Source organism: Theropithecus gelada, chromosome 14 (assembly GCF_003255815.1).
Source record: "Theropithecus gelada isolate Dixy chromosome 14, Tgel_1.0, whole genome shotgun sequence".
Lineage (NCBI taxonomy): Eukaryota > Metazoa > Chordata > Mammalia > Primates > Cercopithecidae > Theropithecus > Theropithecus gelada.
This window is the reverse complement of record NC_037682.1, coordinates 11,153,271-11,225,359: the sequence shown is the minus strand read 5'-3', so window position 1 is coordinate 11,225,359 and position 72,089 is coordinate 11,153,271. Positions and strand designations below refer to the sequence as shown.

At 40.2% G+C, this 72,089-nt stretch overlaps 1 protein-coding gene and 1 pseudogene across 3 annotated transcripts; one reads left to right on the top strand and one right to left on the bottom strand.

Moving 5' to 3' along the window:
• Positions 1 to 41,715: 41,715 nt before the first annotated feature.
• On the bottom strand, positions 41,716 to 71,705 carry HRASLS5 (HRAS like suppressor family member 5). 3 transcript variants are annotated; one of them, XM_025356896.1, is made up of 6 exons: positions 71,384 to 71,705; positions 70,746 to 70,866; positions 69,309 to 69,414; positions 48,990 to 49,098; positions 46,728 to 46,990; positions 41,716 to 43,908 (listed from the first exon to the last, which is right to left on the bottom strand). In XM_025356896.1, the coding sequence occupies exons 1-6, from the start codon at positions 71,529 to 71,531 to the stop codon at positions 43,816 to 43,818; spliced, it is 840 nt and encodes a 279-aa protein (XP_025212681.1). In that variant the 5' UTR covers positions 71,532 to 71,705; the 3' UTR covers positions 41,716 to 43,815. The 3 variants fall into 3 exon arrangements, with proteins under 3 accessions (XP_025212681.1, XP_025212683.1, XP_025212682.1); XM_025356898.1 differs by having other exon boundaries at positions 46,778 to 46,990; XM_025356897.1 differs by having other exon boundaries at positions 70,746 to 70,836.
• LOC112607460 lies at positions 68,256 to 68,304 on the top strand (annotated as a pseudogene).
• Positions 71,706 to 72,089: the final 384 nt, after the last annotated feature.

Below are 72,089 nucleotides of genomic sequence, written 5' to 3'. Positions count from 1 at the left end.
CTATCCATGTGTGCTCTAATCTTTATTATTTATTTTCTTCTACTGATTTGGGGTTTGGTTTGCTCTTGCTTTTCCAGTTCTTTAAGATGCATCATGAGGTTGTTTCTTTCAACTCATTCTACTTTTTTGATGTAGACACTTACAGCTATAAATATTACCTCTTAGTACTTCTTTTGCTGTATCCTGTAGGTTTTGATATGTTGTGTTTCCATTATCATTTGTTTCAAGAAACTTTTAAATTTCCTTCTTCATTTATTTATTTATTGACCCACTTGCACTCAGGAGCATATTGTTTAATTTCCACATGTTGATATGATTTTCAAAATTCCTCTTGTTATTGATTTCTAGTTGTATTCCATGTGGCCAGATAAGACCCTTGATATAATTTCAATTTTTATGACTTTTTTCAGGCTTGTTTTGTGGCTTAAGATATGGTCTATCCTTAACAAGTATCCATGTGCGTATTCTTCAGCCATTGGATGAAATGTTTCATAAGTATCCATTAGGTCCATTTGTTCTACAATGCAGATTAAGTCCAATGTCTCATTGTTTATATTCTGTCAGGATGATCTGTCCATTGCAGAAAGTGGGAAGTTGAAGTCTCCAGTTATTAATATAATTGTATTGGGATCTATCTCTGTCTTTATTAATATTTGCTTTATATACCTGGGTGTGTATATATTTACAATTGTTATGTTCTCTTGCTGAATGAGCCCTTAATCATTATATAATTACCTTCTTTGTCTCTTTTTAGACTTTTGCCTTAAAATCTGTTTTCTCTGATAAGTGTATCTACTCCTGCTCTTTCTTACTTTCCATTGGCATAGAATATTGTTTCCATCCCTTTGTTTTCAGTCTGTGTATCTTTATAAATACAGTGGATTTCTTGTAAGCAACAGATCATTGAGTCCTGTTTTTAATCCATTCAGGAACTCTCTGTCTTTTGATTGGGCAGTTTAGTTCATTTACCTTAAATGTTATTTTTTATTTTAAAAAAAGACTTGCAAAGAGAAAACTAATAAAATGTCTACACTGTAACTTTGTCCCCTGGTTTTTTTTTTTTTTTTTGAGACAGAGTCTCGCTCTGTCGCCCAGGCTGGAGTGCAGTGGCGCAATCTCGGCTCACTGCAAGCTCCGCCTCCCGGGTTCACGCCATTCTCCTGCCTCAGCCTCCTGAGTAGCTGGGACTACAGGTGCCCGCCACCGCGCCCGGCTAATTTTTTTTGTATTTTTAGTAGAAACGGGGTTTCACCGTGGTCTCGATCTCCTGACCTTGTGATCTGCCCGCCTCGGCCTCCCAAAGTGCTGGGATTACAGGCGTGAGCCACCGCGCCCGGCCGTCCCCTGGCTTTTTAACCTTTTCTTGTTTTTATTTATATCTTATTGTATTTTCCATGTCTGAAATTTATTCATTATTTTTTATTGTTTCATCTTGTAATCTTCCTACTCAAAATACAAGTAGTTTAGGCACCATAATTACAGTGCAATTACAGTGTTATACTATTCCGTGTTTTTCTGTGTACTTACTTTTGCCATTGAATTTTGTACATTCAGATGATGTATTCCTGCTCATCAATGTCATTTTCTTTCAGATTGAAGAAATCTCTTTGACATTTCTTGTAGGACAGGTCTGGTGGTGATGAAATCTCTCAGTATTTGTTTTTCTAGGAAAGTCTTTATTTCTCCATCATATTTGAGGCTATTTTTTCGCTGGAATACTACTCTAGGATAAAAGGGTTTTTCCCTCCTTCGGCTCTTAAAATATATCATGCTTGTTTCTCCTGGTCTTTACATTTTCCACTGCAATGTCTGTTACCAAATGTATAGGAGCTCCACTGCATGTTATTTGTTCCTTTTCTCTTGCTGCTTTTAGAAGTTTTTCTTTATCATTGGCTTTTGGGAGTCTATTAAAAATCCTTGAGGAAGTCTCTTTTTTTGCAACACTAATATATTGCAGTTTAATAAAAACATAGCTTATACAGTTCATTGAAAAAGTATTTTAATACAAACACCACTTTTACACAAAACCAAATGTTGATATTCTCATTTTTAAAAATTCTTGGTTTTTCTAAAATGATAAGATGATACCGCAATAAAGATTGCTTCACATTTTCCAGTTTCTTGATCTGTGCATGTCACAAATAAAGATCCAGATTTGTTCTTTTTGCATAGTCTTGCTTTGGCCATGCAGGCTCTCTTTTGGTTCCATGTGAATTATAGAATTGTTTTTTCTAATTCTGTGAAGAATGATGGTGTTATTTTCATAGGAATTGCGTTGGATTTGTAGATTGCTTTTGGCAGTATAGTCATTTTCACAATATTGATTCTACCCATCCATGAACATGGGATGTGTTTCTATTTGTTTGTGTCATCTGTGATTTCTTTCAGCAGTGTTTTGTAGCTTTCCTTATAGGGATCTTTTGCCACCTTGGTTAGTTTATTCCTAAGTATTTTAATATTTTTGCAGCTATTATAAAAGGGGTTGGGTTCTTGATTTGATTCTTCACTTGGTCTCTGTTGGTGTATAGAAGAGCAACTGATTAGTGTACATTAATTTTGTATCTGGAAACTTTGCTGCATTCTTTTATTAGTTCTAGGAACTTTCTGGAGAAGTCTCTAGTGTTTTCAAGGTAAACAATCATATCATCAGCAAACAGTGACAGTTTGACTTTCAGTAATATGCTGAAGAGGAGTGGTGAGAGTGGGAATCTTTGTCTTATTCCAGTTCTCAGAGGGAATGCTTTCAACTTTTCCCCATTCAGTATTATGTTGGCTGTGGGTTTGTCATAGATGGCTTTTTTTTTTTTTTTTTTTTTTTTTTTTGAGACAGAGTCTCGCTCTGTGGCCCAGGCTGGAGTGCAGTGGCCGGATCTCAGCTCACTGCAAGCGCCGCCTCCCGGGTTTATGCCATTCTCCTGCCTCAGCCTCCCGAGTAGCTGGGACTACAGGCGCCCGCCACCTCGCCCGGCTAGTTTTTTGTATTTTTTTAGTAGAGACGGGGTTTCACTGTGTTAGCCAGGATGGTCTCGATCTCCTGACCTCGTGATCCGCCCGTCTCGGCCTCCCAAAGTGCTGGGATTACAGGCTTGAGCCACCGCGCCCGGCCAGATGGCTTTTATTACACTGATGTATGTCCTTTGTATGCCAATTTTGCTGAGAGTTTCAATTATAAAAAGATGTTGAATTTTGTCAAATGCTTTTCCTGCTATTAGTCTAATGGGCTTCCCTTTTTGGGTAACCCGATCTTTCTCTCTGGTTGCCCTTAACATTTTTTCCTTGGTGAATATGAAGATTATGTGTCTTGGGGTTACTCTTCTTGAGGGGTATCTTTGTGGTGCTCTCTGTATTTCCTGAATTTGAATGTTGGCCTGTCTTTCTAGGTTGGGGAAGTTCTCGTGAATAATATTCTGAAGAGTGTTTTTCAACTTGGTTCCATTCTCCCCATCACTTTCAGATACCCCAAGCAAACGTGGGTTTGGTCTTTTCACATAGTCCCATATTTATTGGAGACTGTATTCATTCCTTTTCATTCTTTTTTCTCTAATCTTGTCTTCTCGCTTTATTTCATCAAGTTGATCTTCAATCTCTGATATCCTTTCTTCTGTTTGATCAATTTGGCTATTGATACTTGTGTATGCTTCACAAAGTTCTCGTGCTGTGTTTTTCAGTTCCATCGGGTCATTTATGTTCTTCTCTAAACTGGTTATTCTAGTTAGCAATTCCTCTAACGTTTTTTCAAGGTTCTTAGCTTGAGATGTGAGGTATCATTCCAGTCATCATGCTATTTGTCACATGTATGCCTTGGTTTTTTGTTTTTTGTTTTTTCTTTTTTTAATTCTATTTTTGTTTTATAGGTCCTGTGAGATTTAGGCTTTAAAGAGGTTCTATTTTGATGTGTTTCCAGGATTTGTTTCAATATTTAGAGATCTTTTTAGCAGTTCTTGTAGGGGTGGCTTGGTAATGGTGAATTCTCTCAGCATTTGTTTATCTGAAAAAGACTATCTTTCCTTCATATGAGATGCTTAGTTTCACTGGATACAAAATTCTTGGCTGATAATTGTCTTGTTTGAAGAGGCTGAAGATGGGACCCCAATCCCTTCTAGATTGTAGGGTTTCTTCTGAGAAATCTTCTGTTAATCTGATAGGTTTTCCCTTATAGGTTACCTGGTGCTTTTGTCTCACAGCTCTTAAGCTTCTTTCCTTCATCTTAACTTTAGATAACCTGATGACAATGTGCCTAGGCGATTATCTATTTGAGATGAATTTCCCATTAGTTCTTTGTGCTTCTTATATTTGCATGTCTGATTCTCTCTAGCAAGGCTGGAGAAGTTTTCCTCAATTATTCCCCCAAATATGTTTTCCAAACTTTTAGATTTCTCTTCTTACTCAGGAACACCAAATATTCTTAGGTTTGGTCATTTCGCATAATCCCAGACTTTTTGGAGGCTTTGTTCATATTTTCTTGTTCTTTCTTTCTTTATTTATTTGTGTTTGTTAGATTGGGTTAATTTGAAGATCTTGTCTTTGAGCTCTGAATTTTTTTCTTCTACTTGTTCAATTCTATTGCTGAGGCTTTCCAGAGCATTTTGCATTTCTATAAGTATGTCCAACATTTTCTGAAGTTTCTATTGCTTTTTCTTTAGGCTATCTATTTCCTTGAATATTTCTCCCTTCACTTCTTGTATCAATTTTTATTTTTTATTTCCCTGCCTTGGGCTTTGCCTTTCTCTGGTGCCTCCCTGATTAGCTTAATAACTAACCTCTTGAATTCTTTTTCAGGTAAATCAAGAATTTGTTCTTGGTTTGGATCCATTGCTGGTGAGCTAGTGTAATGTTGGGGGGTTGTTTAAGAGCCTTGTTTTGTCATTTTACCAGAGTTGGTTTTCTGATTCCTTCTCATTTGGGTAGGTCTAGGGCTAAAGGCTGTTGTTCAGGTTATTTTGTCCCATGGTGTTCCCTTGATGGAGTGCTCTCTCCCTTTTTCTAGGGATGTGGCTTCCTGAGAGCTGAGCTGCAGTGATTGTTATCTCACTTCTGGGTCTAGCCATCTAACAAGTCTACCAGGCTCCGGGCTGGTACTGGTGATTGTCTGCACAGAGTCCTGTGATTTGAACTGTCTATTGGTCTCTTAGCCATGGATACCAGCACCTGTTCCAGTGGTGTTGGCAGGGGGTTGAAATTGACTCTATGCGGGTTCTTAGATTTGGTGGTTTAATGTGCTATTTTTGTGCTGGTTGGCCTCCTGGATGGCGGTGGAACTTTCCAGAGAGCATCAGCTGTGGAGAGAAACCAGCAGTGAGTGGAACCCTAGAACTCCCAAGAGTATATATGCCTTTTGTCTTCGGAAGTTGGGTAGGGAAAGGCTATGAGGTGGGGGCAGGACTAGGCATGTCTGAGCTCAGACTCTCCTTGGGTGGGTCTTGCTGCAGCTGCTGTTGGGGATAGGGGTAAGGTTCCCAGGTCAAAGGAGTTGTATATTTAGGAGTATTGTGGCTGCCTCTGCTGAGTAATGCAGGTTGTCAGGGAAGTGGGGGAAAGCCGACAGTCACAGGCCTCGCCAAGCTCCCACACAATCCAAAGAGCCAGTCTCACTCCCATTGTGCCCCACTAACAGCACCGAGTCTGTTTTCCAGGCAGTGAGAGAGCAGGGCTTTAGAACTTTCCCCAGGCTGCCCACCTCCCAGCTGCAAAAGAAAAGGGCTTTAGTTCTTCCCCTGCCTGTGGAGTCTGCAGGCCAAATTCGCACTCTCTCCCAAGTTCTGACCAGGAGGCTTCCCATCCAGTTCAAATTATCACAAAGTTCACCTGGAGATATCCTTCTTCCTGTGACATTTCTCTGCCTCTGTCCACAGCCCCCCACAAAGGATCCCTGTAGTGCCAGGCAGGAATGGCCGGCTTGGGGGCCCAGCAAGCTCCCAGGGCCTTTCCTGCTGCTTCCTCTACCCCTGTGTTTCTCTCGGCTCTCAATTAACTCAGCTCCAGGTAAGGTCAGAAACCTGTGAACTAGACCTTCAGTTTCCCCAGTGGGGGTGTGTGTTTGGGGGTGAAGGATCTCCCTTTTCTACTTCTGCAGTTTGGGCACTCATAGTACTTGGGGTATCCCCTGGTTCCCGCAGGAGCAGTCTGCTTCCTTCAAAGGGTCTGTGGGTCTTCTCAGGATTCCCGTTTTGTACCTGCAGCTGTTCTGGAGCTAAAATTCATGATACAAGCCTCCAAACACTGATCTCCAATTGCATTTTCAACTCCAAAATTTCTGCTTCATTATTTTTTTATTTATTTATTTTTTTTTTTGAGGCGGAGTCTTCACTCTGTCCCCCAGGCTGGAGTGCAGTGGCACCATCTCGGCTCACTGCAAGCTCCGCCTCCCGGGTTCGCGCCATTCTCCTGCCTCAGCCTCCCGAGTAGCTGGGACTACAGGCGCCCGCCACCGCGCCCGGCTAATTTTTTTTGTATTTTAGTAGAGACGGGGTTTCACCTTGTTAGCCAGGATGGTCTCGATCTCCTGACCTCGTGATCCGCCCGCCTCGGCCTCCCAAAGTGCAGGGATTACAGGCGTGAGCCACCGCGCCCGGCCTGCTTCATTATTTTTAATTATTTCAATTTCTTTGTTAAATTTATCTGATAAAATTCTGATTGTTTTCTCTGTGTTATCTTTAATTTCATAGATTTTCCTCAAAAGAGCTATTTTGAATTCTCTGTGTGAAAGGTCACATATCTCTGTCTCTGCAGGATTGGTCCCTAGTGCCTTATTTAGTTTACTTGGTGAGATAATGTTTTCTGGATGGTGTTGATGCTTGTGGATGTTCATCAATGTCTGTGCACTGAAAACTTAGGTATTTATTGTAGTCTTCACAGTCTGAGTTTGTTTGTACACATATTTCTTGGGAAAGTTTTCCATGTATGCAAAGGGACTGTGGTGATTTGATCTGTTTCTCATCACTGCAGACATATATTCATTAGGAGAGACCCCAAGGCCAGTAATGCTGCGGTTCTTGCAGACTCACAGATATACCGACATCATGGTCATGGATAACATCCAGAAGAATTATCTGGATTACCAGGCAGATACTTTTGTTCTCTTCCCTTACTTTCTCTGAAAGAAATGGGAGTTTTGTCTCTACTGAGCTGCCTGGAGCTGGGGGAGGGGTGACACAAGCACCCCTGTGGCCACCACCACTGGAACTGCACGGCATCAGACCTGAAGCCAGTATAGCACTGGGTATCCCCCAAGGCCCATAGTAATCAGTGCCTGGCTACTGCCTAGGTTTGCCCAAGGCCCTAGGGCCCTACAGCCAGCAGGTGTCAAAGCTGGCTAGGTTCATGTTATTCCCTTCATGGTCGCAAGTTCCCCACAACCACAGGTGGGTCTATAGATGCCATGGAGCAACCAGGGTCTAGAGTCAGAAACCTTTGAAATCTATCTGGTGTTTTATTTTACTGTGGCTGACCTGGCAACCCAAGGCACAAAAGAAAGTCTTTTCCACTCTTCCCACCCTTTTCGGTAAGCAGAGGAGTCATCTCATGGCCACCACCACCCCAGGTTTATGGTAAGTACTATGTCGTTATTGCCGATGTGCACTCAAGGTCTAAGTGTTCTTCAGTTAGCTTGTGGTAAATGCTGCTTCCAGGACTGAGAATTACCTTTCAGGGAAATGGGCTCCCCTCTGGCCCAGAGCAGGTCCAAAACTGCCATCCAAGAGCCCAGGCTTGGATTTATGGACCCCAAGACCCCACTTGGTGTTCTATCCTACTGTGACTGAGTTGGTACCTAAGCTGCAAGGCAAAGCCCCCTTTAATCTTGCCTCTTTTTCTCAAGTAGAAGGAGTGTCTCCCCTTAATTATCACAGCTGGAAATGTGCCAGGTCACACTTGAAGCCAGCACAATGCAGAGTCTCTCACCCAAGGCCAATCGAGTGAACTACCTGACCACCACTGATGATTATTGAGGACCCTAGGGTTTTTAGTCAGCAGGTGATGAATCCTGTCAGGCCTGGGTCCTTCCCTTCAAGGCAGTAGGTTCCCTTCTGCCCCTGGAGATGTCTGGAGATGTCATCTGGGAGCTATGTCCTGGAATGCAGGTGCCAGGACCCTATTCTACTGTGGCTGAAATAGTATCCATGTTGCAAGACAAAGTCCTCTTTATTCTTCCCTCTCCTCTCCTCAAGTCAAAGGGAGAATTCTCTCCTAGAGCTGCAAGCTGCTGGACTCTCACTAGATCACAGGTCCCCCGAGTTCACTGACCCGAGGCCCAGCACAGCACCAGGGTTTGCCTAGGAATAGCAGTCCTTGTAGCCAAGACTGTCTTTTAAGTTTATTTAAGACCCCATAGCCCTTTAGTCCATGACGGTGAGGCTTGCCAGAACCCAGATTCTGACCACTGGGATGGGCAATTCTCCTCTGGCTAGAGCTGGTCTAAATTATCCCTCCATGGTTGCTGGCTGAGTTCTGTCTGGTGCTGCTTTCCTCTGTGACAGGGCAGCACTGAGTTCCAATGCAAAGTCCCACAATGCTCTCTATCCCCTAAACACACAGATTCTCTGCACCAGGCAGCCACTGCTGGGAGATGGGCAGGGTTGGCATGGGCAATTCAAGACAGTCTTTCCTACCCTCTTCAGTGCCTCTTTCAGTGATATGAAATTAAAACCAAGTACTGTGATCTCCCACCTTATTTTTGGCTCTTATGAAGCTGCTTTTTGTGTGTAAATAATTGTAAAATTTTCTGTTCCTATGGGAAAGATGACCTTAGAGGCTTCTACTCAGCCATCTTGCTCCTCCTCCTCATTCTGTGTTATTATTTCTTCAAATAAACTTTCTACTTCAGCGTATGCATCCGTATTAAGGCAAATAATTTAGACTTTAAAATACTTTATCATAAGGTATTTTTGCAGGCCTCATATTAACCACAAAGCAAAAAATCTCTAATAGACACATAAAAATGAAACGCAAGAAATTAAAACATACTACCACACCAAGTCACTTACACACAAAAAAGAAAGGAAGAAGGTATAGAGAGGACTTACAAAGTAACCACAAAACAAATGACAAAATGGCAGTTATAAATTCTTACTTATTAATTGCATTGAATGTACATGGACTAAATTCTCCAATTAAAAGACATGGAACAGCTAAATGGGTTAAAAAACAAGGCCCAACTCTAAGTTCCTACAAGTAATGTACTTTACCTGTAAAATCACACCTGCACTAGAAATCAATGGCTGGAAAAAGATAGTCCATGCAAACAGAGGTCAAAAAAGAGCAGGAGCTGCTATGGTGATATCAGATAAAATAGATTTCACATCAATACTGTAAAAACAGACAAAGGAGATCATTATATAGTGATAAAGGGGTCAATTCAGTAAGAATATATAAAAATTGTAAATGTATGTGTTATCAACATGGGAACACCTAGATATATAAAGTAAATATTACTAGAACTAAAGAAAGAGATAGACCCCAGTACAAAAATGGTTGGGAATTTCAACAACCAACATTCTGCATTGATAAGTTCCTCTAGATGGAAAATCAAAAAAGAAGCATTGGACTTTATTTTCATGATAGATGAAATGGACTTAATAAACACTTACAGAACATTTTACTAAACAAATACAGGATGTACATTCTTCTCATCAGCACATGCAACATTCTTTAGATAAACCATGTTAGAACAGAAAACTTCTCAGGAAATTTTAAAATTTCAGTGATATCAAGTTACCTTTTCTGATCACATTGGAACAATAACAAAAGGAACTTTGAAAAATATACAAATACCTGAAAATTAAACAATATGCTCCTAAATGACAAATGGGTCAATCAAGAAATTAAGAAGAAAATTAAAAATTTCTTGAACCAAATGCAAATGGAAACACAATATACCAAACTTTTGAGATATGACAAAAGAAGCAGTAACAGGTATGTTTATAGAAATAAACACCTACCTCAAAACAGTAGAAAGACTTCAAATAGCCTAGGATGCACCTTAAAAAAGCAGAACTACAACAACAAATGAAACCCAAAATTAGTAGCAGGAAAGAAATAATAAAGATCAGTGCAAGAAATAAATGAAATTGACACAAAAAATACAAAAGTCAAAAGTTGTTTTGTGAAAAATAAACAACATCAACATACCTTTATGCAAACTAAGAAAAAAATAGAGAAAACAAAAATAAATCAAATTGATGATAAAAAAGAGACATTACAACTGACATAACAGAAATTCAATGGATCATTAGAGACTATTATGAGCAATTTTATGCCAATAAATGGAAAACCCTAGAAGAGGTAGATAAATTTTTTTTGACACATAGAACATTGATTGAACCAAGTTGACACATTAAGAAATACAAACCATGAAGAGAGCAATAACCAGCAGCAAGATACCAGCAGTAATAAAAAGTCCCCCATCAAAGAACAATCGAGAACCTGATAGCTTCAGAACAACTGAATTCCACCAAACATTTAAAGAACTCATACCTATTGTACTCAAACTATTTGAGAAAATAAAGGAGGGGGGAATACTTCCAAACTCATTTCACAAGGCCAGCATTACCCTGATGCCAAAACCAGAAACAAACACACACAAAAAAGAAAACATCACTGATGAACATAGGTGTAAAAATCCTCCACAAAATAGTAGCAAACAAAATTTTAAAACACATTAAAGAGATCATTCATCATGATCAAGTGTGATTCATCCCAGGGATGCAGGAATGGTTCTGCAGAGGCAAGTCCATAAACATAAAACATAACATTAGTAGAATCAATGTTATATAATCATTTCAACAGATGCCAAAAGCAACTGATAAAATTCAAATTCTCTTTATGATAAAAGTTCTCAACAAACTGAGCATAAAAGGAAAATACCTCAAAACAATAGGATAATATGTAATGAACCCACAGCTAGCATCATAGAGAATGGGGAAAAAAATGAAAGCTCTACTTCTAAGATCATGTAAAAGACAAGTATGCCCACTTTCACCACTTTTACTCAATATAGTAGTGGAAGTCCTACCCAGAGCAACTAGGCAAGAGAAAAAAATAAAGGGAATCCATATTGGTAAGGAAGAAATCAAAATGTCCTCATTTGCATATGATATGATTTTATATTTACAAAAACCTAAAGACTCTCTCAAAAATCCATCTGAATAAACAAAAAATTCAGTAAAGTTGCAGGATATAAAATCAACATAAAACATAATTAACATAACTATATTTCAATAAAGAGCAATCTGAAAAACAAATTAAGAAAGCAATCTCATTTGCAATTCGTTACAAAAAGTAAAATACCCAGTAATAAACTACACCAAAGAAATGAAAGATTTCTACAATGAAAACAATAAAACATTGATGAAACAAATTGAAGCTGATACAAAAAATAGAGAGACATCCCGTGTGCATGGATTAGAAGAATCAATATTGTTAAAATGTCCCTATTACCCAAAGCAATCTACAGATTCAATGCAATCTCTATCAAAATACCAACGACATTCTTCACAGAATTTTTTTTAGTCCTAAAATTTACACAAAATCAAAAAAGACCCATAAAGCCAAAGAAATCCTGAGCAAAAAGAACAAAGCTGGGGTGGCTGAGCTAATTTGCATTCCCACCAGCAGTTTATTAGTGTTTCCTTTTCTCCACAACCTCAACAGCATGTTAATTTTTGACTTTTTAATAACAGCCATTCTGACTGGTGTGAGACGCTATGTCATTATTGTTTTGATTTGTATTTCTCAAATGATTAATGCTATTATAAGTTTTTCTATATGCTTGTTGGCCATGTGTATGTCTTCTCTGGAGAACTGTCAGTTCATGTCCTTTGCCCATTTTTAATGGGTTTGTTTGTTCATTTGTTTGTTTGTTTTTTGATTGTTGCTTTATTTGAGTCCCTTATAGATTCCAAACATTAGACCTTTGTCAAATGCATAACCTACAAATATTTCTTCCCATTCTGTAGGTTGTCTGTTTACTCTGGTGTTAGCTTCCTTTGCTGTTCAGACGCTCCTTGGTTTAATTAGTTCCCACTTTTCAATTTTTGGTTTTGTTGCAATTGCTTTTGGAGTCTTTATCAAAAAATCTTTGCCAGGACTGATGTCCAGCGTGGTATTTCCTCTTTTCATCTGTGTTTTTAACACTTTTACATCTTACATTTAAGTCTTTAATCCATCTTGAGTTGAATTTTGTATATGGTCAAAGGAAGGGGTCTAGTTTCAAAATTTTGCCTATGACTAGCCAGTTATCCAAGCACCGTTTATTGAATAGGGAGTCTTTCCCCATTGCTTACTTTTTTCAGCTTTGTTGAAGATCAGGCAGTTGTAGGTATGTGGCTTTATTTCTGGGTTATCTAATTAATGTGTTGCATTGGTCTATGTATCTGCTCTTGTGCCAGTATCATGCTGTTTTCAATACTGTAGCTTTGTTGTGTAGTTTGAAATCAGGTAGTGTGATGCCTCTCACTCTGTTCCTTTTGCTTAGGATTGATTTGGCTATTTGGGCTCCACTGCAACATTTACCCATGTTAACAAACCTACATGTGTACCCCAAACCTAAAATGAAAGTTGAAAAAAATACTAATAAAGTTTTTAAACTAAATGTAAAATTATGTTTTAAAAGATCACATAATTAGTAAATAGTACATACAGAACTTGAACACTAATCTGACATTAAATGTTGCACTTATAGCCATTATACCATATTACTTTCCTTTTAAACTATACTGTCTTCACTCAATATGTAATTATTTTGGAAGTTAAGTACACTAAAATTCCCATAAACACTAACATTTTTAGACTATTTGTATGTTTGCTCACATTTCACCATTTTTTGAAGTTCACACATGTACATGCTCATCAACTTATGTTTCAGCTTCCCTGAAGGAAGATTTAAGGAGAAGAAAAACACTTTCCAAAATATATCAATACAAAAGATTGTTATAAAAAGTCAATGACTTATAATTGACAATTGGATAAACGGACAGATTCTAAGAATTTCAGACTATTAAGTGAAATTAATATAGTCAGAAGACTATAAACCAAATAAATATATAAAAGTAAAAAAGAATTCCATATTAATACATTTTCTAATTACATTATCAAAGAAAATAGAGAATTTTGAAAGCAGCAAGATAAAGTAACTTGTTGCATACTAAGAGAACGTCCTCCATAAGACAATTGGGGGATGGCAGGTTTCTGCAGAAACCTTGTAGGCCAACAGAGAGTGGGATGATATGTCCAGAGAGATGAAAAAATAAAATGCTAACAAAAATTAATGTATCTTGCACACCATCCCTCAATAACGAAAAGAAATACTTTCCCACACAAACAAAAGTTGAGTGAGTCTGTCAGCACCCTACCTCCATTATTATTTCCAAAGGGAAATCTTGAACTTTAAAAAATGGGACTAAAGAGCAGCATGAGAACATAGGAACGTATAAAGCTCACTGATAAATGACTAATATGAAAAGTCTAGTACTAATATTATACTCAACAATAAAAAACTGAAAACTCTTCCTTTAAGATCAAGAACAAGATAAGGATTCTACTCTCACCACTTCTATTCAGTATAGTACTTGAAATCCTAACAAGAGCAATTAGGGAAGAAAAAGAGATAAAAAGATAAGAAAAGGATATAAAATATGAAGTGTTTTATGGAGAATTAAACACATAAAAAATGAAATAGTATCTTATACCTATTAGGATTATCATTATCAAAAATAAATAAATAAACAAGAAATAAGAAGTGTTCAAAGGATGTGGGGAAATTGGAACCCTTGTATACTGTTCGTGGCCATATAAAATGCTACGCCCACCATGAAGATACTATGGAGGTTAGAACTACCATATGATTCGGTATTCTCACTTATGGGATCTCAATTCTTCAAAAAAAGAATTGAAATCAGTATTTGGAAGAGATATTTGCACTCCCATATGTTCATTGCAGCATTATTCACAATTGCCAAAATATGGAACAACTATTATTTACATATGAATGAATAAGCAAACTACGTTATATACATATAATGGAATATTAGCCTCAAAAAAGAAAGAAAAAGGTCATACCCAACGGCTATGAACCTTGGGCTAGCACAGAAGAACACACACTGTCTGATTTCACTTATATGAGATATCTAAAAAAGTCAACGCATAGAAGCAGAAAGTAGAATGGTGGTTTTCTGGGACGGGGGCAGAGGGGAATAGGGAGTTGTCATTTAAAGGCATAAAGTATCAGTTATGCAAGATGCAAATGTCTCGGAAATCTGCTGTTCAACATTATGCTTACAGTTAATACTGGACTATACCTAAATATGTGTTAAGTAGGTAAATCTCATGTTACGTATTTTTATCACAATATTTTAAAAATAAATAAGTGTTTTGAGAGCCCCCAGCTAAATTCAGATTTCAGTACCAGAGTGGTTAAAAACCCTGCCCTAAAAAGGAAAGGAATGGGAGCTGGATGTAGGGGTTTACAGTGTTCACACTACACTTTTCCTTCAGTGGATGGCCTGATGCCTAGTTGTTAGACCCGTGACCAGGGGAACCTTCACACAGGAAACTTGTTTATACTGGCAGATGCCCTTGGGGCTCTTATCTGACCCATGTCCAGTTTATGTCTGCCTGACCACTGCTCTGGCTCTGGTTGCCTGACACTGTGTTCTCACTGCAGTCCTAGGGAAAACCCAGCCTGAAACAGCCCCTAATTTTTCAGACAGAAAGCGTAAATTCAGTACACCACCGCAAGAGGAAACAAATTCAAAGCCGTCTACTTGCAGATCCTGGGAAAGGAGAGAATAATGAATTGGGAGGGCAGTGTTCTGTCCCCGGGTCAGATGAGGTGGAAATGAAGAAACTGGCAGAGAGACCAAAATCTCGGAAATCACCACTAAAGAACTTATCCGTGTAACCAAACACCACCTGTTCCCCAAAAGCTATTGAAATAATAACAACAATAATAATAATAATAAAAGGAATACATGGCAACTAGCAGTTTATGTAAGGAAATCAGGTGTGGGTTACTTAAAGTTTGCAGGCAAATGCCTGAATAGTTCATTCAAAGGAAGCAACAGGAAAGCAGGGAACCCAGTCAGCTAGCCAGGAGAGATGCCTCTAAGTTATCTCTGGCGTCTGGCTTGAGCCATTTGGAAGTGGTGTAAGAACTAGAAACTGTGTCAAGGGTGACTAAGCCCTGCTGTGGTGTGAGAAAGTTAAACTTGTAATCAAAATGAATGATGAGACAACATAAAATCGTAAGAATTCCCTCCAATAAGATACATGTGTATACTGAATACATAATAAAAATTATTGACTCCTTTCTATGCTAATAAAACCATCACGAGGTTATATGCCATTAAACATAAGTAATATAAAAATAGGTTTCCTTGTTCCATTCTGGATTTACTACACAGGACCACCTACACAGTGAATGCTGTGGATATACAATCTGTCACTCAATAAGTTGTACATTTTAGTGACATTTCTGATTGTAATGGAGGTAAATGGACATTTCAGCTCCCGAGGTACTCACTGGGAGTTTGACTAATATCTGTAAATTTTTACTTTTAATTTTATGGCCCTCAGGATAGTGAATTGTCTTGCAGTGGTTTTTGTTGTCATGTGAGCAAATTGGCTTTAGAATACTAATAAAAGCAATTAGTTATAATAAATAAATAAATAAATAAATAAATCCCAGGCCCTATAGTTTAATCATCCATAAAACACTTGCTGTCTTCCAAAAAATTAATGACAATTATGACCATCATCATCTTACCATCATTTTATGGTAATTTAAAACTCAACATATTGTGGTATCTTCAGTTCTCTTTGACACTTATTTTAGCTTTGAGAGACAGAACTTGGTGGTTGAAATATGAGTTTGAGACGTGGTGTGCTTTTGCAGAGGAAGGTGGCAGCATTTTCAAATGGAACTCTCTTCTTTTCCCACACCTTTAGTCATCATCTTTGTAGGTAGTATAAGACTTTTGTCTCATTTTTATCAAATAGAAGCTACCAAAGGTACCTTTGACAACTCCTCAGAAATTATCATGCTTCATAAGACGCAGTCTGTAACCCTTTCTGAACATATTTAAGCGTCTAACTTCCAGCCTCTTGTCTAGTATTAATAACTTCTTCACAAAGAGTTCCATAATGTTCTCATTGTCACTTAATAGATTTTTTTAAATCACATTGCAAGAAAATATTCCACGCAATAGACCCAGCCTTTATACTTTAACAATCCCTAGCTGCCTGGGCCAATATTATTCTCATTTGTAGGATGGAGGCTGCACGGATTATAATATGTGCCTTTCCTTTTTAATCACCACAGATTTGCAAACTTCATGGCCTATTTTGGCCTTAATCTCAACGTCCAGCATCTGGGGAATAATGTTTTCCTGTTGCAGACTCTCTTTGGTGCAGTCATCCTCTTGGCCAATTGTGTGGCACCTTGGGCACTGAAATACATGAACCGTCGAGCAAGCCAGATGCTTCTGATGTTCCTCCTGGCAATCTGCCTTCTGGCCATCATACTTGTGCCACAAGGTGAGAAAAGATCACAGGTGGAAGAAAGAAAATGCCTTTCCCTCTTTTCTCAGGGATTGTACTGGTCACACCTATCTGAAGCCAGAAGGAAAGGGAGAATTGAGTTCTCAGGATTTCCTGACAACAATCTGGGGATTTGGGACAGAGTCTGCCACAAGTTGCTGGAAAACGAGTCACAGATGAGTAAAGGTTGGCTCTATTATATGGTTGTCCTCATCATATTCAAGAAACACTAAGAAACTGAAGCCATTTATTTCTGACGGTTTCTCTACAACAGCAATCACTTACTTACTCTTTGGCCGATCAAACTTTAAATGAGTATTGAGGTATAGGCCTTGTCATTGTTTCCCAACATGAGGACATAATACTACTACTTCCTCTGTCCGGGCTCTTTCTTATTACTACAGCTTCAGTGACAAAGTATCCCAATTCCCATGTATCTACTTGTGGGCCTTGTATTAGGTCACCTTAACTACAATCCTGGTTTAGGGGAGTCATCTTGACTTCAAGGGAACAAAAGTGCCCCATCTTTATGTAAAGAACTGTACGGTAGAAATGAAGAAATTGTCAGTTAATAGCCTCTTGTAGATTCTATTTTAAGAAATTAACTGATCATATGTAATAAGTAAGGGAACCCAGGTGGCCACCAGTCTTCACCTAACTCTTAGTGTAGTAATGTATTTAACAGGATCCCAGATTGGTGTGCTCCACTCCCCTTCTTGAATGCCAGCAATGATCCAAGTGTGCTACAAAGCAACAGAACCCTCCAGTGTCATGAGGCTATTACAGGATTTCTTCAGCTGCATAGAAACAAGGCTCTGAAACTTCCCTTCAATGCTTTCTAAAGTCTGACTTTTTTCCTCTTTTTGAGGTCCTTATTCCTGATCCTTAAAACACTGATACTCTCTAGCTTCTCTCCTAACATAGAACTCCTGATCTTTTATGACTCTCTTCTGCAACCCTAGCCCCATGTCAATACTGTGTATGTACCTAGGTTTTAAAGGCCAGGAGAACATGGATGGGTCTTACACTCCCAAGTATCGCACACATGACAGTTCTACCAGGTAGGCAGAGGAGTCCCTGGACGGAATAAATGAAAAAGCATTCAGCTCAACTTACATGCCTCTCTCTTGCTATGGCGTATCTCTGATATATAGTGAGAAGTGAAGTAATAGCTCAGATCCTTTTTATTCACTGTTTAAGCCACAAGGTGAAGATAAATCACATTTCTCAGCTATCAGCCACTGCACATTCTTTGCCCCTATGCAGTTTCCCGACAGTACATTTTAACCTTGCGAACACCTCCAATACAGTCCTTTTCACTTCTAGCTTGGGGGATGCTGATTCCTTCAGCTGAAATTTCCTAAGGCCTCGTGTTCTTCCTTTCTCCAGAAATGCAGACGCTGCGTGAGGTTTTGGCAACGCTGGGCTTAGGAGCGTCTTCCCTTGCCAATACCCTTGCTTTTGCCCATGGAAATGAAGTAATTCCCACCGTAATCAGGTACAAAACCTTATGTATGCTCTGTTAGGTTCAAAATGGACCTTTCTCAGATAATTGACACTTTTTGCGGGAAGAAATCTAAGACTGGTTAGTTAAGAAAATAAATTGTAACAGTCATAAACACAAATAATTATAGACCAACTTTATCTCAAGCTGACTTTTCGCCACTGTGTTAAGTCCTTTGATGTATTATAGCATCCCACATAACCTTCTGAGTCACCTAAGAGGTTGGTGCTAAAGGATAGCAGTATTTCCTAGATGATGAAAATGCATCTAATGCACTTGTGACCTGAAAAATTAATTGCCAGCAAATAAAAGTGAAAATTTCAAACACAGGAGTATTTCGTCACCTCTGTGTGTCTAAATGTTTCCCCATAATGAGAGCAAAATGATAAATCACAAATTGCCTGTGTGGATTTTTAACAGATATTCTTGTATTGCTGTTTCCACTCAAAGGGCAAGAGCTATGGGAATCAATGCAACCTTTGCTAATATTGCAGGAGCCCTGGCTCCATCATGATCATCGTGAGTGTATATTCTCCACCCCTGCCCTGGATCATCTATGGAGTCTTCCCCTTCATCTCCGGCTTTGCTTTCCTCCTCCTTCCTGAAACCAGGAACAAGCCTCTGTTTGACACCATCCAGGATGAGAAAAATGAGTGAGTAAACAGCCCAGTTGCCCCTCAGAGGATCTGTGTGCTATAGGTCTGTGCTGAGGAGGAAGGCAAGATATCATTTAGGGCCACTGTCCTCCCAAAAGGCGTAGACTGAGGGTTTTCCCATGTAATCAGTGCCTTAGGTCTGGGTACAGCCTCATGCCTTCCCACAGTGACCTCAGACATCCCCTGAGGCTCTCCAGATCACACAGACCAGCTCTGCCCAGCTTGTCAAAGGTTCGTAGTGAAGAAGCCAAAATTAGGTCTCCTCTTCCCTCCCTGCCCTAGTGTGATATGCACACTCTCGAAGGTATTTTACAAACATGCAGAGATCCAAACACCAGATTTTCATCCCTGGGGAACCCGCAAGCCAATGGGTGTCTGTAAGCTGTCTGAGACTGCCGGTGCTTACAGGCCTGACTACTAGGCCACTGAAGAATCTGTGGGAGAGTCTGCAGATGCAGGGATAGCCAATCTTTTGGCTTCCCTGGGCTACAATGGAATAAGAATTGTCTTGGGCCACACATAAAATACGCTAACACTAATAATATCTGATGAGTTAAAAAAAAAATCACAAAAATACCTCATAATGTTTTAAGAAAGTGTACAAGGTGTTGGGCCACGTTCGAAGCCATCCTGGGCCACAAGCAACCTGTGGGCCATGGGCTGGACAAGCTTGCACCAGGTGTCCAAGGATGACAACTAGAAGGTATCCAAGCTGCCTTCCCAGATCCTAATCTGGGAGCTTCATCTTTTACTTCACAAGGTTCACTCAGTCCCTTGGGGACAGAGATATGGTTTTTACCAAAGCTAATGGACAAAGAATCAACATGCCCTAAAGAATGCAGGACTTACATGCTTAGTCCATGTCTTTTCATTTTTGTGATTTTTTGTTTGTTGGTTTCTTTGTGTTTGTTTCAGGAGAAAAGACTCCAGAGAACCAAAGCAGGAGGGTCCCAGCATGGAAGTAACACAGTTTTAAGGAATTCCGGGAGCTGACTGCTGATCAATGAGCCAAATGAAGGGAACAATCAGGACTGTTCCTAGACACTAGCAAAATCTAGAAAATAAATAACAGGGCTGGGCGCGGTGGCTCACGCCTGTAATCCCAGCACTTTGGGAGGCTGAGGCGGGCGGATCACAAGGTCAGGAGATCGAGACCACCCTGGCCAACATGGTGAAACCCTGTCTCTACTACAAAAAAAAAAAAATACAAAACTTAGCTGGGTGTAGTGGCACATGCCTTTAATTCCAGCTACTTGGGAGACTGAGGCAGGAGAATCACTTGAACCCGGGAGGCAGAAATTGCAATGAGCCAAGATCGGGTCACTGCATTCCAGCCTGGTGACAGAGTGAGATGCTGTCTCAAAAAAAAAAAAAAGAAAGAGGCCGGGCGCGGTGGCTCAAGCCTGTAATCCCAGCACTTTGGGAGGCCGAGACGGGCGGATCACGAGGTCAGGAGATCGAGACCATCCTGGCTAACACAGTGAAACCCCGTCTCTACTAAAAATACAAAAAAAAATTAGCCGGGCGTGGTGGCGGCGCCTGTAGTCCCAGCTACTCGGGAGGCTGAGGCAGGAGAATGGCGGGAACCCAGGAGGCGGAGCTTGCAGTGAGCCGAGATCGCGCCACTGCACTCCAGCCTGGGTGACAGAGCGAGACTCCGCCTCAAAAAAAAAAAAAAAAAAAAGAAAGAAAGAAAGAAAGAAATTAAAATAAATAACAAGATATAGTGAATAAGTAGATTTACTTCACAATTGTGGTACTAAATAAATATAAGCTATCTACAAATAATCATAGAAAAAGTTTGAAGAAAATTACATAACACTTTAAAATAAATCATAGTAGACTATATAGTTGCAGGTCCCTAGCAAATTTCTGGATAGGAAGATTGAATGATATTAAACACAATGTTTCTTCTTCAATTATTTGATAGAGTAACTGGTGGGATAAGTACAATGAAAAATCTGATACTTTTACAAAAACTTGAAAAATAAATTCAAATTTATCTAGGAATTAATAGTAGACATTTGGTTCAGAAAAAGGAAGATCAGGGAGTGAAAATGTGACTGTCAGGTAAGTGGGGTAGATACACAGAGCTTTATCGTAAGTTGTAATATTCATAACATTGTTAGCAGATGCATTTACAAAACAAAGAAATTCAAAAGTAGACTTTAGTATGTATAACATCTAATGTGTAACAATTTCAGCATTGTACGTTCTTAGAGGAAACACCAAATTATGGAATAAATAGCATTAGCCAACGAATCAGAAATACATGACTAACAATTCAGCTTTATATCCTGCATTAGTCAGGGTTTTCTAAAGGAACAGAAATAATAGGATATATGTGTACATGAAAGTGAGTTTATTAGGAGAACTGACTCACACAGTCACGGGATGAAGTCCCACACTAGGCCATCTGCAAGCTGAGGAGCCAAGAAGCCAGTGTGAGTCCCAAAACCCCAAAAGTAGGGAAGCCGACCATGCAGCCTTCAGTCTGTGGCCAAAAGCCTGAGAACCCCTGGCAAATCACTGGTGTAAGTCCAAGAGTTCAAAAGCTGAAGAGCTTGAAGTCGGATGTTTGAGGGCAGGAAGTATCCAGCAGGGGAGAAAGATGAAGGCCAGAAGACTCAGCAAGTCTGCCCTTTCCCTCTTCTTCTGCCTGCTTTATTCTAGCTGCACTGGCAGCTGATACGATGGTGTCCCCCCAGACTAAGGGTGGGTCTGCCTCTCCCAGTCCACTGACTCAAACAAGGATGCCCACTTTTACCACGTTTATGCAACGTAATATCGAAAGTCCCAGTCAGAGCAATTAGGCAAGAGAAACAAATCAAGGGCATCCAAATTGGAAAGGAAGAGGTCAAATTCTCTTGTTTGCAGAAGATAATTTTTTATGGGAGTTTAATCTTTTCACTGACAAGTAAGCTTTATTATGTGTCAAATCAACACTTTAGTTTTTTTTATTGACACATTGTGACAATGTATGGAATGAGTAATAAGCCAGGGTAATTTGGGATATCCATCACCATGCATGTATACATGTTTATCATTTTTAGGTGTTGTTATCATTTCCAGTCTTCTCTTCTAGTTACTTTGCAATATACTTAATAATATTGCTACATATGGTCATCCTAGTCTGCTATCAAACATTAGGATGATTTCTTCAATCTAACTGCATGTTTGTATCCATAAACAACCTCTCTTCTCCTCCCTTTCCCAGTTCCTGATATCTATCCTATTCTTGATGTCCATGAGATCCAGTTTTTAGCTCCCACATTTGAGTGAGAACATGTGGCATTTATCTTTTTGTGCCTCCCTTATGTCACTTATCATAATGACACCCAGTTCCATCCATGTTGCTGGAAAAGGATTCCACTCTTTTTACTGGCTGAATAGTGTATGTGTATATATGTGTATGGGTATGTGTGTGGATATGGGTATGTATGAGTGTGGGTGTAGGTGTGTATCCAGAAAACAAATAGTGCGTATAAACACGTACATATGCATGCGTGCATGCACACACACACACACACACACACCCACACCATTTTTCTTTTCTAGTCAGTCATTGATGAACACTTAGGTTGATTCCATATCTGTGCTACTGGGAATAGCATTGTGATAAACCTGGGAGTCAAAGGTATCCCTTTGAAACAATAATTTCATTTCTTTTGGATAGATACCCTGTAGTGGGATTGCTGCATCATGTGGTAGTTCTAGTTTTAGTTTTTCTGAGAAATATCCATACTGTTTTCCATTATGGTTGCACTATTTTACATTCCCACCATGTCTAAGAGTACCCTTTTCTCTGCACCCTCACCAGCATCTGGGGGTGTGTGTGTGTGTCTGTGTGAGTGTGTGTGTATCTGTCTTTTTAATAATAAACATTCTGTGATGAGATAATATATCATTGTGGTTTTGATTTACAATCCCTGATAATTAGTGTTGAGCATTTTTCATATACTATTGGTCATTTGTATGTCTTCTTTTGAAAAATATTGTCCATTTTTAGTGGGATTGTTTGGTTTTCTGTAGTTGAATTGTTATTCTTGTATAGAATACCTATTAGTCCCCTTAGGATGAGCACTTTGCAAATGGCTTCTCCCATTCAAGTGACTTGCACTTCCCTTATAATAGGTGATGTTGAGCAGATTTTCATATACCTATTAGCCATTTGCACATCTTTTTTTAGGTAAGATTTTATTTATTATGATGGGTGTGCTTGCCTGTTCATAAGTTCATTCCAGTCTGGAACACAGGAAAATAATTCTACCTGCATAGCTGCTGCACCATTCAGCCCATTTCTTTCCTTTGTTTTTAACTGGGTTAAGATAGAAAACCCTAGTTCACACTAACTAGTTGTTGTGAGTGGTAGTAATAGCAGGACACTCTTTTGACTTAACAATGGAAAGTCATCCTTTACCTTAATCCAAAATGCTGATAAACTTAAGGTCTCATAATCATTCTTTAATGTATATGAAGAACTAAGCTGCCCTAATTCATTCTCTTCTTCAGGCACCAAGTTTAGCTCAATTATTGATTCAGGGTTTCGAAAAGCAGATGGATCTTTTACCCAACAGTTTTCCCTTAATGTTTCAAATTTTTCTTCTGGAAAGAAATGGTTAAAAGTTTGAGATAAGTCACTTCCAAGATGGCTGAATAGGAACAGCTTCAGTCTACAGCTCCCAGTGAGATCGATGCAGAAGACGGGTGATTTCTGCATTTCCAGCTGAGGTACCTGGTTCATCTCATTGGGACTGGTTGGACAGTGGGTGCAGCCCATAGATGGTGAGCCAAAGCAGGGCAGGGCATCACCTCACCCGGGAAGTGCAAGGGGTTGGAGGATTTCCCTTTCCTAGTCAAGGGAAGCTGTGAGTGACTGTACCTGGAGGAACAGTACACTTCTGCCCAAATACTGCACTTTTCCGAGGGTCATTGCAACCAGCAGACCAGGAGATTCCCTCCCGAGCCTGACTAGGCAGGTCCCATGCCCACAGAGTCTTGCTCGCTGCTAGCGCAGCAGTCTGAGATCAATCTGGGATGCTGGAGCTTGGCGGGGAGAGGAGAGGGGCATCTGCCACTGCTGAGGCTTGAGTAGACGGTTCTATGTTCACAGTGTAAACAAAGCAGCAGGGAAGTTCGAACTGAGCAGAGCCCACTGCAGCTCAGCAAGGCCTACTGCCTCTCTATATTCCGCCTCTGGGGGCAGGGCATAGCTGAACAAAAGGCAGGAGACAGCTTCTGCAGATTTAAACCTCCCTGCCTGACAATTCTGAAGAGAGCAGTGGTTCTTCCAGCACGGCGTTCGAGCTCCAATAACAGACAGACTGCCTACTCACGTGGGTCCCTGACCCCTGTGATTCCTGATGGGGAGACACCTCCCAGTGGGGGCCGACAGACGTCTCATACAGATGGGTGCCCCTCTGGGACAAAACTTCCAGAGGAAGGATCAGGCAGAAATATTTGCTGTTCTGCAGCCTCTGCTGGTAATACCCAGGAAAACAGGGTCTGGAGTGGACCTCCAGCAAACCCCAACAGACCTGCAGCTGAGGGGCCTAACTGTTAGAAGGAAAGCTAACCAACAGAAAGGAATAGCATCAACATCAACAAAAAGGACGTCCACACCAAAACCCCATACATTGGTCACCAACATCAAAGACCAAAGATAGATAAAACCACAAAAATGGGGAGAAACCAGAGCAGAAAGGCTGAAAATTCCAAAAACCAGAACACCTCTTCTCCTCCAAAGGAACACAACTACTTGCCAGCAAGGGAACAAAACTGGATGGAGAATAAGTTTGACAAGTTGACAGAGATAGGCATCAGAAGTTGGTAATAACAAACTTCTCTGAGCTAAAGGAGCATGTTATAACCCATTGCAAGGAAACTAAACCTTGAAAAAAGGTTAGATGAATGGCTAACTAGAATAACCAGTGTAGAGAAGAGCTTAAATGACCTGATGGAGCTGAAAACCCCAGTACGAGACCTTCACGAAGCATACACAAGCTTCAACAGCCAATTCCATCAAGTAGAAGAAAGGCTATCAGTGATTGAAGATCAAATTAATGAAATAAAGTGAGAAGACAAGATTAGAGAAAAAAGGGTGAAAAGAAACAAACAAAGCCTCCAAGAAACATGAGACTATATGAAAAGACCAAATCTGTGTTTGAGTGGTGTACCTGAAAGTGACGGAGAGAATGGAATCAAGTTAGAAAACACTCTTCAGGATATTATCCAGGAGAACTTCCCCAACCTAGCAAGGCAGGCCAACATTCAAATTCAGGAAGTACAGAGAACACCACAAAGACACTCCTCTAGAAGAGCAACCTCAAGACACACAATCATCACATTCACCAAGGTTGAGATGAAGGAAAAAATGTTAAGTGCAGCCAGAGAGAAAGGCCAGGTTACCCACAAAGGGAAGCCCATCAGACTAACAGTGGATCTCTCTGCAGAAACCCTACAAGCCAGAAGAGAGTGGGGGCCAATATTCAGCATTCCTAAAGAAAATAATTTTCAATCCAGAATTTCATATCCAGCCAAACTAAGCTTCATAAGTGAGGAAGAAATAAAATTCTTTCCAGACAAGCAAATGCTGAGGGATTTTGTCACCATCAGGCATGCCTTAAAGAGTTCCTGAAGGAAGCACTAAATATGGAAAGGAAAAACTGGTACCAGCCACTGCAAAAAACAAACCAAAATGTAAAGACCATCGACACTATGAAGAAACCACATCAACTAATGGGGAAAATAACCAGCTAGCATCATAATGACAGGACCATATTCACATATAACAATATTAACATTAAATGTAAGTGGGCTAAATGCCCCAATTAATAGGCACAGATGGGCAAATTGGATAAAGAGTCAAGACCCATCAGTGTGCTGTATTCAGGAGACCCATCTCACATGTAAAGACACACATAGGCTCAAAATAAAGGGATGGAGAAATATTTACCAAGCAAATGGAAAGAAAAAAAGCAGGGTTTACAATCCTAGTCTCTGATAAAACAGATTTTAAACCAACAAAGATCAAAAAAGACAAAGAAGTGCATTAAATAATGGTAAAGGGATAAATTCAACAAAAAGAGCTAACTATCCTAAATATATATGCACCCAATATAGGAGCACCCAGATTCATAAAGCAAGTTCTTAGAGACCTACAAAGAGACTTAGACTCCCATACAATAATAGTGGGAGACTTTAACACCCCACTGTCAATATTAGACAGACCAATGAGACAGAAAATTAACAAGGATATTCAGGACTTCAACTCAGCTCTGGACAGGCAGACCTAATAGACATCTACAGAACTCTCCACCTCAAATCAACAGAATATACATTCTTCTCAGCACCACATAGCACTCATTCTAAAATCCACCACATAATTGGAAATAAAACACTCCTCAGCAAATGCAAAAACAGAAATCATAACAAATAGTCTCTCAGACCACAGTGCAATCAAATTAGAACTCAGGATTAAGAAATTCACTCAAAACCACACAACTACCTGGAAACTGAACAACCTACTCCTGAATGACTACTGGGTAAATATCGAAATTAAGGCAGAAATAAAAAAGTTATTTGAAATGAATAAGAGCAAAGACACAACATACCAGAATCTCTGGGACACAGCTAAAGCACTATTAGAGGGAAATTTAGAGGGAAATTTATAGCACTAAATGCCCACAGGAGAAAGCAGGAAAGATCTGAAATCAACACCCCAATATCACAATTAGAAGAACTAGAGAGAAACAAGAGCAAACAAATTCAAAAGCTAGCAGAAGAGAAATAACTAAGATCAGAGAAGAATAGAAGGAGATAGCGATACAAAAACCTCTTTAAAACATCAATGAATCTGGAAACTGGTTTTTTTTTTTTAAAAAAAAAAAGATTGACAAAATAGATAGACTGCTGGCCAAACTAATAAAGAAGAAAAGAGAGAAAAAATCAAATAGGCAAAATAAAAAATGATAAAGGAGAGATCACCACTGACCCCACAGAAATACAAACTACCATCAGAGAATACTATAAACACCTCAATGCAAATAAAATAGAAAATCTAGAATAATGAATAAATTCCTGGACTCATGCACCTCCTAAGACTAAATCAGGAAGAAGTTGAATCCCTGAATAGACAAATAACAAGTTCTGAAATTGAGGCAGTAATTAATAGCCTACCAACCAAAAAAAGCCCAGGACCAGATGGATTCACACCCAAATTCTACCAGAGATACAAAGAGGAGCTGGTACCATTCCTTCTGAAACTATTCCAATCAATAGAAAAAGAAAAAATCCTCCTTAACTCATTTTATGAGGCGAGCATCATCCTAATGCCAAAACCTAGCAGAGACACACACACAAAATAATTTCAGGCCAATATTCTTGAAGAAGATCCATGTGAAAATCCTCAATAAAATACCAGCAAACGGCATCCAGCAGCACATTAAAAAGCTTATCCACGACGATCAAGTTGGCTTTATCCCTGGGGTGCAAGGCTGCTTCAACATACACAAATCAATAAATGTAATCCATCACATAAACAGAACCAATGACAAAAATCACATGATTATCTCAATAGATGTGGAAAAGGCCTTCAATAAAATTCAACACCCCTTCATGCTAAAAATACTCAATAAACTTGGTATTGATTAAACACATCTCAAAATAATAAGAGCTATTTATGACAAACCTACAGCCAATATCATATTGAATGGGCAAACACTGGAAGCATTCCCTTTAAAAACTGGCACAAGACAAGTATGCCCTCTCTCACTACTCCTACTCAGTGTAGTATTGGAAGTTCTGGCCAGGGCAATCAGGCAAGAGAAAGAAATAAATGGTATTCAAATAGGAAAAGAGGAAGTCAGATTGTCTCTGTTTGCAGACGACATTATTCTATATTTAGAAAACCCCATGGTCTCAGCCCGAAAAACTCCTTAAGCTGGAAAACAACTTCAGCAAAGTCTCAGGATACAAAATCAATGTGAAAAATCATGAGCATCCCTATACACCAATAATAGACAAGCAGAGAGCCAAATAATGAGTGAACTCCCATTCACAATTGCTACAAAGAAAATAAAATACCTAGGAATACAACTTACAAAGGATATGAAGGACCTCTTCAAGAAGAACTACAAACCACTGCTCAAGGAAATAAGAGAGGACACAAATGAAAAAACATTCCATGCTCGGGGTAGGAAGAATCAATATTGTGAAAATGGCCATAATGCCCAAAGTAATCTATACATTCAATGCTATCCCCATCAAGCTACTACTGACTTTTTTCACAGAATTAGAAAAAAACTACTTTAAAGTTCATATGGTACCAAAAAAGAGCCCATATAGCCAAGACAATCCTAAACAAAAAGAACAAAGCTAGAGGCATCACGCTACCTGACTTCAAACTATACTACAAGACTAAAGTAACCAAAACAACATGGTACTGGTACCAAAACAGATATATAGACCAACGGAATAGAACAGAGGCCTCAGAAATAACACTACACATCTACAACCATCTGATCTTTGACAAACCTGACAGAAATAAGCAATGGGGAAAGGATTCCCTATTCAATAAGTGGTGCTGGGAAAACTGTCTAGCCATATGCAGAAAACAGAAGCTGGACCCCTTCTTTACACCTTATACAAAAATGAGCTCAAGATGGATTAAAGATTTAAATGTAAGAACTAAAACCATAAAAAACCCTAGAAGAAAACCTAGGCAATACCATTCAGGACATAGGCATGGGCAAAGACTTCATGACTAAAACACCGAACGCAGTTGCAACAAAAGCCAAAATTGACAAATGGGATCCAATTAAACTAAGAGCTTCTGCACAGCAAAAGAAACGATCATCAGAGTGAACAGGGAACCTACAGAATGGGAGAAAACTTTTGCAATCTATCCATCTGACAAAGGGCTAATATCCAGAATCTACAAGGAACTTAAACAAATTTACAAGAAAAAAAAAAACCTCATCAAAAAATGGGCAAAGGATATGAACAGGCACTCCACAAAAGAAGACATTTATGTGGCCAACAAACATATGAAAAAAACCTCATCATCACCAGTCATTAGAGAAATGCAAATCAAAACCACAATGAGATACCATCTCATGCCAATTAGAATGGTGATCGTTAAAATGTCAGGAAACAACAGATGCTGGCAAGGATGCGGAGAAATAGGAATGCTTTTACACTGTTGGTGGGAGTGTAAATTAGTTCAACCATTGTGGAAGACAGTGTGGCGATTCCTCAAGGATCTATAACTAGAAATATCATTTGACCCAGCAATCCCATTACTGGGTATATACCCAAAGGATTATAAACCATTCTACTATAAAGACACATGTGCATGTATGTTTATTGTAGCACTATTCACAATAGCAAAGACTTGGAACCAACTCAAATGCCCATCAATGATAGACTGGATAAAGAAAATGTGGCATATATACACCATGGAATACTATGCAGCCATAAAAAAGAATGAGTTCATGTCCTTCTCAGGGACATGGATGAAGCTGGAAACCATCATTCTCAGCAAACTAACACAGGAACAGAAAACCAAACACTGCCTGTTTTCACTCATAAGTGGGAGCTGAATAATGAGAACGTATAGGTACAGGGAGGGGAAAATCACACACCAGGGCCTGTCAAGGGTTGGGGTACAAAGGGAGGGATAACATTAGGAGAAATACCTTATGTAGATGACAGGTTGATGTGTGCGGCAAACCACCATGGCACATGTATACCTATGTAACAAACCTGCACGTTCTGCACACGCACCCCAGAACTTAAAATATAATAAAAAATAAGTATGTAAATAAATAATTAATAAATAAATAAGAGTAAAGTATCCATTTGGTGGTGAAGTATAATGATCATAAGTAGAAAAATTCGATTGTGGGAAGGAAGGTGGCCCATTTTTCTTTCAGTCGCTAGTGGGCGGTAGAGGCGTTCTTCAGGCACCTAATTAATACTTTCATTCAGGTTATCATTCTGCATTAGGATGGCCAGTGACTTTTTTTTCATTTACTGGTGCATTATAATATTTTTTTCAAATTAAATTTTATGAAAGAAAAAGAAACCAGTCTAAGAACTGATGATTATACTTTATATAAGAAGGGAAATATTTGAAATTATGTAAAATCCTATCTCCCAATTGTATTAGAGCTCCTTCAGGACAGGCATACTTGTAGCCCCTTGAAAAGAAGCTCTTTCAACAATCCTCCTCTAAGCAACATAGCTATCAATAATTTTGGACAGTCATCTTATATAAAACAATATCTAATTAATTTATTGAATTAAGTTCCCTGGACTTGGTTCCTAGACCAAAGTGGTGCCTGAAACAAATTATTTCATATGTCATCAGGTGATTTGCAGGACAAATTGGCATAAAAATCACTGTGGAAAGAGGTATCCAACTGTACTCCTTCAACTGCTCTTGTGAAAATCCAGGCTCATTCCCAATCAGCATGCTTCTAAACATGTGAACTAGTCTATCTCCTATAACTTCCTGTTATATACATTCTGCCTAGTGTAACCCCTTCATCTATCACTTCCATTTATGAATCTTGTAATCTGAGTTGGGAACTGAAACATATGAAAGAGGTTCTAGATTCCTACTTTTACCACTACCAACTCAAGCATCTAATACAAGTCACGTATTTGACAGCAGCAGTTGTAGAAACTAGTCGCCAATCTAAATTATGTCATTTGAAGGCACCAGGGACCTTCAATAGGCACATTCAGAGAGCCCCTGAATGGACTTGTACTTTCTATATTCTAATCTGTAAAGGGAAATCAGTGGATGCCTTTTTAGCAAGAGATTCACATTTCTTTTGTTTGTTCCTCTCCAGTTTTTACAATCCTCCAATTACTGACACTATTCCTCTCAAATCTGTTCTCTGACATTTGTCCTTGGATTTGGCACTGGTATTTCATTAACAGGTACTAGGTCCAGGTGAAGATGAGACTGCTCACATGCACTTCCTTAAACATGGCTCTCAAGTACAGTTTCTCTCCATCTGTAAACCTGTGAACTAAACAGATAAGCTTTCTGTCCCCTACACATTACTCAGACAGTGGAGTGATGAGCATAGTATAACTAACACAGACATTTCTATTCAAAGAGATGTCATGCAAAGTACAGAGAAGTCATTGATCCAGAACAGTTCTGAAACCCAGCTGGGCAAATGTTGCAGGTTCCATGACTAAGACCCATCCATTTCTTCCCCAAGAGTTGTTCTATATGACTCCTGGCTACATCCTCCAGGCTGTTTGTTCTGCCTTCTAAGTCATCTTTTCATTTTCATTAAAATTGACATATAGCTGAAGACATACAGTTTTCTCAGCCTGATTCTTATCAGTAATGTTTGAGGGTCCAGTGGTCTATTTTCATTGTCTACTGTCTCTGTCCATTTCTGTCCAAACTGGCTGTGTTTCTCCTGATATAATTCTATTAAAAATTAAAAATGTACTGGGTCTCCTTTGAATCTTATTGGAGGGCCCACTCATTAAGTAAAAGACATCTAAAAATCTCCCCAAGTAGGCCCATCTCCTTATTATGCTTCTATCAGAAACAATGCCCTTAAGCTTCTTACAAGTGATTTTTTTATTGAAAGAATCTGTGGGTCATAACATCAAAATATTTAGAGAGCCTTCTGAACTGAGTAATAATCTGGGGCATCATGTAAGATAGCTTTGATGATTTAACAAAGGTTTTTTTTTTAATTTGTGTGGGTACATAGTAGGTGTATGTATTTATGGGGTACATAAGATGTTTTGATACAGGCATGAAATGTACCATAAGTACATCATGGAGAATGAGGTATTCATCCCCTCAAGCATTTATCCTTTGTGTTACAAGCAATTCAACCATACTCTTTTAGTTATTTTATGATGTACAATTAACTTATTATTGACTATAGTCACTCTGTTGGGCTATCAAATACTAGCTCTTATTCATTCATTCCATTTTTTGTTCTCATTGACTATCCCTACCTCCCCTCAATCCCAGTTCTCCCACTACATTTCCCAGCCTCTGGTAACCATCCGTCTGCTCTCTATCTCCATGAGTTCAATTGTTTTGATTTTTAGATCTCACAAACAAGTGGGAACATGTGAGGCTTGTCTTGCTGCGGCTTATCTCACTTAGCATAATGACCTCCAGTTCCATTTAACGATGGATCTTTTTTAACATTCAACTCCCAACTTATTCATGTTTGACATTTCCTTCTTTTCTCTCTTTGCTTGTATTTTACTCTAAGCAGCAATATGAAACCAGGCTGTATTTTTAGCACTTTACCCAGAAATCTCCTTATCAACAACACCCAGTTCATTAGGCATGTTTTCTGCTTTCCACATACCATATGGAAGAATATTGCTAAACATCTGCCATTCACAACAAGAGGTCCTTTCCTCCAGTTTCCATGTTTTTCACATTGCTTTAAGTCTTACTCACAACTGCCTAAAAATCACAAGCTTCTAAAAATATTTTCAAGACTGTTCAAGCTTTATATAACTCTCTCATCAAAATCTTTCTAGTTGCAGACCACTGCCCACTGCCAAAGCCACTTTCACATGTATAGATATTATTAGGATAGCACTCTGCTCCCAGTATCAAAAGATGTATGAATTACCTATTGCTGCAAAACAAATCATCCCAATACCTAGCCACTTAAACAACAAACATTCACCTCACACAGTTTCTAAGGGTCTAGCATCCTAAAGCAACTTTGCCAGATACCTCTGGTTCAAGGTCTTTTATGATGTTGCAGTCAAGGTGTGAGCAGGGGTTGAATTTGTCTAAAGGACTGAGTGGTGCTGGAGGATCTGCCTCAAGATGGCTCACTCTCCAGCTGCTGTTGGAAGAAGGCCTCAGTTCCTTGACAAAAAGGCCTCTCCTCAGGGAATGTCCTCATGGCATGGCATCTTGCTTGCCTAGGAGTAAATAACCCAAGAGGCAGAGCCACCATGCCTTCTTATGACTGTCTGCAAAGCCACACACCATCACTTCTGTTTTGTTCAGTTACTCAGAAGTGAGTCACCATGTCCAGCCCACACTCAAGTAGAAGAGAATTAAGCTCTAATTTTTAAAGACAGGATTATTAAACTGTAAGTGCCTATATTTCTTTTCAAAACCACAAACTGCATCACTGTTCAACTTCTACCTTTGCCCAATCCTGTGTTCCTTCTATGCTTACAACTGTTGGTTCTAAGAGTACGCCAAACAAAACCTTCCTGCATGTACATTTCTGCCTCAGACTCTCTTTCCCAGGGAACCAACCCAAAGAAACCTATGGCAATGGCTAACACAGCAACGCTTTGGCCAAAATAGATGGGCCACCAGCAAGAGTGCTACTAATATATACAATCAAAAGAAGTTAGGAAGGATAATCAACAATTTGAGGGCAGATTCCCCGATAAAAAAATTATTTCTTTTTTAATTTCCACATCAGAGTAGCCTCTCAGAAGCCAAAACCAGTGGATGAAGGAGAAGTTGTATTCCTAGAAGGAAGACCTCTGAAACACCAGAGTATTTGCATATTTAAATGATTCCTGCAGACCTTCTCAAATGAATCTATGCCATTTACTTGCATGAACATGCACTGGAAACATTTTGAGGACTGCTGGGCACAGAGTTCATGGTGGCATAAATATTCAGGGACTCAAAGAGTCATCATTCTGCCATTTTAAAGCAGGAGTTTTGGGAGTGACATAATAGAGTATCACAAGCAAAGCCTGACTCACAGCAGATCCACAATCACAAAGGAGTTATTCCCCCATTCCTTCCTGAATAATAGGATTCACCATACTTGATGGCTTGCAGAATACCCACAGGTCCTTGACCTGTAGAATAAGAGCCACCGTGGTGGAAAAGGTCAAGTGGAAACAAGAAAACTATATCTCACGCCCTCCCAAAATAGTAAATCAAAAATAACACTGTGTTCCTAGTGAATAACAACTTTTCTACCCTTAAAAGCTTAAAGTACACAGGGGTCGTAGTCTCCAGAATGTCTCCATCTAATTGTTTGCGGGGCCAGACTGAAGTCCATTTGAGTCTGGCCCTGAAAATAATTGACTGATTGTCTTATTCTGTTTAGTGTTGCTATAATAGAATACGTGAGGCTAAGTAATTTATAAAGAGAAGAGGTTTATTTAGCACCCAGTTAGGTGGGTTAGGAAGTTCAAGGGTCTTACCATGGCTTCTGGCAGGGGCTTTCATGCCATGTCCTAATATGACAGAGGAAGACAAACAGGAAGTGGACATGTTTGAAGAAACAAAACCCAAGGGGCACCCTGACTTTGTAACAGCCATCTCAGCCCCAGAGCTCCCCATAGCTTGGCCTTTGCTGTAATTGCATCACAGTTTGGCTTCTGCCTCTGCCCAATCCTGTTCCTCCACCTTCCCCAGTAAATTCATGCCCACAAACCTCAGACTCAGAGTCTGTTTCACAGGGAGCCTGACCAGTAGATTCTGTATAATGCTGGACTGAAAAGAAACTATAAGAACTAAAAACCCCAAAACACATATTTTCTATAGAGAAGAGGAAGATCTGTTAACAGGTTCTACCCACATGTCTCGCTATGAAACTTCTTTAAGGAATTCCAGCCGTGAATCTAGACAGAAGGACCAGCTGTTGTGCATTAGAGCATATTCTGGGTCCTGTTGGAAGAAAGAGCAAGGAACTAAGATTGTGAGGTGTACCGTGGTCCTGTGCTGTTTCCATCCACCTGGCACCTTCACTTCCTTCACCACAATGTTCACATAGCTCTGGAGAACTGACCAATCACGTTATTTTGAAGCTTATGTCATGAAGCCCTAAATCCAGCTGTACTGTTTTCTATTCCAGGATTTGATAGTCACTTAAACCAGCAAGTTTCTCATTTTGCTTAAGGTATTTTGTTTGCTGTCCCTTGCAACTGAGAGAGTCCTAACACAGGTCTAGGAACAGGTCTTGTTAGCCCTGGGAATATCTAGAGAGATTAGACTAATGAAGCCTCTAACAGGTTCATTTCTCATATTTGGAAATGGACAGATCACTAAAGCCACACACACCCTTTTCTTTCTTTACTTTTCTTAATATCATACATCTGCCAGGCTCCTTGTGTTAAGAGTCTGGGTGTATGTTCTTGACAGACAAGCCCTGATGAGCCTTGCCCACACCCCTTCCCGAGCCCAGCCTTGTAGAGCAGTAGTCCTAAGTGTGAGCCCCCAAAAGGCTGTTTAATCAATTATCTATAGGAAATTATCAGAGTGCTGTTCTCCTGTTGCCCTGTGAAGTGACAAGACTTCAGGGAAGGTGCTCAGGGCTTCAGTGGACCCCTCTCCACAGGGTACAGAGGTATGGAAGAACAGAGTCCTCGGCATCTGCATTTGAGCAAGACACAGCAATTTCTTGCTATATTTCCCTCAGCTGAGATGGTGGTAAAGTTTGCTCCCACTACAGTTGTGTCAGACTGGGCTCCCCAAGACATTAAAGCTGCCCTCCTGATAGGTTCCACTATCCAGGCAGGTTCTGCCACAGCCACAAGGATGGCAGTCTCTGTGCTACATCAGTACCAAAAGACTGATTAGCACTAAGGAGTTTCTGAGGTTCTATAGCTTTCTATTTCCTCCCTGGACTGAATTCTCACCCCAACCCTCATAAAGAAGACACACTTTCTTGCTTCCACTCTTGTAAGCAGATATTGAAGGTGGAGGAACAGGATTGGGCAGAGGCAGAAGCCGAACTGTGATGCAATTACAGTAAAGGCCGAGCTATGGGGAGCTTTGGAACTGAGATGGTTGTCACAAAGTCAGGGTGCCCCTTGGGTTTTGTTTCTTTAAACATGTCCACTTCCTGTTTGTCCTTCTCTGTCATATTAGGACACAGCATGAAAGCCCTTGCCAGAAGCCATGGTAAGGCCCTTGAACTTCCTAACCCACCTAACTGGGTGCTAAATAAACCTCTTCTCTTTATAAATTACTTAGCCTCATGTATTCTAATCAAAACTCAGTGTCTATATCCTGCAGAGAACTACCATCCCACGGGTTCCAACAATCAGGTTTGTAAGTTTATCCTACTCACTGATACATGCTTTTACTCACCTGATAGTGGGATTGTATGCAATTGACTTTGCCCCTGCTAGAGAGCCCTGTGGATGGTACAGCCCTTTGCCACAGCCCAAATTGTCTCCATTGTGATGCATCCTTGGTCCTTAACTACCTATTTCCTCTATCTCTTGGTCCATTGTAAATCAGCTCTTTATTTCAATTTCCTTATTCTATAAATATTCACTCAGTTAAAGCACCACCAAAGCTGGTTGAAGGGGGAGTCTGTCAAAGAGGGCCACAAAGTCTGCAATAGTAGAAATAACGGAGATGAACACATAGCCATGGAGTGAGTGAATATCCTCATTAGTTGTTTCTAAAATGTGCAAAACAGTGCCTGGCACAGTGGGAACACTTGAATGTCACCATTGTCATTGTTTTATTCCTATTGACTCTTTGTTGGCAGAGCATGTCAATGAAGGCTTCCAATCTAACAGGTGCCTCTCCAGCTTTCTGCAGAAAGCTATGGAGCAATCAGAGCTACTCCATTTATTTTATCCCTTTTTCACGTTGGACAGCTCAGTGATACCCTCAGGAAGGCAGGGTTCTGCTGCAAAAGAAAAGTGTAGCTCTGGAAAATCAGTGGAGGCTACAGTTCCTCATCTTTCCAACATAGAACCTACAGCCAACCCTGACCACAGCTCACAGGTTCAGGCAAAGCTGGGGGCAGCCACCTTTCATCAGGACAAAAAGACAAGAAACCCGTGGCCTCCACTTATTTTCAAAAGCCCTTCTTTTTGAAGCAAAGCTTTTTGAAGTACCAAAAATTAATCATTTACAAAGCATCCCCCATATTTTTATAAACTCAGAAATGTTTTAACTTTGAAGTTGAAATTTAATATTTTTTAAACAAATGTAAAAATTGATCTTTTTATGTTTCACCTAGAAAACTGAATAATCTGAATTACCAGGAATATTTTTTTCATTTTTATAATTATTTTTAAGTAAAAACTTTGCAATGGAAAACAAAATAGTGTATAGAAACATTTTGTAAACTATAAGTTGAAAACATTTATTACATGTTTTTGTTTTTAGTTCAAGTTCTGGGATACATGTGCGGAACATGCAGGTTTGTTACATAGGTATACATGTGCCATGGTGGTTTGCTGCACCTATCAACCCGTCATCTAGGTTTTAAGCCCTGCCTGACAAATACCTATTTGTCCTAATGCTCTCCCTCCTCTTTCTGCCCACGCCCTGACAGGCTCTGGTGTGTGATGTTCTCCTCCCTGTGTTCATGTGTTCTCATTGTTCATCTCCCACTTATGAGAACATGCGGTGTTCGGTTTTCTGTTCCTGTGTTAGTTTGCTGAGAATGATGGTGTCCAGCTTCATCCATGTCCCTGCAAAGGACATGAACTCATTCTTTTTTATGGCTGCATAGTATTCCATGGTGTGTATGTGCCACATTTTTCTTTATCCAGTCTAATATTGATGGGCATTTGGGTTGGTTCCAAGTCTTTGCTATTGTGAATAGTGCTACAATAAACATACATGTGCATGTGTCTTTATAGTAGAATGATTTATAACCTTTTGGGTATATACTCAATAATGGGATTGCTGGGTCAAATGGTATTTCTGGTTCTAGATCCTTGAGGAATTGCCACACTGTCTTCCACAATGGTTGCACAAATTTACACTCCCACCAACAGTGTAAAAGCATTCCTATTTGTCCGCATCCTTGCCAGAATCTGTCGTTACCAGACTTTTTAATGAGCACCATTCTAACTGGCGTGAGATGGTATCTCATTGTGGTTTTGATTCGCATTTCTGTAGTGACCAGTGATGATGACCTTTTTTTCATATGTTTGTTGGCTGCATAAATGTCTTCTTTTGTGAAGTGTCTGTTCATATCCTTTGCCCACTTTTTGATGGAGTTGTTTTTTCCTGCAAATGTGTTTGAGTTCCTTGTGGATTTTGGATATTAGCCCTTTGTCAGATGGATAGATTGAAAAATTTTCTCCCATTCTGAATGTAGGTTGCCTGTTCACTCTGATGATAGTTTCTTTTGCTGTGCAGAAGCTCTTTAGTTTAATTAGATACCTTTTGTCAACTTTGGTTTTTGTTGCAATTGCTTTTGGTGTTTTAGTCATGAAGATTTTGCCCATGTCTATGTCCTGAATGGTATTGCCTAGGTTTTCTTCTAGGGTTTTTATGGTTTTAGGTTTTATGTTTAAGTCTTTTTTTTTTTTTTTTTTTGTCGCCCAGGCTGGTTTTTTGTATTTTTTAGTGGAGACGGGGTTTCACCATGTTCGCCAGGATGGTCTCGATCTCCTGACTTCGTGATCCACCCGTCTCGGCCTCCCAAAGTGCTGGGATTACAGGCTTGAGCCACCGCGCCCGGCCCTATGTTTAAGTCTTTAATCCATCTTAATTTTTGTATAAGGTGTAAGGAAGGCATCCAGTTTCAGTTTTTTGCATATGTCTAGCCAGTTTTCCCAGCACCATTTATTAAATAAGAAATCCTTTCCCCATTGCTTGTTTTTGTCAGGATTTTTGAAGATCAGATGGTTGTTGATGTGTGAGGTTATTTCTGAGGCCTCTGTTCTGTTCCATTGGTCTATATATCTGTTTTGATACCAGTACCATACTGTTTTGGTTACTGTAGCCTTGTATTATAGTTTGAAGTCAGGTAGCATAATGCCTTCAGCTTTGTTCTTTTTGCTTATGATTGTCTTGGCTATACAACCTTTTTTGGTTCCATATAAAATTTAAAATCGTTCTTTCTAATTCTGTGAAGAAAGTCAGTGGTAGCGTGATGGGAAAAGTGTTGAATCTATAAATTACTTTGGGCAGTATGGCTATTTTCATGATATTGATTCTTCCTATCCATGAGCAGGGAATGTTTTCCTATTTGTTTGTGTCCTCTCACTGAGCAGTGGTTTGTAGTTCTCCTTGAAGAGGTCCTTCACATCCCTTAGAAGTTGTATTCCTAGGTATTTTATTTTCTTTGTAGCAATTGTGAATGGGAGTTGACTCATGATTTGCCTCTCTGTTTATATTTGTGTATAGGAATGCTTGTGATTTTTGCACATTGATTTTGCATCCTGAGACTTTGCTGAAGTTTCTTATCAGCTTAAGAAGTTTTGGGGCTAAGACAATGGGGTTTTCTAAATATACAATCATGTCATCTGTAAACAGAGACAATTTGACTTCCTCTCTTCCTGTTTAAATACCCTTTTTTCCTTTTCTTGCTTCACTTCCCTGGCCAGAATTTCCAGTACTATGTTGAATAGGAGTGGTGAGAAGGGGCATGTTTGTGCCAGTTTTCAAAGGAAATGCTTCCAGCTTTTGCCCATTCAGTACAATATTAGCTGTGGGTTTGTCATAAGTAGGTCTTACTATTTTGAGCTATGTTCCATCAATACCTGGTTTATTGAGAGTTTTTAGCATGAAGCGGTGTTGAATTTTATCGAAAGCCTTTTCTGCATCTATTGAGATAATCATGTGGTGTTTGTCATTGGTTCTGTTTATATGATGGATTACGTTTATTGATTTGTGTATGTTGAACCAGCCTTGCATCCCAGGGATGAAGCCATCTTGATCATGGTGAATAAGCATTTTTGATGTGGTGCTAGATTCGGTTTGCCAGTATTTTATTGAGGATTTTCACATCAATGTTCATCAGGGATATTGGCCTGAAATGTTCTTTTTTTGTTGTGTCTCTGTCAGATTTTGGAATCAGGATGATGCTGGCCTCATAAAATGAGTTAGGGAGGAATCCCTCTTTTTCTATTGTTTAGAATAGTTTCAGAAGGAATAGTACCAGCTCCTCTTTGTACCTCTGGTAGAATTTGGCTGTGAATCCATCTGGTCCTGAGATTTTTTTGGTTGATAGGCTATTAATTACTGCCTCAATTTCAGAACTTGTTATCAGTCTATTCAGGGATTCAACTTCTTCTTGGTTTAGTCTTTGGAGGGTGTATGTGTCCAGGAATTTATCAATTTTTTCTAGATTTTCTAGTTTATTTGCATAAAGGTGTTTATAGTAGTCTCTGATGGTAGTTTGTATTTCTGTGGGACCAGTGGTGATATCCTCTGTATCATTTTTTATTGTGTCTATTTGATTAGTCTCTCTTTTCTTCTTTATTAGTCTAGCTGTCTATTTTATTAATTTTTTCAAAAAAAAAAAAAAACACCTCTGGATTCACTGATTATTTGAAGAGTTTTTTGTGTCTCTATCTCCTTCAGTTCCACTCCGATGTTAGTTTTTTCTTGTCTTCTGCTAGTTCGATCATCCCAGGGCAACATCCCAGGTCAATTCCTGCTGTGCTGGCGGCAGGAATTTCAAGCCAGTGATTCATAGCTTGCTGGGCTCCATGGAAGTGGGACCTGCTGAGTGAGACTACTTGGCTCCCTGGCTTCAGCATCCTTTCCAGATAAGTGAACGGTTATGACTCACCGGGGTTCCAGGCACCATCAGGGTATGAAAAACAAAATTCCTGCAGCTGGCTCGGTGTCTGCCCAAACAGCCACCCAGTTTTGTGCTTGAAACCCAGGGCCCTGGTGGTGTAGGCTCACCATGGAATCTCCTGGTCTGCGGATTGCAAAAGCTGTGGGAAAAGCATAGTATCTGGGTTGGATAGCACAGTCCCTCATGGCTTCCCTTGGCTGGAAAAGGGAGGCCCCACGCTCCTTGCACTTCCCAGGTAAGGTGATGCCCCACCTTGCTTCTGCTCACCTTCCGTGGGCTGCACCCACTGCCTAACCAGTCGCAATGAGATGAACGGGGTATCTCAGTTGGAAATGCAGAAATCACCCGCCTTCTGCGTTGGTCTCACTGTGCGCTGCAGACTGGAGCTGTTCCTATTTGACCATCTTGCCAGAACCCCCAACAAGAATATTTTTAAAACAAAGTAAATACCACCATACTCCTGGAAAAAAAATACACATTTGCTCTCTGCCAAGAAGCAGCAGCATGGGGTTCGTAAATAGTTGGATTCCTAGTAAAGATTCTGCCCAGCTGAAAGTTGGCTTTGAAAATAATGCGACCAGAAACTTTGGGAGAACAGAACTTTAAGTAGCTCAGATAGCCTTCTTAGAGTTTGGATTACCATTGATTGTTCTCCTAAAGTGATAAGAAGTTTCTAGAGGAACAGTGTGGAGATCAAAATGTCCTATGATCACCAGAATGCTATGTATCCAGCCCTTATGCACCTTGTGCTGTGCTTGTCTATGTGTGCTATAAGGACCCAAGTCCTACAGAGTCAGGAATCACCCTTCCCTTTAAAATCTTCCTTCTTTGACAAAGTCCCCCTCCTGCATGACTGCAGGAAATCCAGTTCTTTCCCAAAGTATTCCGGAGAATACCAAAGGTAGCTGACATTTTCAACCAACATGGTGCCTCTCTAGTCTGCTTGTTTCCTATGGACCACCTCTGGTCCTGAGCTTCTTCTCTCCATAGCTACAAACTTTTTGGGTACCACAAACCATACTCCTCCTTTTATTCTCTAAGAACAGCCAATAACAAAGCTTGAAGATAACAAAAGGGGAGCATAAGACAGTAACTTAAAACTGGGAACTAGAGAGTAGCTTCTTTCTACTCCCGGTGTCACCCAAGGCTCCCTTCTGGTTTTTCCCTCCTGCCTCTGCTCTGCTCCCCCCATGGTGGGATCCATTCCCCCTTTTTCAGTTGGCATCTCTGGCTGACATGTTCTCCACCCCTAGCCAGCAAAACCAGATTCCTTTATGGCTGAAAAAATCTCTGCAGAGGTGTTTATTTCCTGAAGTCATTCTTCTATCATTAAGCAAAATAACTGGATTGTGCCAGCCCCTACTGGCTCATGTGTCACTAGTACTGGGCCTCCCTACCATTAAGGAAGGCAGCACTTTCAAGTTCTCTGATTCTCCATGTGACATGCCCAAGTGAACCAAGACCGCCACTGCCCCAATCACCCACCCATTCCCAAAAAGTGAAAAATAAGCACACAAACGAGTGACTCGCGTTTAACTAATCTCAGAAACATTTGCATTCAGATTACTCTGCCTTAGAATTCCCTCCTCTCCACTCCATCAGGAGTGGGCATGTGCTTTATTATATCAACAAGACTAAGAAGCCTCACCCGAGTAGTCCCACTCAAAGAAGAGATTTCAGTTTCTATCTTAAAATGCAGAAGCCACTACAGATTAAAAGAGAACCACACACACTTTAAGAAACTCTCCCCTCCTCATCTTCAAAGTGTGGGGTAAGCATTCCAGATCTCTCAGCCTGATGGACAGCTTGGAAGTGGGAGGGACCAATGTCCAACAAGTGGCCTTTGCCCCATGTCCATTGTGCCTTGTGTCTTCCCAGCTGACTCAGAATTCCTCACACCCAGCCCCCAGACTACTGCTCATGGGCTCAGGCAAAGGTGAGAGTAGCCAGGGTTTGGCACTTGGGAGACTCTCAAAAATATGTTTTGGACAAACAAGTGAATATGAGTCCTGAAACTTTCCAGAAGTCTCTGTCCCATTGGGTTCAAACCAGTAAAAAGCCAGAGAAGTGTCTTTCTGTCCCAAACATAAGCAAGAGATGGATGAGTCCTTTGTGCAGAAGTTACTAGACACTCTTTGATGTGGAGGAGTTTTTGTTAATCAAACAACATCCAGTTTGTTTGATGAAAGATTAATATGGTCGAGGAGTTCAAAGTCATCTTCCAATTAAAGCATTCACTAAAACATGGCTGGGTTAGTTCGCAGCTAAAAGGAATAAATACACTTTATAAAATATGAGTTCCTGGTACTCAGGTTCTGCTTCAAAGGAAGTCTCAACCTAGACCATATAATGAATAGAGACTGAAGGAAGAGGTATTGGGAACTCAACTGATTACCAGGCAGGGGAGTGTGAGAGGAAATGGGGAAGAGGAACTAGGGATATCAGCTTCATCCTGGTCATGATTCACAAAAATAAGTGCAGAGGGAAGACAAAGTCAGGTGCCCAGATTGCGGTGTTGGGGAACAGGAGGTCATTGAGTGTAGATTGCTAAGAAAAGAATAGAGGGTAAAAAAATTGGAAGAGTTTCATTGAGAGTCTATTTTCTCCAAATAGGAGAAAAGCTTATGGGAGATCCCAACGGACCTTATCTGAAACACTTTGAGGGATCCATCTTGCTCTTTTCTACATTCTTCGTATTTTCTAGGTATTTCTGGAGGCATAAGAGAACCCTTCTCTAGCTTTTTTTTGGGTGGTTTCAGCTCCCAGCTGTCACTACAATCCCCAGCCATAATTTCAGATCTTCCATCCTGTCAACATTCTTCAAAACACAAAAATAACTCCTTTCTCTCTCTCACTCGCACAGTAGAGTTCAACTGATTAAACTTATCAAATTATTTTAAATATTTATCTGAAATCAGTGAGACTAGAAACTTCACATTTTAGGGTAATGATGAGGTAGAAAAGCAAGATAAATTGTCTTATCGATACTTTTGATAGATGATTTTTAAACAATAAGGAATAAAGTTGATGTATAATTCTAAAAAGAAAATATTTCTTGGGATATGTGTTTCTAGATTAAGGTACTGAATAGCCCTGAATAGCGAATCACAGTTTTTCTTAAGGTCCTCCTCCCCTGAGGCTACACTATGGCTCGAAAAGGGCGGGATTATCATAAATAGAAAGAAGCTAGAGGCATTTTAGTTCAATAAAAAGAACATCTGGAAAAAGACATCTTCGTTACTGGAAATATTCAAGCAGAGGCTTCTGGGATGTTTCTGATGGCATTCAAGCATCAGAGACCAAGATCAGCCTAAGAAACAAGCAAGGTCTCTTCCTACAAAGAGAATGAAATTAGATCAGTATATGAAATGCCTAGCACAGTGCCTGGCGCATCAGAGATACACACTAGATACCAGATCCTTCCCATCCTGAGAGTCTGTGGGCCTATGCTTGTATATATTGGATGTATTTCTGGAAGGGTAATTGGATACATTGTAGATTCTTCCAGAAGTTCACAGTTTTCTTAATCAGAGGCATTGAGAGAAGGCAAGGGAAGGAAGCATGTTCTTTTTGCTTGTGTCAGTAACTCTTCCTCTAGTTGGAGTTCTCATCACCTTCAGGCAGTTATTGGTTTGGGCTTTATGCTATCCACTACAGCTGAAATAACTGCTCCAGCAGCCTTCGCTCCTTCCATCAGGGCGTGCTCTACCTGCAAGGCACATCAGTTCACAGGACAATCGGTACCAATCCTAGGCTTGCACCCTCCCCTACCTCTACCCCACCATACCCATTCAGCAACCAGCCTGCCTGGAGTCTATTCCCAAGAGAAGAAGCAGTCCATGCTATCTTATATTTTCAAAACTCCTAGAGTGACAAGAGACCAAGAAAAGCCAGGACTGTTGGAGACAACTCTTTCCTCCCTCTGTGCCATTTGGCCCAGGGCCTGCTTCCAGTGTGGAGCTCAGAAGCAAAGGATCTCACAGCACCACAGTCACTGATTCTACATACAGGTGATCCAAGAGCCAGGGAACGGAACTCACTTGCACAGAGTCGTACAGTGAATTCGTGTCCAAACTTAGCTCTTGGGTTCTTGGGCCTCATGACTCCTGGGCCCAAGCTTCTTCAGAGGACTTCTTGTAATGCCCTCAGTCCTTGGGATCTTCTTGTACAAATTCTCATGGGATGGGAGGTTTCTCACACCAGGGCCCACCAAGCCCCTGACTCTAGAGCAAAGCCTCACAAGAATGGAGTGCAGCCTGGAGAGGATGCAGAGTAGAGAGGAGGAAGGTGCAGAAAGTAAAGGGCACAGCAGGGAGGCTGCCAATGCTCTGAGGATGGGCTGGTAGCAGCAGAGACCAACATGGGAATGTGAGCCCAATCTGCTTAGACAACAGAAGAAACATAGAAAAAAATAGAACAATTGTGTTATCTTCTAATCCTTAATTTTTTTCATCTCTTTAAAGGGGGATAATAGGCCGGGTATGGTGGCTCACACCTGAATCCCAGCACTTTGGGAGACTGAGGCGGGTGGATCATGAGGTCAAGAGATTGAGACCATCCTGGCCAACATGGTGAAACCCTGTCTCTACTAAAAATACAAAAATTAGCTGGGCGTGGTGGCATGTACCTGTAGTCCCAGCTACTTGGGAGACTGAGGCAGGAGAATCGCTTGAACCTGGGAGGCAGAGGTTGCAGTGAACCAAGATCGTGCCACTGCACTCCAGTCTGAGTGACAGAGTGAGACTCTGTCTCAAAAAAGAAAAAAGGGGGGGGGGGGGGTGATAATAAATACTTTCTCTGCTCATCACATGGAGTTTTAGTAAGGATCGCCTATTAATATGAACAGCTCAAGTTTTTACATATATTTAGGATTCAAAGTTCTTTCACAAGCACTGAACTACATGAATTTATTACTTCTCTATATGGAAGGAAATGACAGAGCCAAATGCAGTATAGGCCAGGAAGGTAATGTGAGTGAGGCAGGTGGGTGACACACCTACCCCTTATCCCCTGCAAAGCCACAGCATGTCCCTACAGAGTATCAGCAAGTAGGAATGCCAGCACAGTGGCCTGATCAATTGTCTGTTAAAGAAAAGCTGAGGGCCAGGCGCAGTGGCTCACGCCTGTAATGTAGCACTCTGGGAGGCCGAGGTGGGTGGATCACCTGAGGTCAGGCATTCCAGACCAGCCTGGCCAACGTGGCGAAACCCCGTCTCTACTAAAAATACAAAAATTAGCTGGACGTGGTGGTGCACACCTAGTAATCCCAGCTACTTGGGAGACTGAGGCATAAGAATTGCTTGAACCCAAGAGGCGGTGGTTGCAGTGAGCCGAGACTGCACTACTGCATTCCAGCTTGGGTGACAGAACAAAACTCTGTCTCAAAAGAGAGAGAGAGAGAGAGAAGCTGAGAAGCTACATATTTTTATATAAAATTTTATATAAAATGTCTATATTTTTTAATATTGGTAGGTAATTCAAACAAAAATTGTGTGTGTGTGTGTGTGTGTGTGTGCGTGCATCCAAGATGTGGCCCACAAGGTACTAGTTTACAATTTTAGCAACAAGGTATCTGCTTCCGCTTATCCCTGCTTTGTTAAGGAAGAAATGGTCTTTGGCCAGGCACGGTGGCTCACACCTGTAATCCCAGCACTTTGGGAGGCTGAAGTGGAGGATCATTTGAGCCCAGGAGTTCAAGACCAGCCTGGGCAACATAGCAAAACCGCCTCTCTACAAAAAAATTAAAATTATCTGGGTGTGGTGATGCACGCCTGAAGTCCCAGCTATTCAGGAGGCTAAGGCAGGAGGATTGCCTGAGCCCAGGAGGTTGTGGTTGCAATGAGCCATGATTATGCCATTACACTCCAGCCTAGGTGACAGAGTGAGACCCTGTCTCCAAAGAAAGAGGGGGAAAAAAAGAATAGAAAGAAAAGCTTTCAGAAATATAGTGACTTGACCAAGCATACCCCTCTAGTTAATAGTTGAGCTGGGGCTCCAACCGGTGGTCTTACTATTAGCCCAGTGCCTTTTCTCTCCTCCCTGGGTTAATAAAGGTGAAAACACCTCTTGAACCATAAAGTCCTGCAGAAATAGAAGGCCCTACTAGTACAACGAATAATATAATGAAAGCACTGATGCCGGGCGCGGTGGCTCACGCCTGTAATCCCAGCACTTTGGGAGGCCGAGACGGGCAGATCACGAGGTCAGGAGATTGAGACCATCCTGGCTAACACGGTGAAACCCCGTCTCTACTAAAAAATACAAAAAAATAGCCGGGGGAGGTGGCGGGCGCCTGTAGTCCAGCTACTCGGGAGGCTGAGGCAGGAGAATGGCGTGAACCCGGGAGGCGGAGCTTGCAGTGAGCTGAGATCCGACCACTGCACTCCAGCCTGGGCGACACAGCGAGACTCCATCCCAAAAAAAAAAAAAAAAAAAAGAAAGCACTAATTACCATTCTGATCACTAATGAAATGACAAACCCCAAGAAAGCTCTGGAAGAAGCCATCATCAGAGCAAATGGGGTCACACCTGCTGGCTCCGGGGTACGCCGTATCTGAGGCCATTGACAAAGTGCTCACAGTTCCCTTCAATCAGGCTGTACTGCACGATCTTGTTGACCATCTTTTTTGTACGCTGGATGATCTTGTCCACCGGTAGGGGCAGGTACGTCCCATCTAGCTTGTTATTGACCTTCCAGGAGCAGCCATGCAGCACATCCTCCAGACGACTGTATTTCACCACAGCCCGATTGCTAAAGATGGAACTAATACTGCCCACCTCAAACTCCTCACCTGGAGACCAAAGACAAACAGAGGTTGGGACGTGCAAGGAGTAGCAGAGCAGAGCACAGTCTAAGGCTCTGAGTAAGCTGCTTCCCCTGGGGTCTCATTGGCATCATCAGTAGAAGGGTGACAGAAGAGGGGGAGTTGGAGTCAAAGAACTGCAGAGAATCAACTTTCCTGAGAAGCCCTTTGCCCTGCGCCTCACTCCTTGCTCTCAACCTGCACAGGAGTCTCTTTGTCATTAAACTCTTGCAGCACCTTCCCATGTGGTCCCTGATTGTGTTGCACTGACCTGCCCAAGTCCTAGGATTTGAGTTTCGTTTCCTAAGCAGACTTCAGTAATCGTCACAAACATGTAAAGAGCACTCTCTATGTGAGTGTCAGTCCCTGGGTAAAGGACTATCACATACATGATTATGGTGGTTCCATGACACACCTCCCTCTGGGGCTGCCACAGGGGCACAGGGGAAGCCAGCCAAGCAGGGCTCTGAATGGCACCTGCTCCTGCCAGCTTCCACCTACAGCCACTTGACTGTTACCTATACTCAAATACGGGGATTCTCATTAAGGGTATGTTTGAAAATGGGGTTCCACAGCTTTGAAAAGAGAAATGTTTGAAAGCTGCTACATTATCATATTCAAGCCCTTAAACGAGACAGAGACTCGAAGAGGGTCAGGAACCTGCCCAAAGCCAGGTGGATAGTCATTTAAAGCCAGCACTGTTTTTCTGCTACAACCATGTCGACATGCAAATGTCTATACCCTTCCCTTTATAAGTTGTCCAAGGGCAAGAAATGCTCCATGATCTTTTCTTACAAATTTGAAGAGAATCTGCTGATTTTATAAAAGCTGGTAGCAGATAATTGAGCATTCAGGAGCAGAAATGGCAGAATTCATTTTCAGAGAGAGCAAGATAGGAGTGGGGGAAGATATAACTGATAAGTATCTCTGTGGTTGAACAAGAGGGAAACTCCTAGACTTAGTCTGGAAAGACGAGATGAATTATCACATTCTTGGAGTAGGTTCTGAGACAAGAAGCGGGAAGAGTACGAGCTGATGGGGCAGAGAAGAGAGGCAATGAGAAAGGGGCTCTGCTCCATGGGAACATCCCAGCATGGTGAGAGATGGGGCCAGAGGAAGAGGACAGGACATGGAGATGACAGCTGAGAACAAGTTAGGACCAAAGGCCTGTGGTATAGTGCCCTTCTGTAATTCAACTTTGAACTGGCAATACCTGCACAGGAGACAGCATTCAAAGGGCATTCAAGGGTATTCAACAGGGTCCCCCTACCCCTTCCTCTCCCACACCCCAGCCCTCATCAGGCCTTATCTCCTGAGACAACCATTGTGACCAGCGGTTCTAGACACCCAATTTTTCAGTTGTTTCTCATTTTGCTGTAATCTCCCTCTACTATCATCACCTCCTCCCCCATCAAATCTCCACTAAGATTTAATGAACACAAATTGAATCTCAGCCATATGTTAAGACAGCTGTGAGAAATGAAAGGAGGGCTCTATCTACATTGAGGGTGAAACAGCACAGAGCGTGTTGGAACAGCAGGGAGACAAGGTGAGGACAAAGGTGCCAAAGGTGATCAAGAAGCCAGATGCAGTGTTTGAGGACTATAGAAAACAAATGACGATCAGAACATGTGAGCATCTGCACCCTCCTTGGGGAATCCTCAGAAAGGTGAGGACAGATGCTCAACTCTTGTCAATACAAAATGGAGCTCAAGTTCTAACACGTGTGTTTTTAAACAAAGGGACCTCTAGGAGGTCAGGGAACTTGGGCCACGCTCTTTACACTTGTATCACTCTTAGGGCTGGACACTCGGTGGTTTTCGGTGAAGACAGACCAAGCTCTGTCACAGTAAACAACGGTCCAGTCATGCTTCAAGGGGTCCCGTTGCTAAAGAATGGCAATAACTGAAGAACACAGGAATGAACTGTGCTTCTATTTACTTGGCTAACTTCAATATCAGTATGTCAATATACTATTCATTCTTACTCGGGGGAGCCAGATGGACCACGCAATCATCTTCTACATAGATGGCCCAGTGCTCATAGCCAATTCGAAAAATCTCAATCAGGTCTCCAGGTCTGGGTCTTGGTTTTCCCTACAATGGAAAAATAAAAGATACATGGCATATGCCCAAGGAATTCCAGAGATCTAGTCTTAGGATCAGGTACAGCTCAGCCTAAAGATCCCCTCAGTGTGGTTCATCGCTTCACAGAAACCCAAGCTAAAGAAATTTCTCTTCACACCGAGGACCAAAGAAGTCTCCTCCTCTCCTACCACCACTCACATTACTAAAGCCATCAAGGATACCTGTGCCAGTTATCAATGTATTGCCTCTCAGCTGTGAATGTACCCTCCAATATATACCCTGTGATAGATGACTAAACTTCTTTAAGCATTTCTTGCTTAAAGCAAGTAAGATGTTAAACCTTCTCAGTAGAGGGTGCTGGAGGGACACTGCAAGAGAAAGAGGCTCTCCTGCAGTTTCTGGCCAGGGGTGGGCAGGATGATGGTCAGCAGTGTGGTGTGTGGACATCTAGTAGAGTTCTACCTCAGACCCAGGATCCTCAAGGTCTCCTGCCTCTGCTGGCACCCTGATTCCCTCTGCAGGGCCCCCACATGACCCACCTGAAGCCCAGAGAGTGCCCCCATCCTCTGCACACCCATACCACCAGTTGCTAATAGCCACTTCAGTCCTGCTTGCCCAGCAATTGCAAACTTCTCTATTATCGTGTGTGTGTGTGTGTGTGTGTATGTGTCAGACAGGTAGAGAGAGAATGAGAATATACATGAAAAGGTAGGCATAGAGTTGTAAATATGATGAGCATCCATCTTTTTAAAAAATCTTTGACCAGAGCTCCAGGTCTCACCTTCACTGCTGTGTTATCATCTCCTGGGGGCCCAGCCTCTGGGGCCCTGTGACCTGCAGGTCTTTGAAAATCCATAGGTAAGATGTTAGGACCCCCTGGAAGCCTACAAATGGTATTGCTGTCTCTAAACCAGACCTGATCACCTACTTGGAGCAAAGAAAAGAGCCCTGGAATGTGGAGAGACACAAGATGGTAGAGAAACACCCAGTTACATGTTCTCATTTCACCTAAGACCCTTGGCCAGAACAGGGTATAAAAGACTCATTCCCAAAAGTGATACTAAAAAGATATGGAAAATGTAAGCATGAAGATTTACAATTAAGGAAAGGCTATAAAAGTATGGGTGAGTGCAAAGTGCACAAAGGTCATAATGGACTTCATTAACATCGTTAATGTCATTAATTTGTCAACTACTCAGAGCAAAATATTTTAATGCAATACATGTGTGAAAGTCTGTAGCAAATTTTCGAATTCAAATAGACATAAGACATGACACACTGGAGAGAAACCCTTCAAATGTAAAGAATATGGCAAACTGGCCAGGTGCCGTGGCTCACACCTGTAATACTAGCACTCTGGGAGGGCGAGGTGGGTGGATCACCTGAGGTCAGGAGTTCGAGACCAGCCTGACCAGCATGGTGAAACCCCATCTCTACTAAAAATACAAAAAAATTAGCCAGGCTTGGTGGCATGCACCTATAGTTCCAGCTATTCAGGAGGCTGAGGTAGGAGAATGGCTTGAACCTGGGAGGCGGAAGTTGCAGTGAGCTGAGATCACGCCATTGCACTCCAGCCTGGGCGACAGAGCAAGACTTTATCTCAAAAAAAAAAAAAAAAAAAAAAAAAAAAAGAATGTGGCAAATTATTTCACATGCTTTCACGCCTAACTCAACGTCAGAGAAGTCATACTAGACAGAATTCCTACAGATGTGAAGAATGTGGCAAAGCCTTTAACCAGTTCTGGGCCCTTACTAAACATAAGATAATTCGCACTGGAGAGAATCCCCACCAATGTGAAGAATGTGGCAAAACCTTCAACCAGTTATTAACCCTTATTACACATAAGATAATTCACACTGGAGAGAACTCCCACAAATGTGAAGAATGTGGCAAAGCCTTTAACCATTACTCAACTCTTATTAAACATGAGAGAATTCATAGTGGAGAGAAACCCTACAAATGTAAAGAATGTACCAAAGCCTTTAACTGGTCTTCAAACCATAATGAACATGACAGAAGTCATACTAGAGAGAAACCCTACAAATGTAAAGGATGTGACAAAGCCTTTTAAGTGCGTCTCAAGCCTTACTAAACATAAGATAATTTGTACTGGAGAAAAACCCTCCAAATGCAAAGAATGTGGTAAAGCTTTTAACCAGTCTTCAACTCTTATTATACATAAGAGATTCATACTGGAGAGAACCCTGTGATTGAATATGGCAAAGCATTTTAACGGTCCTCAAACGTAAGATAATTGATACCAGAGAGAAACTCTAGAAATCTGAAAAATGTAGAAAAGCTTTTAACCACACCTCATACCTTTCCAAACATAAATTATACTAGTGAGAAATCCTAGAAATGTGAAGAACGTGGCAAAGCCTTTAAATGGTTGTCATACCTTACTGTATGTAAGATAATTCATACTGAAGAAAACCCCTACAGATATAAATAACGTGGTAAAACTTTTAATTAATGTTCATACCTTATTGCATAGGAAAGCATTTATACTTTAGAAAAATTGTACAAATATAAATGTGGAAAAGCCATTGCTATCTGCTCACATCTTACTCAAAATCAGAGAATTCATACTTAATGAAACCATTATAAATGTAATTAGTGTAAAAAAAAAACTTTCAGAAAATTAAGCCTTTAAAGTGAATAAGAGTATTTTGAAGAAAAACATTATATATATAAAGAGGATTGTAGTACCTTTACTTGTATTACAAACCTGATTGTACACATTTTATACCAGAGAAAAACACCAAAGCAGTTGTTCAAACCTTGTTGAATATCAGAGAATTTATGTTGCAAAGAAACCCTACAGATGTAATGAATGTGGAAACACATTTGTTTAAAAACTCCAGTGTGGAGAATGCCAGAGAGATCATATTAAAAGATACTTTTGCAGATGCAGTAAATGTGAAAAAAATATTTAATCAAACATTAAGTCTCTGTAAACATTAGAGGATTCACGGTAGAAAGAACTAAGGTACCAACACTTCATACATTACACTAAATCAGAGTGTAGAGTACGGAAAATAATTCAAAGCTAAAACTGTCAGATTTTTTTGTATATAACTTTACAAGAAACAAGACTTTTTTCAAGAGTTATAATTACAAAGTATTTGTTTTCCCTTGAAAAAAATTATAGTTTGTTGAAAGCAAATGTCATTTAATTCTCAGATTACTTCACGCTGTTCCTTCATTCTCATTGTTTATGTGAAAGCATGTGATCCATTATTGTTGCATCAGATCTATGAGAGATTCGTTTTCATTAGGTGGGCATTATTTATGACCTTTTCCGTGGAAGAGTAAGGACATTGAAATACAAGGTGTGCAATGAAAATCTAAGTGAAGAGGCTCCTTGTGGTTGACTTATAACATGGTTTGAGTGAAGCAAGAGGTAGGTATTCAGAGTAATATTCTTCTACATGATAGTGAGAGAAAAACATTTTGAATTTTAGTAGTAAATCATTTTAAATGCAGTACATTTTGAAATTCTGATTTAAGATTACAGGTGAACTTAATTTTTTAAACAAAACTGTTTTGAAAAATATTAATAGGTTGGATAAAGAAAATGTGAAATACTATGCAACCATAAAAAGGATGAGAGCATGTCCTTTGCAGAGACATGGTTGGAGCTGGAAGCCATTATCCTCAGCAAACTACCACAGGAACAGCAAACCAAACACCGCATGTTCTCACTTACAAGTGAGAGCTGAATGATGAGAACATGTGGACACACAGGAAGAGGAACAACACACACTGGGGCCTGTTGGGGTGAGGGTTGGAAGAGGGAAAGCATCAAGAACAATAGTGAATGGATGCTGGGCTTAATACCAGGATGATGGGTTGATCTGTGCACAAACCACCATAGCACAATTTTACCTATGTAACAAACCTGCACATCCTGCACATATACCCCAGAACTTAAAAGCTGAAGAAAAAAAAAGGCAAGAAAAAAACAGGCCAAACAGCCATCAATAAGCACCAGTTAAGTAAATAATCCTACATCCACACACACAGAGACATTAGAGAGAGCAAGCTGAATTTACATGAGCAGCATAATGCCGCTGAGACTCATGCTTGCTGCATGTACTCCATTATATGGAGGCACATTTTACCTAACCAACATTGTTCTTTTTCAATATCACTTTGGCTATCCCAGGTCCTTTGTCTTTCCATGTAAATTTTGGGACCACTTCATCAATGGATATCAAAAAAAATATTTTAACAGGGATTGTGTTTAATCTGTAGATCGATTTGGTGAAGACTGCCACCTTAAGATTACAGATATTTTGCAACCCACAAACATGGAATTTGTTTTGTGTACTTAAATCTTCAATCTCCCTTACCAATGTTTTGTAGCCTAACATTTTTGTTAAAGTTATTCCTGAGTATTTTTATGCTATGATGAATGGAATTATTTTCTTAATTTCATTTTCAGATAGTTCACTTGTAATATACAGAAATTCCATTGATTTTTGAACATTAGCCTTGCATCCTGCAACTTTGCTGAACATATGTATTAATTCTAATGGTTTTGTGGCCCAGGCGCGGTGGCTCATGCCTGTAATCCCAGCACTTTGGGAGGCCAAGGTGGGCAGATCACTTGAGGCAAGGAATTCAAGACCAGTCTGGGCAACATGGTGAAACCCCATCTCTACTAAAAATACAAAAAAAAAAAAAAAAAAAAAATTAGCCAGGAGTGGTGGTGCACACCTGTAGTCCCAGTTACTTGGGAGGTTCAGGCATGAGAATTGCTTGAACCTGGGAGGTGGAGGTGGAAGTGAGCTGAGATGGTGCCACTGCACCACTGCACTCCAGCATGGGTGACAGAGCAAGACTCTGTCTCAAAAAAAAAAAAAAAAAAAAAAAAATTCTAATAGTTTTGTAAGTACAGGCACGTCTCATTTTATTGTGCTTTGCTTTATTGTACTTCACAGATAATTTCATTTTTTACAGGTTAAAGGTTTGTGACAACCATGCGTCAGATAAGTCAATTGGTGCCTTTCTTCAAACGGCAAGTGCTCACTTTGCTAGCATTTTTTTAGCAATAAAGTATTTTTAATTAAAGCAGGTACTTTTTTACATGTAATGCTATTGCAAACTTAATAGGCTACAGAATAATATAAGCATAACTTTTATGTTATGACTCGCTTTCTTGCAATATTCGTTTTATTGTGATGGTCTAGAACCAAACCCACAATATGTCTGAAGTACACCTGTATGTGATTGATTCCTTAGGATTTTCTACATACATTGAATACATGTGATGAGAGTGGGGATCGTTGCCTTGCTAGATCTAGTCTCTTACCATTAAATATGTTAGTTACAAATTTTTCATAGGTGCCCTTTTTCAGGTTGAGGAAACTCCCTTTAATTGAGGTCAAGAGAATGTTTTTTTATCATGAATGGCAGATTTTGTCAAATGCTTTTTCCAGAGGTATTGATATGATCATATGATTTTTGTCCTTTATTAACATGATATGTTACTTTTTTTTTTTTTTTTTTTTTGAGAGGAAGTCTCACTCTGTTGCCCAGGCTGGAGTGAAGTGGCATAATCTTGGCTCACTGCAACCTCCACCTCCTGGGTTCAAGTGATTCTTGTGCCTCAGCTTCCCGAGTAGCTGGGACTACAGGCGTGTGTCACCACTCCCGGGTAATTTTTTTGGTTTGTTTCACCTTGTTGACCAGGCTGGTCTCAAACTCCTGACCTCAAGTGATCTGCCTGCCTCCACCTCCCAAAGTGCGAGGATTACAGGCATACGCCACAGCGCCCCGCCCTGGTATATTACATTAACTGATTTTGGGGTGTTACATCAAACTTGCATTTCTGGGATAAATCTTAGTCATTGTGTATAATCCTTTTTATATACATGCTGGATTCAGCTTGCTAGCATTGTTCTGAGGGTTTTTACATGTATATTCATAAGAGATATTAGTCTTATAGTTTTCTTTTTTTGAGATATCTTGGCTTTGGTATCAAGGTAATACTGTCCTCACAGAATGAGTTGGGAAGCATTTCATTCCTCTATTTTCAGAAAGAGTTTTGTGAAAGATTGGTAATTTTTCTTATTTAAATGCATGGTAGAATTCTTGAGCAAAGCCATCTGGGCATGAGATTTTCTTTGTGAAAAGATTTTTATTTACTAATTCAATCTAGATTTTCTAGTTTTTCTTGGCCAGTTTTATAATTTGTGTCTTTCTAGGACTTACCCAATTCATCTCAGTTGTCTAATTTGTTTGCTTACAGTTTTTCACAGTATTCCATTTTATGTCTATAAGATTGACAGTGAGCCCCCTCTTACATTCCCAATTTTGGCAATTTGAGTGCTCTCTCTTTTTTTCTTGGTTAGTGTAGCTAAAAGTTTGTCTATTTTGCCTTTCCAAAATACTATCTTTTGGCTTCATTCGTTTTATTGATTTCTGTTTTCTATTTCATTGATTTCTACTCTAGTAGTTATCATTTTCTTACTTCTGCTTGTTTTGGTTTTAGTTTGCTTTGTTTCCCTAGTTTCTTAAGGTAGGAACTTAGATTATTGATTTTGAGATATTTTTTTCCTTTCTAATATAGGCATTTGCAGCTACAAATTTTCCTCTAAGTGCTTCAGCTGCATCTCATAAAATTGATAAGTTCTGTTTTCATTTTCACTCAGCTCAAAATATTTTCTAACTTCCTTGTTCCTTTTTTGACATTATTTAGATGTATGTTGTTTAATTTCCAAATATTTGTGAATTTCCCAAAATATCACTTTGTTATTAATTTCTAATTTAATTTCATGCGATCAAATAAAATATTTTGCAGAATTTCAATCCCTTCAAATTTACTGAGACTTACTTTATGGCCTAGAAGAACGTCTATCCTGGAAAACATTCATGTGTGCTGGAGAAGAATATGTATTCTGTTGTTGAGTGAAATGTTTTATGAATGTCAGTTAGTCACATCAGTGAGCTGTTTACATCTTCTATCTGCTCACTGATTTTCTGCCTAGTTGTTCTATCCACTACTGAGAGTGGGGTATTGAAGTTTCCCAACTATTATTTCTGAATTCCCAATTTATCCCTTTATTTCTATCAGTTTTTGCTTCATACTTTTTGGGATTATTTTGTTGGATGTGTATATGTTTATAATTGTTATATCTTCCTGATGAATTAACCTTTTGTCATTATAGAATGACCCCACTTTTTTCAAGAATATCTCTTCTCTTAAAGTCTATTTTGTCTGATATTGGTACAACCACTCCTGCTATGGCCACTGTGTACATCAACCTATTTGTGACTTTAGATCTAAAGTGTGTCTCTTGTGGATGGCATTTAACTGGATCTTGTTCTATTAAGTCATATGATCTCTGCCTTTTTTCGGTGTGTTTAATTCATTCACATTTAATGTTACTATTAATAAAATTGGATTTATGACTATAATCTGCTGTCAGTCTTCTGTACCTCACGTCTTTTTTGTTCCTCTGTTCCTCTTTTGCCTTCTTTTTTGTATCAAATACGTATTTTCTAATGATCATTTTAATTCCTCTGTTAACTTTTGGATAACATTTTTAATTGTTTCCTTGTGGTTGCTCTAAAGATTCCAATATGCATCTTGACTTATTGCTATCTATTTTAGATTAATACTAACTTAATTCCTGTAAAATACGGAAACTTAAAATTAGCTCCATTGCTTCTTCCCTCCTTTATGTTATTGTCAGATATATTACATCCATATATGTTATAAACCGAAGACAGTGTTACAAATATTGCTTTATATAAACTTTTGTCTTTTAAATTAGTTAAGAGAAAAAGGAAAAAATATACTTATGGTCATTTATATTAACTACACTTTACCATTTCTGGCACTCTCCATTTCTTCCTGTTAAGATACTGTCTGGCGTCATCGATCTAATATAGCTTCATATCAGTCCCTCTCCTTTGTGCTATTACTATTATATTTATTATGTATTTGCATGTTATAAGACCAAGAATAGGATTTATAACTAGTTTTATTCAATTACCTTTCAAATTGGTCAGCATAAATGATAAAATATATATTTATATTCTTCTATATAATCACCTATATAATTACCTTTACTGGTGCTTTGTATTTCATGTGGCTTAGAATGCTATCTGGTGTGACTTTCTTTCCACCGGAAGAATTTTCTTTGCTATTTCTTTTAAGGCAAGTGTGCTAGGCAAAAATTCTCTCATTCTTCATTCATCTAGGACTACCTTTATTTCACCTTCATTTTTGTAAGATATATTACTGGATATAAAATTATTGGTTAACAGGTTTTTTTCTTTCAGCACTTTTAATACATCATCCCACTGCCTTCTGGCCTCCATTGCTTCTGATGAAAAGTTGACTATTGTTTTTTATTGTGCAACTCTTGTATAGAATAAGTCTTTTCTTCTCTTGTTGTTTTCAAGATTCTGTCTTCGTGTTTGGCTTTCATCTGTTTCAATGACATGTCTAGATATTCACAGAGCTTCTTGGGTGTATAGATAAATGTTTTATATCAAATTTGGAAAGTGTTCAGGTATCTTTCATACAGGTATTTTTTCTGCCTTTTTATCTTCTCTCTTTCTGGGACTCCAATTACACATTTGCTGGTTTGCTCAATGATGTCTCCTTGGCCTCTGAGGCTCTGTTCATTTTTATTTTTATTTTTCCTCCTACTCTTCATATTAGATAGTTGCTGTTGATCCAGCTTTGAGTTTGCTGATTCTTTTTCCTTTTTAGGAACTCAAATTTGCTGTTAAATCACTCTAGTGAATGTTTTATTTTGGCCATTGCATTTTTCAACCCCAGGATTTTCATTCGGTGCTTCTTTATCATTTCTACCTCTTTATTAAGATTCTATATTTGATCAGTTATTGTCATTCCACTTTCCTTTAATTCTTCAAACTTGATTTACTTCTTTAAACATACTCATAATAGCTGTTGAGAAGTATTTGCTACATTCAACATGTAGGCCCACTAGGAAAGAGTCTCTGTTGACTGTTTTTGTGTGTGGGAGTCACTCTATCCTGTTTCTTTGCATGTCTCATAATTTGTTGTTGAAAAACTGGATATTCTAGGTAACATATAGTAACTGTGGGTTCTGATCTCCTTCCCCACCCAACCAGGGCTGATGGATGTTGCTGTTTGCTTGTTTGTTTGTTGTTTGTTTAGTGACCTACCTGGACTGATTCTGTGATGTCTGTTTCTCTCACAGCATGTAGCCACTGAGATATCTGCTTAGAGGTTTTGGGGTTTTTTTCCCTTGTTTTTATTTTGTTTATTTTTATTTATTTATTTACTTTTATTTATTTATTTATTTATTTATTTTTGAGACAGAGTCTCATGCTGTCACCTAGGCCAGAGTGCAATGGCATGATCTTGGCTCAATGCAACCTCCACCTCCCAGGTTCAAACAATTCTCCTGCTTCAGCCTCCTGAGTAGCTTGGATTACAGGTGCCCGCCACCACACCCAACTAATTTTTGTATTTTAGTAGAGACAGGGTTTCACCACGTTGGCCAGGCTGGTCTTGAACTCCTGACCTTGTGATCCACTTGCCTCAGCCTCCCAAAGTGTTGGGATTATAGGCGTGAGCCACAGCGCCTGGTTTCTTGTTTTTAAGCCTGGCTTAGATCAGCATAGCTTAATGGTCAGCCAGTGACTGGCCAGAGGTTGAGTCACACCTTGTGCCAGGAAAGCTTCACCTTTTGTCAGTGGATCTCTGTGTGGCTTGGAGAATTCATTCAAAGTTCCAGATTTTTATGAGTCTTTAGTCTCTCCTGAATGTGAATGTGTATGCAGCCTTATGCATACCTTTCAGACCACTAGATACATGTGGTAGCTTTTCAAGACCCCTCTTTAGTTGTATCATTACCTGGATTTCCATGTTAAATTTTTGGCTGGCCTGTTGGCTTATTGCTTGTCCTAACCAGTACTGCAACCTCAAGCTAGCTGCAATTTTGGTCTTCCATGATTGTTTGTCACTGAGATAACTATTGTTTTCAACATCCCTGGGCATGGAAGTAAAGTCAACCACCTTCTGCTGCCACTGCCATTCCCTCCCACAAGCCCCGGCCACCTGGAAAGAACTTCCTTACCACAACCACACAGCTGGAGGTAAGGGGGCAATGCTAAAACTCTACAGACTTCCACTGTTCTTTCTGAAATTCTGAGAACCAGTATACTTTTTTTTTTTTTTTTTTTTTTTAGGCAGAGTCTTGCTCTGTTACCCAGGCTGGAGTGCAGTGGCGTGATCTCAGCTCACTACAACCTCCACCTCTCTGGTTTCAAGGGATTCTCCTGCCTCAGCCACCCGAGTAGCTGGGATTACAGGCTCGCGCCACCACACTCTGCTAATTTTTTTGTATTTTTAGTAGAGATGGGGTTTTACCGTGTTAGCCAGGATGGTCTCAATCTCCTGACCTGCCCGCCTCGGCCTCCCAAAGTGCTAGGATTACAGGCGTGAGCCCACACCCGGCCACGGATGGACTTTCTTAAATTAACCCTTCTCAATTTGTTGTATGCCTTTGGTCAAATTTCCAGTCTTTAAATAACTGTCTTTGGCAATTTTGTCTAGCTTTATAATTGTTTTGGGAAAAGAGGATTTGCTGAGATCTGCACTCAGCCATTCCCCAAGTCCTGCCCACTTGCAGGAATGAGTTGTTGTGGGCACAAAGCAAACAGTATACACTACAATATTTCATGGAAGGAACTGAGGCCAAGAGAGAGGAAGTGCTTTGTCTAAAGTCCCACAGCAAGTCCATGGTCGAGCTAGGACCAGAACCACCCCTTTGCCCCTGCCAACAAACCAACTCTTTCTTCTGCCTTACTCAAAGGGAAAATGTAATGGCAGCCATATATCCACTAGAGGGCGCCCCAAACCAGGCTTCTCACCCAGAAAGCAGCATGATATTGCAGGAGACTTCAAACTGGACTTCATTTTCTTTTGCCATAAGCCCAGGGAGAGCAATAGGGATATCCCCCACCATAAAACCCGGAAGCTGGTAGTATACAGAAGAGGTTGAGAGCTAAGAGTTGGGAAGACAGCATGTGAGTGATGTAGACGGATACAGAGGAGCAGAAAGCAGCCAAGAGAGTAAGTGAAGAAAGGGAAAGTGGAGGAGAGATCTTTCTCATCCTTTGGAGAAGACTAAAAAGGAACAATAGCAAATAGTATTTTCTTTGTGATTCAGATAGCAATAAGAATATATTGCTTGAAGCAGATGCCTCTGTCTTCATAAATGGCAAAGGGATCAGAGAACAATGTTTTAAAATGTTCATAAGAAAGTCTGAAGTTTAAATATTTTGATGCTCATTTTAAAAAATCAAGTCAGGTTCAACATTTGCATGTGCAGATGCAGGTAAACAGTTAAATTGCCTTTAATTGATAATTTAGGTATATACAGATTTTTGATTCATAGATTGTCTGATTATTTTTTCCTTTCAGACATAGGTAAATGAGAGAGGAAGAGAAGTTATTTAACCTAATTTCTTTATATGAACATATGTGTCAAGCTGAGGTCATTTCTGCTATTATACACACATGACAGGAAAGCCCATAGGCCCATCCTCACTGTTACAGTAACGTAAGGACCATTACTATCTAAGTCCTGACACTGGTCGGGAAGAAAAACAGAAAGGCCCATGGACGAAAGATGAACAAGAAGTGAAGAACAGGTGCCAGAGCTCAAATCAATCCAACTCAGGCTATTATTTCTGGCATTGATCAGGGTGAAAGGAATGGCAGTAACAGTAAGATTATGGGACAGGTTTTCCTGAGTCAGTCCAGAGGGAAAGCCAGTTGACACGTTATGTTACTCTTGAACCAACCCCTGACTCCATCTCACTCTACCTGAGCACAGACCCCAATACCTTAGAGTCCTAACCAATGCCTTTCACCCACCATCCACGGTATGTAGTGGAGGGCAGGGCTCGCAGAGTCGGCCAAGCCAGCTGGACAGTCACGTCTGTTCTTCGTAGGAACATGCAGTCTGTTCTTGGCCATCCCTCCACCTTGGACACACTTCCCCACCAACCAAATAACCAGTTACTTCCCACCCAACATGACTAGGTCATTTCCAATGACAACAAACAAGCAGTCAATTAAATCCTTGTTGTTGTTTCCTGGAAAACTGACAGCAAGAAGATAGCCCAATTCATTGTGAGGCCAGTCTAAGCCAGAAGAAAGCTCACAAAACCCAAGTTCTGTTCATCAAGGATGTCGAACGAGCTTTGTGGCACAAAAAACAGAAGGCTCAGGGATTGGAGAAGGAAAGAGGAGGGAATTTTGGAATTTTAGATACTTTCTTTTGCATTTTAATACTCGCTCATCTGCAATTTTGCCACTGGATGGGGTAGTAAGGTATAAAACTAAATGGGATTCACAGAGACTTAACAGTTATCCACTCTCTTGTTAAATTTCCTCCCACTGTAAATCGATTATATTGAATATTGATTCTCAGCCTTGGTTACAAATTGAAATTGCCTGTGGAGCTTTAAAAAGTTCAGATCTGTCTGGAGTACAGCCTAGGTGCCAGAGTTTTAAAAGCTCCTCTGGTGAGTTTAAGGTGTAGCCAAGGTTGCAGTTATACTGGGGGCTTTTCTACAGTCCCATCCTTCCCTTTTTCTTTAACATCTCTCCAGCATTTGATGAAGTTCTGCTAACTTCATGAGCCACAGTGTAGCTGTCGGTATGTTCCAGAGCTGCCTCCAATCCCAGCTGATGCTGCCACCTTCAATTCCAGGTGAAGATTTTGCTGCCATTTGTCTTCGTGTGATTGGGTTAATTCAAAAGCCTTGTCTTCAAGCTCTTTCTTTTATTCATACTTGTTCAGTTCTATTTCCTACGCATTTTGTATATCTCTAAGTGTGTCTTTCATTTCCATAAGTTGTGATTATTTTTTATTTATAATATCTACTTTTTCTGGAGCATTTTTCATCCATATCCTGTATTATCTTTAAAGTTTTCTTTAAGCTGGTTTTCACCTTTCTCTGGTATCTCCTTGAATAGCTTAGTAATCAACCTTCTGGGCTGGGTGTGGTGGCTCATGCCTATAATCCCAGCACTGTGGGACGCCGAAGCAGGTGGGTCACCTGAGGTCAGGCATTCAAGACCAGCCTGGCCGATATGGCAAAACCCCTCCTCTACTAAAAATACAAAAATTAGCGAGACATGGTGGCACATGCCTGTAATCCCAGCAACTGGGGAGGCTGAAGCAGGAGAATCACTTGAACCTGGGAGATGGAGGTGGCAGTGAGCCAAGAGTGTGTCATTGCACTCCAGCCTGGGTGACAGAGCAAGACTCCATCTCAAAAATAATACTAATAATAATCAACCTTCTGAATTCTGTTTGTCCCTTTGGAATAAATGGTCATTTCAAAGCTCCCTGTACGTCTGCACAGGCTGGCAACCCAGCTCTGGCCCTTCTCCCAGAAACAGGCACCCACTTAGAGAAACTCCTCTTTTGTAAGGCCTCCTATCTGACAAAGACAAAGAAAAAAAAATCAAAAATATGAACAAAGCCTCCTAGAAATTTGGGATTATCTTAAATGACCAAAACTAAAAATAATTGGTGTTCCTAAGGAAGAAGAGGAATCTAAAAGTTTGGAAAACACATTTGAGGGAATAATTGAGAAAAACTTCCCTGGCCTTACCACAGATCTAGACATCCAAATACAGGAAACTCAACACCTGGGAAATTCATCACAAAAAGATCATCATCCAGGCACATAGTCATCACGTTATCTAAAATCAAGACAAAGGAAAGAATCTTATGAGCTGTGAGGCAAAAGCATCAGGTAACCTAGAAAGGAAACCCTAACAGATTAACAGCAGATTTCTCAGCAGAAACCCTACAAGACAGAAGGGATTGGGGTTCTATCTTTAGCCATTTCAAACAAAACAATGATCAGCCAAGAACTGTGTATCCAGCAAAACTAAGCTTCATAAGTGAAGGAGAAATAAAGTCTTTTTCAGACAAACAAATGCTGACAGAATTCACCACAACTAAGCCAGCACTACAAGAAATGATAAAAGGAGTTCTAAATCTTGAAAGAAACCTTCAAAATACACCAAAATAGAACCTCCTTAAATCTCACACAGCCTGTAAAACAATAACACAAATTTTTTTAAAAAGATATTCAGGCAACAACTAGCACAATGAGTAAAACAGCACCTCACATCTCAATACTAACATTGACTGTAAATGGCCTAAATGTTTCACTGAAAGGATACAGAATGGCAGAATGGATTAAAATCCACCAAGCAAGTATCTGCTATCTCTAAGAGACTCACCTAATGCATAAGGACTCACATAAAAGGGGTGGAAAAAGATATTCCAAGCAAATGGAAACCAAAAGTGAGCTAGAGTAACTATTCTTATATAAGACAAAACAGACCTTAAAACAACAACAGTTTAAAAAGATCAAGAGGGACATTATGTCATAATAAAAAGATCAGTCCAGCAGGAAAATATCACAATCCTAAATATATGCACCTAACACAAGAGCTCCCAAATGTATACAAATTATTACTACACCTAAGAAATGAGATAGATGGCAACACAGTAATAGCGGGGGACTTCAGTACTCCACTGACAGCACTAGACAGGTCATCAAGACAGAATGTCAACACAGAAACAATGGACTTAAACTATACCCAGAGCAAATAAACTTAACAGATATTTACAGAACATTCCACCCAACAACTGCAAAATATACATTCTTTTCATCAGCACATGGAACATTCTCCAAGATAGACCATTTGATAGGCCACAAAACAAGTTTCAATAAATTTAAGAAAATCAAAAATATATCAAGTACCCTCTCAGACCACAGTGGAATAAAATTAGAAATTAACTCTGAAAGGAACCCTCAAAACTATAGAAATACATGGAAATTAAGTCATCTACTCCTCAATGATATTTGGTCAACAATGAAATCAAGATGGAAATTTAAAAATTATTTGAACTGAACAATAATAGTGACACAACTTATCAAAAGCTCAGTGACACAGCAAAAGTGGTGCTAAGAGGAAAGTTCATAGCATTAAATGCCTACATCAAAACAAAAAAACAAAAAAACCCTCTAAGGTTACACCACAAGGAACGAGAGAAACAAGAATAAACTAAACCTAAATCAGCAGAGGAAAAGAAATAACCAAGATCAGAGCAGAACTAAATGAAATTGAAGCCAAAAAAAAAACCAAAAAACAAACACACACACACACACACACACACACACACACACACACACAAAAGATAAATGAAACAAAAAGCTGGTTCTTTGAAAAAATAAACAAAATTGATAGACCATTAGTGAGATTAACCAAGAAAAGAGAAGAAATCCAAATAAATTCAATTAGAAAAGACATGCGAGATATTAAAACTGATACCACAGAAATACAAAAGATCATTCACACACACAAACTAGAAAATCTAGAGGAGATGGATAAATTCCTGGAAATATGCAATCCTCCTATATTAAATCAGGAAGAAACAGAAACTCTGAACAGATGATAACAAGCAGCAAGATTGAAACAGTAATTTTTAAAAATTAACCAGACCAGACAGACAGATTCACAGTTGAATTCTATCAGGCTTTCAAAGCATTGATACCAATCTTACTGAAACTATTCCAAAAGACAGAGAAAGGGGGAATGCTCCTTAAATCGTTTTATGAAGCCAGCATCACCTTAATACCAAAACCAGGAAAGGACATAACAAAAAAAGAAAACTACAGACCAATATCCCTGATGAACACGGATGCAAAAATCCTCAAGAAAATACTAGTTAACTGAATCAAAAGCATATCAAAAAGATAATCCACCATGATCAAGTGGGTTTTATAGCAGGGATGCAGGGATGGTTTAATATATACAAGTCAATAAATGTGATACATCACACAAACAGCATTAAAAACAAAAATCACATAATCATCTCAATAGCCACAGAAATAGCATTGGCAAGATCCAGCATCCCTTTATGATTAAAAACCTCAACAAAATCAGCATAAAAGGGACATACCTCAAGGCAATGAAAGACATCTATGACAAACCCACAGCCAACATTATACTGATTGGGGAAAAGTTGAAAGCATTCCCCCTGATAATTAGAACAAGACAAGGATGCCCACTTTCACCACATTTATTCGATATAGTACTGGAAGTCCTAGCCAGCACAATCAGACAAGAGAAAGAAATAAAGGGCATCCAAATCAGTAAAAAGGAAGTCAAACTGTTGCTGTTTGCTGGTATGATCATATACCTAGAAAACCCTAAAGCCTAATCCAAAAAGTCCTAGAACTGGTAAATCAATTTAGCAAAGTTTCAGGATACAAAATTATTGTACACAAATCCAGTAGCCCTGCTGTACACCAACAATGACTAAGTTGAGAATCAAATCAAGAACTCAACCCCTTCTACAACAGCTGTAAAAAAATAAAATAAAATACTTAGTAATATACCTAACCAAAGACATGAAAGATCTCTACAAGGAAAACAAAACACTGCTGAAAGATATCACAGATGACACAAACAAATGGAAATACATCTCACGCTCATGGATGGGTAGAATCAATATCGTGAAAATGACCACACTGCCAAAAGCAATCTACAAATTTAGTGTAATTCCCATCAAAATACCTATTCACAGAACTAGAATAAAACAACCCTAAAATTAGTATGGAACCAAAAAAGAGCCCACATAGCCAAAGCAAGACTAAGCAAAAAGAACAAATCTTGAGGCATCACATTACCTGACTTTGAACTATACTGCAAGGCTATAGTTACCAAAACAGCATGGTACTGGTATAAAAACAGGCATGTAGACCAATGTAACAGAATATGGAAACCAGAAATAAAGCAAAATACAGCCAACTGTTTTCAACAAAGTAAACAAAAACATAAAGTAGAAAAGGACATAATTGGCAAGCCACATGTAGAAGAATAAAGCTGGATCCTCAACTCTCACCTTCTATAAAATTCAACTCAAGATGGATCAGAGATTTAAATCTAAGATATGAAACCATAAAAATTCTAGAAGATAACATCAGAAAAACCCTTCTAGACATTGGCATAGAAAAAGAATTCATAATCAAGAACCCAAAAGCAAATGTAATGGAAACAAATATAAATAGATGGGACCTAATTAAACCAAAAAGCTTCTGCACAGCAAAAGAACAATCAGCTGAGTAAACGGACAACCCACAGAGTGTGAGAGAATATTCACAAACTATGCATCCAACAAAGGACTAATATCCAGAATCTGCAAGGAACTCAAGCAAATCAGCAAGGAAAAAAACAAACAATCCCATCAAAAAGTGGGCAAAGGACATGAACAGGCAATTCTCAAAAGAAGATATATAAATGGCCAACAAACATATTTTAAAAACTGCTCAACATCACTAATTATCAGAGAAATGTAAATCAAAACCACAATGCAATAATACCACCTTACTCCTGCAAGACTGGCCGGGCGCGGTGGCTCAAGCCTGTAATCCCAGCACTTTGGGAGGCTGAGAGGGGCGGATCACGAGGTCAGGAGATCGAGACCATCCTGGCTAACACGGTGAAACCCCGTCTCTACTAAGAAATACAAAAAACTAGCCGGGCGAGGTGGCAGGCGCCTGTAGTCCCAGCTACTCGGGAGGCTGAGGCCGGAGAATGGCGTGAACCCGGGAGGCGGAGCTTGCAGTGAGCTGAGATCCGGCCACTGCACTCCAGCCTGGGCTACAGAGCGAGACTCCGTCTCAAAAAAAAAAACAAAAAAACAAAAAAAAAAACTCCTGCAAGACTGGCCATAACTTAAAAATCAAAAAATAATATGTGTTGGCATAGATGTGGAGGAACACTTACACTGCTGGTGGGGATGTAAACTGGTACAATCACTATGGAAAACACTATGAAGACTCCTTAAAGAACTAAAAGTAGAACAACAATTTGATCCCACTACTGGGGTATCTAACCAGAGGAAAAGAAGTCATTGTATGAAAAAGACACTTGCACATCCATGTGTATAGCAGCACAATTCACAACTGCAAAAATATGGAACCAGCCTAAATGACCATCAACAAATGAGTGGACAAAGAAAATGTGGTATGTATACACACACACACACACACACACACACACACCATGGAATACTACTCAGCCATAAAAAGGAATGAAACAATGGCATTCACAGCAACCTGGATAGAACTGGAGACCATTATTCTAAGTGAAGTAACTCAGGAATGGAAAACCAAAAAATCATATGTTCTCACTTATAAGTGGGGGCTAAGCTATGAGGGCACAAAGGCATAAGAATGATGTAATTGACTTTAGGGACTCGGAAGGGAAGGGTAGGAGTGGGGTGAGGGATAAAAGACCACGCACTGAGTACAGTGTACACTGCTCAGGTGATGGATGCACTAAAATCTCAGAAATCACCACTAAAGAACTTTTCCATGCAACCAAACACCACCTGTTCCCCCAAAACTATTGAAATAAAAGTACAAATAAAGATGTATCAAATATGTAAATGTAAAAAATAAAACTATAAAATATCTAAAAGAAAACATGAGAAAATCTTTGTGACCTAGGCAAAGGTTTCTTAGATACGACATGAAAGGCACTATTCATAAATAGAGATTTATATGAAATCATATTGTATGTCCACTTCTTTGTCTCCTTCTTATAACTATTTTGAGTGACATCAATGTTGTTGCTTTTTATCAATAGTTCATTCCTGTTTATTACTGAGCAGCATTTCATTGCATTTCCTTTTTATAAAAGGAAAAACTGATACATTGGACTTCATCAAAATTCAAGAACCTGTTCTGAAGAGACAAGCTACAGATGGAGAGAAAATATCATAAAGTATTTATCTGATGACGTACTTGTATAGAGAACTTCTGGAGAACTCTCAAAACATACAAACCAATAGGAAAAAATGGGCAAAAGATTTGAACACTTCACCAAAGATTATATATATGGATGGCAAATATACACATGAAAAGATGTTTAACATTATTAGTCATTAGGAAAATGCAAATGAAAACCACAATGAGATACCAACACATCTATTAAAATAGCTCAAATTTAGAAGATTTTCACCATGCCAAATGCTGATGAACTGGAACTCTTATATACTGCTGGTAGACAGGTAAAATGATACAACCACTGTGGAAAACAGTAAGTTAAGGTTAGAGGTCTTTTAGAATTTGTCTAGCGGGCTTGGAGAGCCCCAAAAAAGAAAAAAAAAAGTAAGGAAAACAGTAAGTTAAATATACATCTACTATATGACCTAGCCATTTCATTCCTACATATTCACCCAAGAGGAAAAAATACACAGTCTGCACAAAGACTTGTACATAAATGTCCAAGCAGATTGTGATAGTCAAAAACGAGAAACAACTCAAATGCTCAATCAACAGATGAAGAGATAAACAAGAGTGGCATATCCATGCAATGAAATACTGCTCAGTAATAAAAAGGAATGAACTGTTGATAAAAAGCAACAACATGGATGTCATTCAAAATAGTTACCTGAAGGAGACAAAGTGCACATACAATATGATTCCATATAAATCTCTCAAAATGCAAACAAATCTATGGTGACAAAAAGCATATCAGTTGTTGCCTGGGGATAGGAGTGGTGTGGGAAGAGAGAGGGATTACAAAAGGCACAAAGAAACTTTTGTAAATGGTAGAGATTATTCATTATCTTGATTGTGGTGAAGATTTCATAGGACATATATATATAGATGTCAAAATGTATCAAATTGTACACTTCCCTGCCATATACATATGCCAAATGTATCAAATTGTATATTTTAGATATGTGGAGTTTATGTCAATTACATCTCAATAAAATTGCTTTAAAACAAAGCATAACTAACATCCCAAATCAGGACATTTATTAGACCGTCTAAACCAAGCTTGTCCAACCTGCAGCCCACAGGCCACATACAGCCCAGGACAGCTTTGAATGTGGCCCAACACAAATTCGTAAACTTTATTAAAACATTATGACATTTGTGTTGTGTGTGTGTGTGTGTGTGTGTTTTAAGCTTAACAGCTGTCGTCAGTGTTAGTCTATTTCATGTGTGGCCCAAGATGTTTCTTCTTCTTCCAATGTGGCTCAGGGAAGCCAAAAGATTGGACACCCCTGGAAACAAAGTAAAATACAATATGTAGAGAAGTTGCCAGGAGGTTAAAGATAGTCACTTTGAGAATTCTTGTTATACCTACCTCAGCTGCTTGCTTTATTAACTTGCCTTTATTCTCAGGCTTGGGAATTGAACTCCAGTCTGCTTTCTGGCTGAGTGTGGTCTCCAAGCTAACTACAGGCTTCTCCCTGAATGATTTTGTAATCACATAGTTAACAAATATCACTATTTCACAATTATTAGAAAATCTGTATTACAGATTTGTGATTTTTAAGATGCCTTTCGGTTTGGAGATTGTAGGGAACGTTTCCCCCCAAGCTTGTGTCTGTGAACCCATTAGAACTTGTTTCTGTGAGCCCAGAAGAACTGCTGTTGGCCGGTTTTCTGACAATTGTTTAAATGCTAATGATAGCAAGAAGCAGTTTGGGGGGGTTTATAATGTTTTAATTTGCTAATAATCTCTTTTTAATGTTTGTCAAAGTGATACTTGCACATGGTTATGGTTGTTGTTGTTGTTGTTTTTAAGGAACCAGTACATAAGAATTTATAATGAAATGCAAGGAGCCTTCCTTCTTTCCCTTCTCATCCCAGCCCTACTGCCCAGAGGCAAACCCCTTGAACTCTAGAGCTCCTTCTTCCAATAATTAGCTCCAGATTTCTAAGAAAGCTTGACAAGCCACAACACTGTAACTGCAAGTAATATGAATGAAATCAGTATATTTCTCCCTTGAAACAAAATGTTACAGGAGGGGACAGAAACAAAAGGCAAGAATAGGCTTTTAAGCATATTAAATGAAGGTAAAGTAGAGTAAAATACAGTAGAGTAAAATACTTCAAAGCCAAAAGATCTAGGTTTGAATCCTAGCTCTCATGATTGCTGTCCCACCTTGAGCTAGTAAATTAATGTCTGACCCTCAGCTTGATTATCTTTAAAATAGAGATGAAAATATGTCTCACAAAGGTGTCATGAGGGGGAAAAGAGACAGCACATATAAACATCTGGTATACCACCAACTCAGAAATGGCTTTTTCTTTACCTTTTCCCATGCTTTAAACTCTTCTCCAGAAAAAAAATAGTGTATGGGGCAGATGGGACATCCCTCATTTTCAGTATAGCTCCTCTCCAAAATTTCAGGCCCTCGGAATTTTTTAAAGCAGCAATCATCATGTTGTTAATGAAAGTGAATTCAGGAAATCTGCCAAAGGCTGACTCATTGCTCATTGATTAGTGAGACCAAGGACAATATTGTAAGCCTCCTGCTAAAGCCATTCATTTCTCTGAGGTCTAGAGAATGGCCTTGTGGCTAGAAACAGCTGCAAGGCGTGCCTGTGGCCGACAGGTCCCAAGCCCAGTACAATCTGTTATCACCCAGGATCACACCAGCCTTTCCCTTGCTGGGTAGCAGCTGGCTGGTTCACACGAAAACCACCTCTGGGTTTGCTTTACAGAACTGCATTCCAAGTCAGTTCTTCAAAGGACTTCTTCCACCCAAAGACCTCATCCTTACAATCTTCTTACCCTTGCTGGATGCTTCTGCCCTGTTCTAATGTGCCCGGCCTAGGCTGCTTGGCTGGGAGCTGGACCAACGCTGCCGATCCCACGGATTCTTCTAATTCAAGGGGAGAAATGCTATTTAGACCTGTGAAAGGAGAGTTCGAGCAAGCACCTTGGCCGCTACGGAGAGTGGGCTCAGAGCTCAAGTCCAGCATCGTGCCCGGCTCCTGGTTAGGCCTCAGGAAACCTTGGGATGAATGGAGAGGGTTGTGGAACTAGGTGCTGGAGCGGGTTCAGTTCCTCTGCCAAAGAGAGACTTCGGAATTCCTGGGGACGGAATCGGGGAGAGCATGAAGAAGGGCGCCTCGCCTCTGTCCTAAGCCAGATGGGAGGAACCTCTGCAGAGCGAGAGCCGGTCTTAACGCCACCCTCCGGAGCTGCCACCACTGCCTCACCTCCATACAAAATACGGCAGGAAGGAGGGAGTGGCTGCCTGGCTCGCTTCGATTAGCTTTATAACAAGCGGTCGTTCTGAAACGTTCGCTCATGATGGCTAACAGACAACACAATCACCAAATGTCTAAGAAAAGGAGCTTTGAGGGTAACGGCCCGCTGGGACCTGAAGGACAATTGCAGAAAGGGCCCCTATTCTCGGGGCTGACCTGAGTGGGGCACAGTTGAACGTCTGGGCGCAGGCTGCTGGTCCTTGCGCCCGGTACCGGCGGTTCGCGAGGCGGGTTTGGGGCGGGGTGGGGGAATCCTAGGGAGGCGGGGCGCGTACTTCCCCCGGGCGCCCGGGCTCAGGCCCATCCCGCCTCTGCTGCCTCGCCGGCCCCCAGGCCTCGCAAGGGACTACGCGCCTGGCGAGTTCCCGGTCTGCGCGGCCCCTGGTCGGCGGAGCCGCGGAATCGTGGGCGCTGGGGGCGGCTCGGGGAGGAACCGCGGAGGGGAAAGCGCCGCGGGCGGCAAACGGCAGAGGCGCGCGGGGCGGCGACAGTGGCGCGGGCACAGTGAGCGCGTCCGAGGACAGAGTGGGGCAAAATGGGGCGCTTAGAGGCCCGGGAATCTGTGGGTCTTTTAGCGGGAGGGGGGCGAAGGAGTTATTCGTTTCGGGGAAGGTCATGGAAACAGCAAAGGCTCAGAGGTGGTGCCTAAACTGGCTGGAGAAGCTCAGCGGTTTGGAACAGAGGCGTGACATGGAGGGGTAAATGGAGACCAGATTAGGCAGCCTTGGGAGGCACCATCAGGAGTTAAAATCTTGAACAATTCAGTTATTTTGTTTTAAAAAAATATAGAAAATGAAATCTACACATACGTGACAGATAACATAAGAAAAAGTACATGGAATACACATGTTGCCGTCTTGCC

Excerpts from the sequence above, each read along its gene's own strand:
- HRASLS5 (XM_025356896.1), bottom strand. The coding sequence starts at position 71,531 with ATGGGCCTGAGCCCGGGCGCCCGGGGGAAGTACGCGCCCCGCCTCCCT. Across the intron at positions 70,867-71,383 it reads TTCAACTGTGCCCCACTCAG|GTCTAAATAGCATTTCTCCC; the intron begins GTCAGCCCCGAG and ends CTCCTTTCACAG. Across the intron at positions 69,415-70,745 it reads GGCAGAAGCATCCAGCAAGG|GGAGAAGCCTGTAGTTAGCT; the intron begins GTAAGAAGATTG and ends AAAATCATTCAG.